Here is a 71,548-nt window from a genome sequence, read left to right on the forward strand (position 1 = left end):
ATTTATTGAATCACTGTGGGAAAGGTTACAAAGCTTTCAGGTTTAAGTCTCGGTCATGCAATGATCAAACACATTTCCCTTCACCAGTACTTATTTTTCACCACCAAGAACCCTGATATACCCCCCTCCCACTCCTCCCAATGCCTGTGAGGCAGATGAATTCTACTTACAACTCTATCTACTTTGATTACATTCATTATTTCGACAGAAGATGCACCATTATTGTTTAGAGTTTACACCCAACAATCAGAACTGCTGAAAGGGCATTGTGAAATAATTTGTTTTCTACAGCTGATTATGAGAACCATATGATGTTTTGGGTTTCTGATATTTTACTTATTAAGTCTGGAGGTGGCATGCGGGTCCCGGGGCTGAGATCTCCAAGCCTGCTCGGATTGGAACTGGGCCTCCTCCACCCAGATCCCCCATCTTCCAATAGGTAGGTGTCACACCCACCAGCTGCTGCCAGCGCCAGGTGGTCCCATCAACAGCCAAGACCCAGAGACTATAAAACCCAGCTCCCAGAAGCGCACGGCCACGCCACATCTTATTATCTCGTTCTTACTTTGGAGAACCCAGCAGGCTACTGAGAGTGTCTTGCCGGCACAGCAGAGTCTGGCAAACTTCCCATGTCGTACTCAATATGCCAAATACCAGTAATAATGATGGGTCTCATTCTCCTAAACCCTGAAAGAGCGTTGAATATGGCTCTTTTTAAAATCTCAGGGCTAGAAAGATGGAGACGTTACTGGTGCCTGCTCGAGGCAATCAAAACAACAGGATGATCCTGATCGTGAAGCCTGGAGGTATTTCTGCCAAGAGCCAGATAATTACGAGATTGGAGCCATGGCCATGCCAGAGAGCCGCTCGTGGGGGGCAACTCGTGACCTCGGTAGGGCATGAAGTGGGGCGTGTTCTAAAGCAGAATTTTTACCCCAGAAAAAAAAAAGGAGGTTCTAGTGAAATTTTATTATTCTCTGTGGCCACCCCAGCTCAGACAGTGCAAATGCTTTGGGCCTAAGCTTCCCTTCAGCCCTGTCAGGAAGACTGAAGGCTCAGGAGACCATTTGGGGTGCTGGGGATCGAATCCGGGTCAGCTGCGTGCAAGGCAGGAGCCCTGCTCACTGTCCTGCCCACTCTGACCCCTGAAGACCCCTTTTCTTTTTGGGGGGCGTCACACCCAGTGATGCACAGGGATTACTCCTGGCTCATGCACTCAGGAATCACTCCTGGGGGTGCTCAGGGGACCCTATGGGATGCTGGGAATCGAACCCGGGTTGGGTGCATGCAAGGCAAACGCCCTCCCCGCTGTGCTATCGCTCCAGCCCCCTGAAGACCCCTTTAAGCCCAGTTTGCATTGTCTGTCATTTTGTCCTTTTGAGGCAAAAACCAAAAATTCTCAATCTCTTTTCTCCAACCGGCTGAGGGGGGACTCCCAGAGGCCGTTCTTCCCGCCCAGGGTTCTAGGTTCAGAGTCAGCCCCGCTCCCTCTGGGCTCCTCTGCCCCATTCCTGGGCCACCCCATCGGCTCGGACCCGGGCAGAGGAGGGGGTGGAGCCTGGGGCACCCTCCTGCCGGAGCCACCTCAAAAGAGAGTTGGCCTTTGACAGTTTAAGTCTTCGGACGCTTTCTCTCTTTGTGGGAACCGGGAACCCCGCGAGGACCGGCTTTGTCTTGATAATTGTTTTAATTAGCCGCCCGGCAGGGCCCCCGCAGGCAGCCGGGATTATGGGCCTCTCCGCGGGGGGGCCCTGCCACCCGTTAAAATCAAGCTCAGACTTTATGGCGCTTAATTTCTTTCATCTGTATCCATTTTTTCTTCTTTTTGTCTCCTTCACCCCCTTCTCATCTTCTCCCATCCTGTTGTTGGGATATTGGGGGGCGGGGGGGGGAGAAGGAGGGAGCTTTGCAGAGAGGCGAAGAGCTCTAATGCCCGAATGACTTTGCTTTTAAAGAATAATCAAAGAATCCTGGAGAGAAAATTTAAAAAAAATTTTTTTTCACTGCGGATATGTCTTGGCTGAGGGCGCGGCTCAGCGGTTCACTTCTGTGAGTGGAGGGAAGAAAGCGCACGCGGGGACCCCTGTTCTTGGGACCTTTCGGCCACCTCCCGCCCAGGAGGCCCAGGAATGGGTGGGAGGATGGGAGCCTCCGCCCAAAGGTGGTGCCTCAGTCAGCGGGGTGCTGTGCGCGGTCTCGCCCACTCCCTTCCTTAGTGGCTGGAAACCCACGCGGCTCTGGCCCCACAGCCGTTGGTGGGAGCCCCCTGGGCAGGGAAGTGTGGGTTTTTGGAAAGCCTTGCGTGATTGAAACGGTGTTTGCGGCCACGCGAGATTCTATGATTCTCATAACCAGCTATAGAAAACAAAGTATTTCACAATGCTTTTCAGCAATTCTGATTGTTGGGGGAGGGGGGAATTCTAAACAATAATGGTGCATCTTTTGTGGAAATAATGAATGTAATCAATGTAGAGAAGACTTAAGTGGAAATCATCTGCCTCACAGGCATTGGGAGGGGTGGGAGGGGGGTATATGGGGGTTCTTGGTGGTGAAAAATGAGTATACTGGTGAAGGGAGAGGTGTTTGATCACTGTATGACCGAGACTTAAACCTGAAAGTTTAGTAACTTTTCCCACAGTGATTCAATAAATAAATATAAGAAGAAAAATTAAATAAATAAAATTATGGGGAAAAAAAAAAAGAAATGGTGTTTGCCCCCACTCTGGGCAGGATGGGCGGATCGGTCAGCCTGATTTGGTATGATCCATGCTTCTCAAGGGCATGTGTGTGCGTGTGTGTGTGTGTGTGTGTGTGTGTGTGTGTGTGTGTGTGTTAGGGGGATGGAATTCTGGATCCTAGAAACTGAAGAAGGGCTAATGCTGGAGCAAGAAGGGTGGGTAGGACCATCAACATTTCTGAAAGTAATCCTCTTTCACCCACACTCTCGGAAATAATCTCCTCTCCTGGTTTTCTAATCATGCCCCAAACCACTTGCTCCCAAAGCAAAAAGGAACGTATCACCTGTTACCAGATGAAAGTTTTTGACTGGTAAAGTGATTATTTTTTTCAGTTTTAAAATATTGATGAGAGACTGGGTAGGGCGTTTGCAGGCTTTGCATGCTGCCAAGATCCCATGTGGTCCCCCAAGCACCACCAGGAGGGATCCCTGAGTGCAGGGCCAGGAGTAACCCCCAAGCATCGTGGGTGTGACCCAAAACTAAAAAAAAAAAAAAATCAGGGCCTGCAGAGATGGTACAGCAGGTAAGGCTCTGGCCTTGCACACGTTAACCTGGGTTCGATCCCCGGCATCCCATATGGCCCCCTGAGCACCACCAAGAGTAATTCCTGAGTACCAAGTTAGGAGTAACCCCTGAGCATCACCGGGTGTGTACCCCAAAACCTAAAAACAAACCAACAAAAAACACGATCGGCTAAAGATCATACTCTGGAGTATTTTTAATACACCCTATGGACAGACCCCTCAAAGTGGGTCATTTTTCTATTATTATTTTGCTATAATTTTTATTCACATCAGTTTGACAGCATTGATCCAAGCAGTGGCAGACAATCCCTGTAACTCTAGACTGCTCCAAACTTCCCCAATTTTAGGGCTAAGTGTAAAGGCGGTAGGAATGGTTTCCTTGGTATTCTTGGGAGAGTCTTAACTCTCGGTGACATCAGTGAGGGTCTCTGTGGGGTGAGACGCGTGGCCATCTGCAGAGAAAGAGGGGCGCTGGCTATGTGTTTGCTTCTGGGGTCCTGAGGCTAGAGAACTCTTGGGGCCCCTTGATTTGGGGGTTGTTTTCCTTCCATCCTCCTCTGTCGCAGGAACATGTTGACTCATTGCGGACAGAAGTGTGTGATCCGAAAAACAGTCCAGAACATTCTTAGAGCACATTGTATGAAACCACTGACCCTCCACTGGCAGGAGGAAAGTGTCCCATGATGATACACTGCCCTGTGCCAACGAAAAGCCCATGTCAAGTTTCTTCTTTCATTTTCTTTTTCACCCTTGGGGGGCATTGGGTTGCAGGTCGCACCCAGCAGTGCCAGGGGCCACACTTGGCACCATGTGGGGCCTGGGATCAAGCCTGGGGCTCCCTCATGAACATAAGCTTCAGCCTTGAGCATCTCACCAGCCTGAATTCTATCCCCATTTTCAAACCACTCCCGGCAGTGTTCAGAGGCTCAGATGCAGGACCAGGGATGGAACCCAGGTCGGCCATGTGCAAGGAAAGTGTGGCTTAGCACACGTGCTATCACTCCAGCCCCTAAATCTTCAGCCCTAGGATACATATTTTTCAGAATATATCAGGGGCAGGGATGTAACTCAGGGGAGAGTACAAACCTCACGTGTGTGAGGCACTAAATTATATCCCACACACACACACATACACAGACATAATCACACATTCATACAATCACACTCATACACAGTCATGCACTCACACACACTTATATACACACTCACATATACACACATGCACTCACACACACATATACTCACCCTCACACACTCTTGTGCACACACACATAAAGACACACACACAAACACAGACACACACCACACCAGTTTCTCAGAGGCCTCTGAGTTCTGTGCAGGACTCTGTGTCGGGGGGTGTGGGGGTGGGGAGTCAGTGGTGTCGTCCATGCGGGCCTGAGTGTTGGTCACATGGTGTGGTGGAGGGTTGATCGATCAGCTGCAGACGAATGTCCCGTGCAGTGATGTCACTCACCCCAACAGAGCAATGCCGTGTTCAGCGCCCAGGGTCCACGGACACCCAGCAACTCCGTCCAGGGCTTTTATTTGTTTGGTTATTTAAAGGGGGAGCCTGAAAGCAATCGGTCTCGATTAAGAAAATATAAATGCAGGGCCGGAGTGATAGCACAGCAGGGAGGGCGTTTGCCTTGCACACAGCCAACCCGGGTTCAATCCCCGTCATCCCATATGGTCTCCCAAGCACTGCCAGAAGCAATTCCTGAGTGCAGAGCCAGGAGTAACCCCTGAACATCGCTGGGTGTGACCCAAAAAGAAAAAAAAGAAAGAAAAAAGAAAATACAAATGCACAAGACTTAACCAGTCACATATTAGTAATCTCTTCACAAGGATTTATAATGACTCCTGGTGAGATACAACAATATTCACACACCTCCTTCTAAGGACATGTTTCTTTTTTTTCTTTTTTGGGTCACACCAGGCGATGCACAAGGGTTACTCCTGGCTCTTCACTCAGGAGTTACTCCTGGCAGTGCTCGGGAGATCATATGGAACGCTGGGAATCAAACCCAGGCACAGCCATGTGCAAGGCAAACGCCCCACCCACTGTGCTATCGTTCCAGCCCAGGCATATTTTTTGTATCATTTTTAGCGAATTACAACCAACAATATAAAATAAATCATTCAGGGCCTGCCCTAGAGGTGGGCTTGAGAGCTGGTGGGAAAATTGGAAATAATGGTGGTGGGAAGGGGCACTGGTGGTGGGGATTGGTGTTGGAATATCGCATGTAACAAATCATGGACAATTTTATAAAAACAAGTAAATAAATTTTTTTCAGGGGGTCACACCCGGCGATGCTCAGGGGTAACTCCTGGCTTTGCACTCAGGAATCACTCCTGGCGGTGCTCGGGGGACCATATGGGATGCTGGGAATCGAATCCCGGTCGGCCGCATGCAAGGCCAATGCCCTACCCGCTGCGCTATTGCTCCAGCCCCGGTAAATAAATTTTTAAAAATTAAAAGAAAAAATTAAGGGGGACCTGCCTGGGGCCCTGTTCCAGGCTAGTCCCGGCTCTGTGCTCAGGAGCGGCCCCTAGTGGTACTAAGGGGCAGGTGCAGCGTGCCTGCGGTGAAGGGGAATTCTGAGGCTGCCCGCAAAGCAACCGTCTACCCTGCCCGCCGGGGCTTTTGGTTACCGTTATTTGAGGGAGGACCATGTTGCATAGTAGCTTGAGGATGGTGCTGGGCTCCGGCAGTGCCAGGGATTAAGCCCGGAGCCTGAGCTCAGCCCCGTGAGCTGTCCCTCTGGCTCCGTATAAGGCTTTACCTCCAGAGAGATGCCTGCATGTGTGACCCAATCTCCCTGCCCAAGCCCCGTTCTGATTGCCCTGCGTCCCCCCCAGCCAGAGGGAGCGGTCAGCGTCGTGTTTTCTTTGCCCCCGCTTCCGTGTTTGCACCGATAGTGATGGACAGCCCGCTGCCTGTGGGGGTCACTCGCCAAATGACCTTTGGGGCTTGGGTGGTGATTGACAGGTCTCCAGAGATTTGAGTCTCCAAAGAAAATATGTCAGGCTGAGGGGCCAAGAGAGACAGTAAGAGGGGAGGGTGCTTGCCTTGCATGCGGCCGGCCCAGATTTAATCCCCAGCATTTGTCCCTGAGTCCACCAGGAGTAACCCCTGAATGTCGCTGAGTGTAGCCCAAAAGCAGCCTGGTTCGATTCCTCGGCCCCTCTCAGAGAGCCCGGCAAGCTACCGAGAGTATCTCGCCCGCGCAGCAATGCCAAACACAGTAACAACAAGTCTCACGATGGAGACGTTACTGGGCCCACTCAAGCAAATCGATGAACAACGGGAGGACAGTGACAGTGATGTGTCCGTGTGTGAGTGTGTTCCATTAAAAAAAAGTACAAGATGGGTTCAGGAGGGATAAGTACAACAGATAGAGCACTTGCCTTGCATGTAGCCACCCTGGGTTCGATCCCCTACACCCCATATGATCTCCTGAGCCCTGCTAGGAAGGATACCCGAGCACAGAACCAGGAGTAGCCCCTGAGCATTGTCAGATGTGGCCCCAAAATCAAAAGATAGAAATAAACAAAAAAAATGTGCAGGGAATGGGGGTCGGAGCGATAGCACAGCAGGTAGGGCGGCCAACCTGGGTTCGATCCCGGGATCCCATAGTGTCCCCCAAGCACCGCCAGGAGTAATTCCTGAGTGCAGAGCCAGGAGTAACTCCTGAGCATCGCTGGGTGTGACCCAAAAAGAAAAAAAAAAGTATGCACAGGGAATGACTTTAATTTGCGGGGCTGAGGATGATTTGTGGGGGAGTGGTCAGCGCCGGTGTGAGGCCAGGGGTTCAGTCCCTGCTCCACCCCACAGCTGTTCCGGAGCGCCAGGGGCCCAGCAAAGGGACTGCTCCTAAGACAGGTGACCCCAAAAAGGATCCCACCCAAGCTCATCCCCATCGTAACAACCTCCTCTAGGGGAGGGAGTGATTCTTTTGCAGGCGCAAGAAGGTCTCACCTCACTGCTGAGCTGCAGCCTGGCTGAGGGGCGGGCTGCTCTGTTTAATGTATGAAGGTGCAGCCTCACTCCGGGTGTGACCCCAGCACCATGGGGTTCCCCAAGCATCACAGGATGTGCCCCCTCCCCAAAAATATGTAGAGAGGGGCTGGAGCGATAGCACAGTGGGTAGGGCATTTGCCTTGTACGCGGCCGACCCAGGTTTGATTCCCAGCATCCCATAGGGTCCCCGGAGCACTGCCAGGGGTAATTCCTGAGTGCATGAGCCAGGAGTAACCCCTGTGCATCGCCGGGTGTGACCCAAAAAGCAATATATATATATATATATATATATATATATATATATTGGTGTCTCTTTGGTGTCTCTTTCTTCCCCCTTTCTCAGCTGGTGCTGGTGGGATCGTGTTGGGGCTCAGGCCGCTCCTGGGTCCCCGTGCTCCCGCCCAGAAGTGGCATGGTGCTCACACGAGCGCTGGCTAAGGGTGTATTTCCATCCAAGATGCCCACATGTCTGTGTGTCTGGGCCACACCCGACGGCGCTCAGGGATCACTCCTGGAGGGGCTCTGGGAAGCATATGTGCTGCCGGGGATTGAACCCAGGTTAGCACCATGCGAGGCCAGCACCCTGCCCACTGCCCTCTCTCTCCAGCCCCCCCATGTCTCTTTCACCTGGGGTGTACCCAGGGTCCACGCACCTCAGGTGCATTGCTCACTGCAGAGATCACACACTCTGGTAGTGCAGACACCCCAGACAGCAGGGCGCAGGGGCTGTGCTCTGCATGGGGTGGCACTGGGGGGTCGAACTCATAACCCCCAGTCATTCCCCAGGGCCTGACTGAAGAGGGAGTTGGGGGGAATCTTTGTGGACTGGAGAGATTGTTCCGGAGGTAAGGTGCTTGTCTTGCCCACTGCTTGATCCTTGGCACTGTGTATGGGGCCCCAGCACTGCCAGGAGTGATCCTGAGCACAGAGCCGGGAATGACCCCTGAGCACAGAGCCAGGGGTGATCCCTGAGCACAGAGCCAGGAGTGAGCCCTGAGCACAGAGCCGGGAGTGAGCCCTGAGCACAGAGCCAGAAGTGAGCACTGAGCACAGAGCCAGGGGTGAGCCCTGAGCACAGAGCCAGGAGTAACCTCTGAGCACAGAGCCAGGAACAATCCCTGAGCACAGAGACAGGAATGAGCCCTGAGCACAGAGCCAGGAGTGAGCCCTGAGCACAGAGCCGGGAGTGAGCCCTGAGCCCAGAGCCGGGAGTTTAGCCCTGAGCACAGAGCCAGGGGTGATCCCTTAGCACTACTGAATGTCCTCCCCCAAAAGAAAGAGAGTGGGCAGAACTGACCAAAGGGCCTGTCACTTCCCTCTTTGGTGGTTCACCTTCTTGCCTGCAGAGATGGGGTGTGACACTTGGGACCTCAGAACTGCCCCTGGAGCCAGGCAGGGGGACGCGGGTTGGGGGTGTGGGTGTTATCCAAACACGTCTGTCTCTGGTGACAAATGGAGCCACCAGGCGGTGACTGCACCTCCCGGGGCCAGCGTGACAGGTGTTGAGTGGGGGCTGGACCCAGCGAGCCGAGCCGATGCTCAGATGTGTCTCCAGATTGGGTAAACCCTCCCGCCCAAGGGCCCCTGCAGGAAGAGGCTTTCCCAGCCCCACCCCAGCCCTGGTGGTCAGGGGCGGGGAGCCCAGCCCAGCCCAGCCCAGCCCAGCCCAGCCCTGGCGTAGTGGAGGGGGTTCTTAAGGGCTCCTTAACGTCCCACCTGGCAAAAAAAAAAAAATTACAGAATGGCAGAGGAGACTTCCTGACCCAGACACAGCCAGCCTGGGGGCCCTTCCGCATTTGTTTGGGTTTTGCTTGGTTTTAGAAAGTTGAAAAGCATATTGGAAAGTAGGAGAGAGAGGAAAAGTAACTCGCGGTGTGGGGAGCAATTTAGTATAAGTCTGAGTTCCAGCCCAGCGTTTTCTTTGCTGGTGTTTTTTGTTTGTTTGTTTGTTTGGGTTTTTTTTTTTTTTTTTTGCTTTTTGGGTCACACCTGGCACTGCACAGGGGTTACGCCTGGTTCTGCACTCAGGAATTACTCCTGGCGATGCTTGGGGGACCCTAGGGGATGCTGGGAATCGAACCCGGGTCAGCCGCGTGCAAGGCAAACGCCCTACCCGCTGTGCTATGGCCCCAGCCCCTTTGCTGGTGTGTTTTTAAACAAACAAACAACAGCAAGAGATATAGGGAGGGGATTATTCCAGGCAGACTTGGGGGTTTTGTTATTATCGTGATGGTGGCGGTGGTTTTAGTAATTACAATCTTTGGGGCATTGCAGACGCGCAGAGAAACCCACCACACAGCAGGGCCAGGGACCGGTTTGCGCAGAAGGTCCTGGGGGCCGCCAGCATCTCCCGGGTGGCTCCCACCCGCGGCTGCCGCGCTCGCCCCCTGCAGGCCGGTTTCGGCGGTGCAGCCGGGACATGGGGGGGGGGGCTCCCTCCCCGTCCCCTGGGCCCCCTGGGGAAGATTTCCAGCCCCCCGCAGTCAACGCTGAGGGCCCTCCTGTCGTTGCTCGCCTTCACTTAGAGACTCTATTCCCGTTTTCATTCCATCCCCGCCGGGTTGGGGTGGTCAGGGTCACTCTGAGGTGACTGACTCACATGCCTGGGCCTGGGGTCACCGCGGAACTCACCAGGGTCGCACACCAGCCTGCAGTGCTACTCCCTGAGCTGTAGTGCTCTCTCACACTTGACCCGTGTCACCAGCACGCTTAACTGTGGCGCCTACACACTTAGCTATGCTGCCTAGATACTTAGCAGTGCTCCTGGGCTTGCACGCCTCTGGCCGAGGTGCTCCCTGGGGCTTGCACACCTCTGACCTCGGTGCTCCCTGGGCTTGCACGCCTCCAGCCATGGTGCTTCCACACGCTCCCCGGGATTCACACTCTCAGTGAGGCACAGGTGCTCGCTGGGCACTGTGGTGCTCACACACTTCCTCGTCAGAGGTCACGCTTCCTGGCCGCACCCCTCACAGAGTCTTTCTAGGTGAACTTGCCAGGGTTGGACCCGTTTTTGGTGGCATTTGCAAACACCTGGTTGCAGTGTCACCAGATGTCCTGGTAGGGAGCATCGCACACCACAGAGTGACCGGGCGGGCCCAGAGGCTGTGTGGCTCTGGGGCGCTAAACTCTGAACCACGTGCTGGCAAGGCGGGTGCTCCCCGGCTCTGTGTCTTCCCTCAGGCCCACATGTCTGTGTATGGGCAACGCGAGGCTGGAACTCAGGGGGGTGGGGGGGTGGAGTGATAGCACAGCAAGGGGGGTGTTTGCCTTGCACACAGTCGACCTGGGTTCAATTCCCAGCATCCCATATGGTCCCCCGAGCAGCGCCAGGAGTGATTCCCGAGTGCAGAGCCAGGAGTAAACCCTGTGCATCGCTGGGTGTGCCCTCCCTCCCCCGCACCAAAGAAGTTAAATAAATAAATAAGAATATATTGAAAATGTTTTATATGTGTGGATGATCTGGAGCGATAGCACAGCAGGTAGGGCGTTTGCCTTGCACGTGGCCGATCCAGGTTCGATTCCTCTGTCCTTCTCGGAGAGCCCGGCAAGCTACCGAGAGTGTCCCGCCCGCACGGCAAAACCTGGCAAGCTCCCCATGGCATATTCAATATGCCAAACACAGTAACAACAAGTCTCACAATGGAGACGTTACTGGTGCCCGCTCGAGCAAATCGATGAACACCAGGACAACAGTGCTACTGTGCTGTATGTATGAATAAGTAATATTGTTTCTTAGTGGATTCAGAGATCTTTTTAAAGTTGATGTTTTCATTCCTAAGTTGCCAAATAAAAAAGATGAGAATTGCTGGTTTCGATGGGTCCAGCGCCATCTGCGTGGCACAAAATCAGGGGCTGCTTCCCAGGATGGGGAGGAAGCGGCTGTCTCCTAGAAAGCGGGGTCTGTGCCATGCCTTCTGGGGACACGGAGCAGCCCATGAAGTCATGGGCACCGCCCCACCCCCTTGGCAACATCTACCCTCTGAGTAGGATTGCTTATTTTGTTTTGTTTTGTTTTTCTTGTTATGCTGCTATACCTGGTGGTGCTGAGGAATCACTTTGGCTCTGCACTCAGGAATCACTCCAGGCAGGCTTGGGGACCATATGAGATGCCAGGGATGGAACCCAGGCTGGCCATGTGCACGGCAAACGCCCTCTCTGCTGACCTATCATATTTCTGTGGCTCTTCCACTGATTTCTGTGATTTCTGTGACTCTTCCACTTCCCCCGTGGTGCTGAGCTGAGGTCAGACTATAGTGCTCGTAAGGAGGAGCCTGCAGCTTGATCTTCACCACCAGAGTCCTCCCCCTCCCTCCCCCCAACTGGGATATGGGCGCCCGGGTCCTTCTTCGCATTTGCAGATTTAGTCTTGGGTGGGTTAATAAGATCCTTGCGGGTGCTAGGATCACGCAGGATTTGCTATCACTGTCCATCATCTTTAGTTACTTTAAAAAAAAATGAATAACTGGTGTTGGGGGTATGGTGCTGCCAGCAGGTCAACCTGTACCTGCAGGGTGAGTGCATCAGCAGCCTGATGGTGCCTTCAGACCTCCTGACACCCCCAAATTGCCGCTATGCCTTTGGCCAGACCCCAACAACTTGGGACCAAGTTTACCAAGAAATTAAATGGCCAAAAGTTAGGTATGTGGGAGCCACACCCATAAACCACCTCCCACTCAGCTATACAAGCTCATTTATTGGCCTTATTTTAGAGACGCGAAGATAAATCTCGAAAGAGATCAAAAGCTGCAGTTAATCTTGGACCCGCACATGACTGGACAAACCAGGGTAAATCAAAAGGGGCTTAGTCAATCTGGTGCCCACCAAGCAGAACTCCCTGGCAGTAACTTGCTCCCACAATCCAAAATCACCACCATACCCCCAGCCCGACTCCACCATCTCAGGACGGACCTCACCAAGATACAATCTGCTAAAAATTTGGGTATGCGGGTTTTGTGACCGAAATCTCCAGGCTTTCTCGGGTCGGGAAGGGCTACCTCCCCCCACCTCCCTGTACTTCCGGAAGCCTCAGCAGTCACATTTAGACACCCCAAAGCTTCCACCCAGTTGAAAAGCTACTCCAGCCTTACCGTCCAGATAAAGATACCAAATGCCCTGAACAAACACCATGACCTCTTAGCACCTGTATTGCAAACCATAATGCACAAAAGGAAAAACAGAGAGAGAGAGAGAGAGAGAGAGAGAGAGAGAGAAAGAAGGAAAGTGCCTCCCTTAGAGGGAGGTGGGAGGGTGGTGTTGGGGGATGGGGTGCGGAAACGGGGGACATTGGTGTTGGGAGATGTACACTGGTGGAGGGGTGGGTGTTGAATCATTGGATGACTGAAACCCAATTGTGAGCAGTTTTGTAAAGGTCTATCTCACAGATATTCAATAAAAAAAAAATTAAAAAGTAAGGTGGAGCCCGGCAAGCTACCGAGAGTATTCGATATGCCAAACACAGTAACAACAAAGTCTCCAATGGAGACGTTACTGGGCCCGCTCGAGCAAATCGACGATCAACGGGAGGGCCTTTACCTTTACCTTTTAAGGTGGAGTTTATGCCCAGTTCAATCAGCTTAATCAATGGCTGAATAAATAGCAGTACTCCTACATTAAAAAAAAAATTAACTGGTGATGGGAAATGTGCACCCATGAAGGGACAAGTAATGGGACATTGTATGACTGAAAGCCAACCATGAATAGCGTTGTAATTGTGTGTCTCACTGTGATTCCGTTTTGAAAGGGGGGGAAATGAGCAATAGCACAGTGGGGAGGGCATTTGTCTTGTACACCACCGACCCAGGTTTGATCCCCCGTATGATCCCCCAAGCACCGCCAGGAGTGGTTCCTGAGTGCAGAGCCAGGAGTAACCCCTGAGCATCGCCGGGGGTGACCCAAAAAGCAAAATAAATAAATAAATAAAAATAAATTAGACGGGGGAGATTGGTTTTATCTCCAGCACCCCCTATGGTCCTTGAGTCATGCCAGGAGTGATTCCTGAGTGCAGAGGCAGGAGGAACCCTGAGCAGTGCCAGGTGTGACCCCAAAACTCCCGCTGTATCCAGACATTCCTCGTGCTCTCAGGACTCACTCCCTGCCGTGCTGGGGACCAGGCGGTGAAGGACCAAACCCTCTGCCGCCTGCAGCCCTTGGAACCGCTGCCCCTGACCAATCCTCCTGATTAACGTTCCAAGTCACAACCGTTCTCTGAAGCGCTGGGTCCCCTGAGAAATGGGTCCTGCCAAGGTGCTGGGTACAGGCGGTGTGTGGGGATCGGAGAGACAGTGACAGAATTTCCTGGTCAGCGGGACCCAAAACTCTGCCTGAGTCCTGGGCACGGCTGACAGCAGAGTGTGGCTGCGTCTCGGAGGCCCTGGGTTCCAGCCCTGGCACCAAACGCTGGTGTCGTTGCCAGGGCTCCAGGGTTTGCTGCCTGGGACCCTCAAAATTATGTAAGTGCTCCTGAGTCCGGATGTGAAATGACCGGTCATTCCCGAGAGCTCCAAGCTCTCTCTCTCTCCTCTCCCCTCCTCTCTCCTCTGCCTTCCTTCTCCCTTCCTCTCTCTTCCCTCCTTTCCGCTCCTACTCCGTCCCATCTCCCTCTCCTCTCCTCCTTCCTCTCTCACTCCAGGCCTCCTTCTCCTCCCTCCCCCCCCTTCTCTCTTCCACCCAAATGTGTGTGTGTTTCTTTATTTTCCCCAGACTTTCTGGCCTATCACGAAGGAAGTGAAACAATAAACAGACCCAGTAAGCAAATTCCCACCCTGCTTTATGGGTTTATTGCGTTGCGCCCAACAGGGGTAAACTGTTATTTTTCAAAAGGCCCAGGGGACTGGTCTCCTTGTCGTTAATGAAACGGTTCTGGCACTAAACAGTGTCGCCGGCTACGCAGCCCGGCAGTGCGCAGCTGCCGCTGATCCTGGCGCTCTCGCTCACCAGGAGGTTCTCAGAGATGCGGGTGGCATCACCCTCAAGAAACAAGGGGGTCCGGGGGAGCGGGAGGTCCCCAGCCCTCAATCCCTCTGATAGCGAATCCTACGGCTGCTGGAGACGGGCCATGCTTCAGACCTGCTTATCTGAGGGCTGAAAAGGTGACTCCTGAACACACACACACACACACACACAAACACACTCATGGACTCACACATGCACACACTCATAGTCTCACACAGTCATGGACTCACACATGCACACACTCATAGTCTCACACACTCACGAACTCACACATACACACTCATAGTCTCACACGCTCACGACTCACACATACACACACTCATAGTCTCACAAGCTCACGAACTCACACATACACACACTCATAGTCTCACAAGCTCACGGACTCACACATACACATACTCATAGTCTCACACTCTCACACACTCACACTCTCACACACTCACACTCATGGACTCACACATACTGTCACACACTCATAGTCTCACAAGCTCACGGACTCACACATACACACTCATAGTCTCACACGCTCATGACTCACACATACACACACTCATAGTCTCACAAGCTCACGAACTCACACATACACACACTCATAGTCTCACAAGCTCACGGACTCACACATACACATACTCATAATCTCACATGCTCACGGACTCACACTCTCACACACTCACACTCATGGACTCACACATACTGTCACACACTCATAGTCTCACACGCTCACGAACTCATACATGAACACACTCATAGTCTCACAAGCTCACGGACTCACACATGCACACATTCATAGTCTCACACACTCACGGACTCACACATACACACACTCATAGTCTCACACGCTCACGGACTCACACATACACACACTCATAGTCTCACACGCTCACGGACTCACACATACACACACTCATAGTCTCACACACTCACTCATGGACTCACAAATACTCTCACACATTCAGTAGTCTCACTCACTCTTGGACTCACAAATAATCACACATCCATAGTCTCACACACTCCCGGACTCACACATACACCCACTCATGTGCACACCTACACTCCCGTACTCTCACTCTCACATACTCTCACACTCACATCGTCATACTCACACTTGCATGCTCCCCCACACTCTCACAGTCACACACGCACTCATACCCACTCACTCAGCTCACTCAAACATTCTCACACACTCACATACTCGCTCAGTCGTACTCGCTCTCACACATACACACATACACTTACAGACTCTCACGTACTCACACAGTCTCACTCTCACACACGCACTTACCTACCCTCACACTCACACACACAGTGACATACCCTGACACTCATGCCCACTCACCCGTACAGACTCACACACTCTCATAGTCCTACCCACACTCACACCCACACACATACACTTACATACTGACACACTCTCACACACTCCCACAAACGCACACTTGCGTCATCTCACACACTTTCACCTTTGCAGGCTCACTCTCGAACCCACCCGTATACTCACACACCTGCACACTCACCCCCCTCGCAGACAAGCGCCTCTCCGTCCTTCTTAGCAGCTCTGTGCCCATCCCCCAGCCCTCTGTCCCCATCACAGCAGCGTGCGGTCACCTGGTGGTGCCCAAGGCCTGTGGGCGGCTCAGTGCTTAGGGCTCATTCCAGCAGTGCCCTAAGGAGGCAGTGGGGGGAGGCCTGGGGGGTGGGCATGAGGGGCACATTCTGCAGTGACGGGCACCAGACCCCTGGAGCTAACTGTGCGGGTCCCAGTGATGTCCCCGTCCCCCAGTACCAGACTCGGGCACTTCATTACTGCTTGATCTATCCACGGAGCCCAGCCACACTGCCACACGCTGCCCAGCACAGCCCTGAGACCTTACCGTCCTGGGACCTTTTCCAAGACCCCCTCAATGTGAGTGACTTCCTGTGTCTTTGTCCAGAGAGAAGGATGCTTTCTGGAGTCCCGCCCTTCTGCCTGGGACCCCCTCCCAGAAATCAGACCATAAATATGCGCAGGTTGGTGACCCAGCAGGAGGGGTCCGTGGGGGGCTTGGCCGGCCAGCAGCAGTGCAGGGAGAGCGCTGTGTCCTTCCCTCGGACCCCTAGCCGCAGTGCCAGGGAAAATCCCCCCTCGCTCCCTGGCCAGAGCCAGCAGGCTCCTGAGTGGGGGACGTGGATGAGAAGCAGGAGGTCACCCCCCCAACTCACACCGGCAAATATCAACAACATTCCTGCCCACTGTAATCAAATACTTCCCCCGAAGGCCTCCGGAATGCGCAATAAGAACTTGAAATCAAAAAGCTAGGGAATGCGCAATAATTTGTCACATGTCCCTTTACGGGTGAGGCCGGGGCAGGGCGGCTGGGGCCTCTGACCCCGCAGAGATGCTGACCTCTGACCCCGTTGGGGCCTCTTTTATGTGGGGGGCCCCCCCTGGCCAGATGGCTAAACTATCAAAGGATTTTATGAGGAAAAACTGCTTTCTCCACTCTGTGGAGTCCCCCGTCCCTGCTAATGCCAGCTCGCCACCACAGAGCCTTTGAATTAAAAACACAAAAGGGTGTCCTGCAGCTGGGCCCTCAAACCCCCCCTCGGCCCCGAACCCTCCCCCTCGGCCCCCGCCCCCCACCCCACCCCCGCACCGTGTGCGGGCAGAGAGGGCTGGTCTGTGGCGAAGAGAAAACAGCTGACGCCCAGATGAGGGCAATTTCAGCTAAATATTTAAAATAGCCATCAGGAGAGGAATGATTGATTGATGGGGGGGGGGGCGGGGAGCTCCCAGCCCTGATCTTTTATCAAGCTGCAGACCTCCTGTGTGGACTCACGCACTGGGGTTCACTGTGCTCCGGGCCACCCCCCACCACCAGGGTTCCACCTTTGGGAAGCATGCAGGACAGATCACCAAGGGCCTGGCAGGCTGTGCCCTCATTGCCCCATCTTGACTCTGGGCATGGGGGAGGGGTGACCTGTAGGCATAGGGAAGGGCTTTGGGATGTCCTCGGGAATGTGTGGGAATGACCGCTGGGGGGCCATCGGGGGCGGGCTCTGCCCCCTCAAGCCATGCGCCTCTCCATGCTCTGCCAGGGCTGACCCTGGCGGCCCCAAGCCTACAGGTTAAGCAGCATCCGATCACAGGGCCAGAGTATTGAACTACCCAGCCTGGTCTGCTGAGTGCCAGGGGGTGGTCCTGCACCCCCCCAGCACCCCGTGGGGTGCCAGAGAGGGATGGGGAAGGGGGTCAAAGGGTGAACAAGGCCCAGACTCCATTCCCAGTACTGCGTGGTCCCCCAGTCACCTTAGGAGTGACCGCCCCCCTCCCCAGGACTAAGCTCAGAGTAACCCCTGAGTATCACTGGCTATGACCCAGGGGGGAGGGAAGGAGGGAAGGAGGGAGGGAAGGAAGGAAGGAAGGAAGGAAGGAAGGAAGGAAGGAAGGAAGGAAGGAGAGAGGGAGAGGAGAGGATAAGAGAAGAGAGGAGAGGAGGGGAGGGGAGGGGAGAGGAGAGGAGGGGAGGGGGCAGGGAGGAGCCATGTGGGGCAGACAGGAGCAAGGAACAGACAGTGGTCAGCAGTGGGTGGCGCTGAGGCACTGGATACTGGGCTTCTGCTGGCCTGGGCACTGCGGACATGGACGGGTGTTCCTGAGGGTGCGAGGGAGGCTGTGGGCTGACTCTGCGGCTGTGGCTTGGTGGCAGCCCCCCTCACCCCCCCACCCCCCCCCCCCCCCCCCCCCCCCCGCTGTATCTCCCCAGTTTCCCTGAGGGTGTTCTGGAGCTGAGCGGAACCAAGACACAGTCCAAGAGGGGGCAGGGTGAGAAATTCCGGGAGAACAAGGCCAGGGGGCGGGGTGGCCAGCAAGGGCTCAGGAAGGGCCCCTGGACAGGGCTGGGGTGAGACCACCCCAGGTTCTCTCAGACCCCAGCACGTCACTGTGCCCAGCGTGAGTCCCGAACTGTCCAGTACCATTCTCATTTACCGTGACGGCGGTCACTGTCCAGGGGGCAAGGGCAGGGATGATGAACTCCCTACAACCCGATTCAGCCCTGGCCCCTGGTTTCCTCCCAGGCACCGGATTGAAACAAAGCGGGGATGGAAACGGGCCAGTGAGGCAGCACCCCTGCCCGGCCGGCTTCGGGCTGAGGTGCCCAGAGCCCTCACATACGCGGTGTGTCCCACAACCTCACACTTGGCATCCTGATGCCTAGGGTTTGCTTGTGTGTTTGTTTGGGTTGGGTTTTGTTCATTTCGGTTTGGAGGCCACACCCAGCGGTGCTCAGGGATGACTCCTGGAGGGACTCAGGGGACCCTATGGGGTGCTGGGGATTGACCCGCGTACACGGGCAAGTGCGCTGCCCACTGGACTTTCTCTCTGGCCCCATGGCTGGTTTATCCCAAGAGCACATCTCAACCTGCACACGGTTCTCAGGTGGAGAACTTGATCTGAATTGAGATTTCTTGAGGTTGCAGAGGGAAGGGTGTGTTCATTCTCCCAAACTCTAACACCCCTTCTCGAGGGTATTAAACAGACAAAAGCACACATTTCAGGGGCAGATGGAGGGGGACACACCAGGCAGTGTTCAGGGGCTGCTACTGACTCTCTGCTCGAGTGACCCCACGTGTCATGCCAAGGATTTGAACCAGCAGAGCCTTTTTTTTTTGGCTTTGGGTTTTTTTGGGGAGTGGGGGAGGATGGGCTGCCCCCAGCAATGCTCAGGGCTTACTCCTGGCTCTGCACTCAGGAATCACTCCTGGGGGTGATCAGGGAATCCTATGGGGTGCCGGGGATCGAACCCAGGTCAGCCGCGTGCAAAGCAAACGCCCTCCCCACTGTGCTATTGCTCTGTCCCTGCAAAATCAGTGCCTTATCCCCAGGACAGTGACCACTGTCATCGCAAATAAGTGTTCTGGACTTGATCACTTGACTTAATCACTTGACAACCCGTCACTCATCGATTTGATCGAGTGGGCGCCAGTAACGTCTCCATTCGTCCCTGTCGTGTGCTAGTGTAGCCCAATGACATCTGCTCGTTCTAGGAGCACGAAGAACCTCAAACTGATCGTTCAGGGTCTTCACGAAGAAGTCTGACCATCTCGTAGGTGGGCGGCCATGCAGTCTTTTGACGTCCCGTGGAATCCAGTCGGTAACAGCTCTAGTCCAGCGGTCATCTCCAAATCTCATTACATGTCCAGCCCATCTGATTTTCAACGCCTTGGCAAACAAGACAGCGTCCCTGATTCTTGATCGTCGATGGAGATCGGAACTCCCAATTCCAGTGTTCTGGACAGTTCGGGGCTAATGCTGGTGACAGTGACATGCCGGGCCCGGAAGTGACTCCATGGGTGACACTAACCTTGCTAGGCTTGATCCCTAGTACCACAGCAAAGTTGGGTGCTGCTGCTGCCCGGTTTTTTACCAGTGAAGAAACCGAGGCTCAGAGATTTTGGCCCCTCTCCCAGGCCATGAGGGTACTGAGTGGTAGAGCCAGAATTCGAACCTGGCTCTTCTGCCCTCGATGTACCGAGTATCCATCACCTGGACGCCTGGCTGGGCTCAGCACCACATGTAGCTCTGCCACCGTGTGGCTTGGGTTCAGGGAGGCAGAGAGCCACCCCCCCTACCCCTACGCCTCCCCCCCCCCCAGGCTAGCTGGCACCTTCTCCAAGTTCCTGCCTCCTCCCCACTCCGGTTCCAGTCCTCCGGGATTAGCTCTTACTTTTCGTATCCTCTGAAGAGATAAGAGCTGTTGTCATCAGAGGGACATTGTGCTTTGGGGTCAGAGGTAATTGAGGTCCGGGGAGTGACCTGATGGGTATCTCAGCCCTGATGAGGAACCAAAAAGCAGGGACAGAAGCTTGATGCTTTTTGCTCAAGTTCAATTAAAGCACCATGATTTACAAAGTAGTTGGGTTTTAGACAGGGCTGGAGCCATAGCACAGCGGGTAAGGTGTTTGCCTTGCAGGCAGCCAGCCTGGCCAAGTTCGATTCCTCCGCCCCACTCGGAGAGCCCGGCAAGCTACCTACCGAGAGGATCTCGCCCGCACGGCAGAGCCTGGCAAGCTCCCCGTGACGTATTCGATATGCCAGACACAGTAACAACAAAGTCTCCAATGGAGACGTTACTGGGCCCGCTCGAGCAAATCGATGAACAAGGGGAGAACTGTGACCGTGACCGTGACCGTGGGTCTTAGACACACAATGTTCTGGTGCTAGAGTGATAGCACAGCGGGTAGAGCATTTGCGTTGCATGCAGCCGACCCGAATTTGATTCCCAGCATCTCATAGGGTCCCCCGAGCAACAATTCCCAGCATCACATAGGGTCCCCCGAGCACTGCCAGGAGTGATTCCTGAGTGCAGAGTCAGGAGTGACCCCTGAGCATTGCCGGGTGTGACCCCCCGCCCAAAAAAAAAAACCAAACAAAAAGAATAGACACACAAGGGACTGGAGAGATAGCACAGTGGGTAGGGCGTTTGCGTTGCATGCGGCAGACCTGGGTTCGATCCCCAGCATCCCATATGGTCCCCCAAGCACCGCCAGGAGTAACTCCTGAGTGCAGAACCAGAAACAACCCCTGTGCATCGCGGGGTGTGACCCAAAAAGCAAAAAAAAAAAAAAAAAAGAATAGACACACAATATTCCATCTCCGAACCTACGTCCCCACCAGCGTCGGCTTCCATTCAAGCATGGTCCCAGCTTCTGGCTCCTGCCCCCACGCCCCACCCTCTTGCCTTTTCCGCAGGTGCCTTTTTCAGTCTGGCTGCTAAAGTTTGGGTCTCATGATTTCAGTGCTGTTGACTCCGAGGCTTGACTACTTAGCTTTATTACCGCCTAACACCACCGAGGGCTACCTAAGTCCCCTTGACTCTTAATTTTCATTTTTATCTTCATAAAGTTGTTCGCAATAATCCCATTGACTCTTGGCCCCTGTTGTTTCTCAACCATCTCTCTTTTTTTTCTTTTGGGGTCACACCTGGCGATGCACAGGGGTTACTCCTGGCTCTGTACTCAGAAGTTACTCCTAGCAGTGCTCTGGGAACCATATGGGATGCTGGGAATCAAACCCGGATCGGCCGCGTGCAAGGCAAACGCCCTACCCGCTGTGCTATCTCTCCAGACCCTCTCAACCATCACTTAATCACTTAACTTCCCGTTAGTCGTCGATTTGCTCGAGCAGGCGCCAGTAACGTCTCCATTTGTCCCTGTCGCGTGCTAGTGTAGCCCAATGGCATCTGTTCGCTCCGGGAACATGAAGGGCCTCAAACCGATCGTTCATGATTTTGACGAAGAAGTCTGACCATCTGGTAGGTGGGCGGCCACGCGATCTCTTGACATCCCGTGGAATCCAATCAGTAACAGCTCTAGTCCAACGGTCGTCTTTAAATCTCATTACGTGACCAGCCCATCTGATTTTCGACACCTTGGCAAAATCTCAACCATCTCTTCTCAATTTTTTTTTTCAGTTGTTTGGGTCACACCCAGCGATGCTCAGGGTTTACTCCTGGCTCTGCACTCAGGAATTACTCTTGATGGTGCTTGGGGGACCATAGGGGATGCCGGGGATTGAACCCGGGTTGGCCACATGCAAGACAAATGCCCTCCCCTCTGTACTATAGCTCTGGCCTTCTTCTCAATGTCTTTCCTTCTCCTCCCTATACTCTGGGGCCACAGTTGATCTGGACATCTCCCCTTTAAGCCGTTACATTTGCTTATCCAGTCATTCTCAATACCACCTATAGGCGATATCATCCTGTGTTTATGTCTGACGTTATTGCACATCATATCTTCCAGCTCCACCCATGTTGCAGTGAATTTCATGATTTCATCATTCTTTACAACTGCATAGTATTCCATTCTATGTGCCCCGTTTCATGACTCATTGATCTGTGGTTGGGCATCTGAGTTGATTCCAATCTTAGCTTTTATACTGAATGTCTGGAGCGATAGCACAGCGGGTAGGGCGTTTGCCTTGCACGCAGCCAACATGGCCGACCCGAGTTCGATTCCTCCGCCCCTCTCGGAGAGCCCGGCAAGCTACCGAGAGTATTGGATATGCCAGACACAGTAACAACAAAGTCTCCAATGGAGACGTTACTGGGCCCGCTCGAGTAAATCGACGATCAACGGGAGGGCCTTTACCTTTACCTATACTGAATGTCACAATAAATAATGGTGTGCATATGTCCTTGTGAACAAATGCTTTTTCACTGATACCCAAAGTTGGAGTTGCTGGATCATGTGCCAGCTCGAGTCTAAGTTCACTGAGAATAGCTCCATACTGCTTTCCAAAGGGAAAACCAGACACCATTCCAGCCTGCAGTGGATGACGGCTCTTTCCTTTTGCACCACACCCCGACAACACAGATATTGTTCCCAATTTTTGGGGGAGGTTGGGTCACACCTGCTGATGCACAAGGGTTCCTCCTGGCTCATGCACTCAGGAATTACTCCTGGCGGTGCTCAGGGGACCCTGTGAGATGCTGGGAATCGAACCCAGGTCGGCTGTGTGCAAGGCAAATGCCCTACCCGCCGGACTATCGCTCTGGCCCCTGTTCCCAATATTTTTGACTTGTGCACTTCTTATGGCATAGGAAAGATGTTATCTCATTGCATTGGTCTGGATTTCCCTCATGATGAGTGATGAGGAGTGTTTCTTCGGGTGTCTGCTGGCTGTTTGTTGGTCTTCCCCAAGGAAATGTCTGTTCCTTTCCTCTCCCCATTTTTGACGGTGTGTTTGGATGTGTTGTTGTTGATTTTTGTTTTTTGTTTTTGGGTTTTTTTTTTTTTGGCTTTTTAGTTCACACCCAGCAATGCACAGGGGTTACTCCTGGCTCTGCACTCAGGAATCACTCCTGGCGGTGCTCAGGGGACCCTATGGGATGCTGGGAATCAAACCTGGGTCAGCCGCGTGCAAGGCAAACGCCCTCCCCGCTGTGCTATCGCTTCAGCCCCTGTTGTTGATCTTTGTGAGTACTTTATAGATCCTGGATTTCAGCCATTCCTCGGTTGTGTTGACACCAAATTGTTCTCCCTCATTCGGTTTCCTTTCATTTCTTCCCCCTGTGTTTCCTTTGCCAGGCAGAAACGCTTTCATTTGGTGCAGTCCTGGGTGTTTGTTTTTGATTAAGCTTGCTCCCTTATACGCGGAATCCCATCATGACCCACGACCAGTCATGGTTTCAAAGGTTAAGTGTGTAGGGATAGTCCCCTGGGGTTGTGTGTTATCTTGGCATTACAGGAAGGGCGGGGAGAGCCTGGACTCAGGGCTTGGTGCCCCAAGGCCTGGGCACAAGGTATAGGGGTCCCATGCAGAGCAGCGCAGATGACTCTGGGGGTGGGGGAGTGGGGGACACCTATCTTCAGGCAGGGACAGATCCAGATTTTGTGGACCCTGAATTGTCACCTTGAGAGCACTTGTGGTTCTCAAGGATGAAAACTCTGATGGCCTCTCAAGTGTACAAAGGCGCCAAATACAATTGACCTGGTGGTTTCAGACCTAGACAAGGGGCGTCACAAGCTAAGCCCCTGCCCCCACCACCTCCGACAAGCCCTTCCGCCCCGTCTCCTGGTGTGAGTTTGGGGAAAGGACGCACCGTGTGGTCGCCAGGCAGAGGTGCCCGCGGGGTGGTTTCGGGGATCTTCGCCACCTGCTAAATCTGTCACGGCAGGATGTACGCTAAGCATCTCGGAGTTCAAAACTATCCAGGGGGGCTGGAGAGATAGCACAGATAGCACAGATAGCGGCCAACCCGGGTTCGATTCCCAGCATAGTATGGTCCCCTGAGCACCGCCAGGAGTAACTCCTGAGTGCAGAGCCAGGAGAAACCCCTGTGCATCGCCAGGTGTGACCCAAAAAGCAAAAAAAAAAAAAAAACAACTATCCAGGGTCAGCACAGCTGGTGGGGGGAGCCCTGCCCAGCTCCCCAGGACACTCCTCATGGGAGAGCCTGCTGGCGGCTCTGTACCTTACTGGCGTGGAGCCAGCGGGGACCAGGGTGGGACCCACTTGATCGTGGCAACCGCCGAGTTGGTGGCTTGGACCTGCCCGGGATTGGGCGGGGTACCCACACACTCTGCCAGGCGCTTTCCAGGGATCCTCCGGGGGTCACACCCTGGCTGCCCTGTACCGGATAGTCATAATGTCCCAGCCCCCGGCTGCAAAGTGCTGGACAGTCCTGGTGTCCCCGGCTCTGACTGCAGAGTACTGAACAGTCACGGTGTCCCTGGCTATCATGTGCTGGACAATCACGGTGTCCCCGCGCCTGGCTGTTGAGTGCTGGACAGTCACAATGTCCCCAGACCTGGTTATCATGTACAGTCCCAGGTCCTGGCTCTCACACTCTATGATCCTCACACTCGAGCATGTGGGTGATATTGGGGCCTCATGCTCATGGTCGGGGGCTGTACCCCGGAACCGCCCCCCCGCTGCCCCAGAGGACCTGCTTTTCTGTGCTTCTTCGGTTGCTCCAACCCAGCCTGGGCCTCCTGCCTGCCGGCATATGCCATCCACGCCCGACGCCCAGACCCAGGGATGCTCTCCGAGGCTGGCGAGCTGCAGCCCGTGGGAGCCAGCCTGGCACAGGCTCAGGTGGGCTGGCCCTGAGACTCAGCTCCAGACTCGTGAGTGGGAGGGAGGGAGCTTCCCCGAGGGCTGAGGAACCCCCAGGGCTGACCCTTAGGGGCTTTGGTTCATGGTGAAAAGACCCGCAGTGGAATGGCCCATCCCAAGGGAGAAATCAGGGTGTGCCCGGAGCACTGTGCTTAGGCCATTAGAAAAGTGAGTGTTTTTTTTTTTTTCTTTTTGGGTCATACTCAGCAATGCACAGGGGTTACTCCTGGCTCTGTACTCAGGAATTACTCCTGGCAGTGCTCGGGGGACCCTATGGGATGCTGGGAATCGAACCTGGGTTGGCCGCATGCAAGGCAAGCGCCCTCCCCGCTGTGCTATTGCTCCAGCCCCCAGGAAAGTGAGTGTTTGTGCCCTCCTCACTGGCTTCCTTTTTGCCTGCACCTCCCCTCTTTCCCTGAGGGGGGCTTGGGTTGTTTGCTGTTGTTCTTAGGGATGCCACACCCCGTGCTCAGGACTTGCTCGTGGAATGCTCAGGGGACCATGTGAGGTCCCGGGGTTTGAGCCAGGCTTGGCCATCTTGGCCATATGCTAGGCAAACACTTAGTCTCTCTCTCTCTCTCTCTCTCTCTCTCTCTCTCTCTCTCTCTCTCTCTCTCTCTCTCTCTCTCTCAGCTCCTAGTTCAATAAGACTTGGAATCTTTAAAGTTCCACACTCAGGGGCCAGAGTGATAGCACAGCGGGTAGGGCGTTTGCCTTGCACGCGACCGACCTGGGTTTGATCCCCGGCATCCCATAAGGTCCCCCAAGCACTGCCAGGAATAATTCCTGAGTGCAGAGCCAGGAATAACCCCTGAGCATCGCTGGGTGTGACCCAAAAAGCAAAAATAAATAAAAAATAAATAAAGTTCCACACTCAGACCTAATTGCTAAGTACCTAATGGTATTCTCCTCTGACCTAAGGATGGTTCTTTAGAAAGTGCTCAGGAATCATTCTTGTCAGTGCTCAGGGGACCCTATCTGGTGCCGGGAATCCTGGGTGGGCCGTGTGCAAGGCAAGTGCCCTACCTGCTGTACTATTGCTCTGGCCCCCAAAATTAAAAAATAATAATAATTTTAAAAACATCACTAAGGCAGGCACATCTGTGATCGTCCCCAAAGCCTCCATCTTCCCCCCCGGAAAGCCCGGCAAGCTACCGAGGGTATCCAGCCCACATGGCAGAGCCTGGCAAGCCACCCAGGGTGTACCCAATATGCCAACTACAGTAGCTAAAATGGGTCTCATTTCCCTAACCCTGAAGGAGTCTCCAGGTGAGTTGGGAAGAACGAGAGGGCTCGTACCAAGCAGACGGCGCGCAAGTCATCGGGCGGGAAGGTGCCCCGCAAGCAGCTGGCCACCAAGGCGGCCCGCAAGAGCATGCCAGCCACGGGCGGCGTCAAGAAGCCGCACCGCTACCGGCCCGGCACCGTGGTGCTATGCGAGATCCGCCAGCTGCCGTTCCAGCGGCTGGTGCACAAGATCGCGCAGGACTTCAAGACCGACCTACGCGCCCAGAGCTCGGCCGTCATGATGCTGCAGGAGGCGTGGCACCAATCTTCGAGGACACCAACCTCTGCACCATTCACGCCCAGCACGTCACTGCCATGCCCAAGGACACCCAGCTGGTGGGCGGCATCCTCGGAGAAAGAGCATCAAGTTTACGATGCTAAAATCTCAGGACTGGGACAAATGGAGACATTACTGACGCCCGTGTGAATAATCAAGGATTAACGAGATGACAGTGACAGTGACACTAAGGCAGGGCTGGAGATAGGGTACAGTGGGGAGGGCATTTGCCTTGCACACGGCTGACGTGGGTCCAATCCCTGGCTTTCTCTATGGCCACTCAAGCTCCCAGGAGTAATTCCTGAGTGCAGAGCCAGGGTTAAGCCCTGACCATCACTGGAGTATGGCCCCCAAACAAATAGTAATAATTAATTTTAAAAATAAGACAAATCAGGGCTGGAACGATAGCACAGCGAGTAGGGCTTTTGCCTTGCACGCGGCCAACCCGGGTTTGATTCCCAGCATCCCGTATGGTCCCCTGGGCACCACCAGGAGTAATTCCTGAGTGCAGAGCCAGGAGTAACCCCTGTGCATCGCCGGGTGTGACCCAAAAAGCCAAAAGAAAAAATAAATAAATAAATAAATAAAATAAAACAAATCAAGGGCCACCTAGGCCGTCTCAGTTCAAGCTCCCTCCCCTCCTGCACATTCAGGCCTCGTGTTCACTGTGTTTTCCAGTGACTGACAAAGCGGGCCCCTCTCAGCAGGTCAGGGGGGCTGGGGGACCTTTATATTGATCATCTGTACCCCACATACCCCGAGGAAACAAACAGCCAAGAACGCAACGTTTCGGGAGCTGGAGCCATAGTACAGCGGGGAGGACATTTGCCTTGCACGCTGCCAACCCGGGTTGATTCCCAACAGCCCATAGGGTCCCCTGACCCAGGTTCGATTCCCAGCATCCCATATGGTCCCCTGAGCACCACCAGGAGTAATTCCTGAGTGCAGAGCCAGGAGTGACCCCTGTGCATCGCTGGGTGTGACTCAAAAAGAAAAAAAAATAAATATATTATGAATGCAGCTTTTCGCGTGTTCTCAGCCCCCTCAAACATCTGGCCTGCAGATAAAGTGATAAATCAGCCACTGAGACCTCAGGGATGACATCGTGTGATTCTGAGGGGCGGCAGAAGCGCCCACGGGCAGCGGATGGACCCCATACCACATCCTTCGTTCCGGAGGCCTCTGGGCTCTGCTCTTCACCGTTCAGCACATTGCAAGGGAAAAGTTTTGTTTCACAAAATAGCTTTACCTTGGGACTGGAGAGATAGCACAGTGGGTAGAGCGTTTGCCTTGCACGCTGCCAACCCAAGTTCGAGTCCCATCATCCCATAGGGTCCCCTGAGCACTGCCAGGAGTAACTCCTGAGTGCAGAGCCAGGAGTCAGCCCTGAGCACAGAGCCAGGTGTGACCCAAAAAGAAAAAAAAAAAAAAAAAAAAAAAACCTTTGCCAAGGGGCTAGTTTTGTTTCCCAAAGTGGGGAGTGCTGGACCAACGCCGGGAGGTGTGGCCTCGGGCACCTTTGGGGGGACACTCTGCTCCCTTAGAGATTCCAGGGAGGCACCTGCAGCTTGGGGGCAACTGGATGAGGGCCTCCCACTGCTCCCAGATCCTGCCTTCCTGCTGCCCCACCCCTGCAAAGCAGCCCACATGCCCTACAGAAGAAGCCCAGTCAGCCTGGACCCCAGCCCCCTGCCCCCACCAGGCACCCCTGCCCCCACCAGGCACCCCTTCCCCTGTCAGGCACTCCTGCTTTCACCTAGCCCCTGCCCTCACCTGGCACCCCTGCAGAGTTTCCCCGCATTCTCTACAGATCCCTGTTTCAGCTTCAGGCCCAGCGTAGGGGACCCTCCCTACATCTGCGGCCACTCTGCACCTGCCCCTCACCTCTGCACCGACCCATCTCCTCCGAACCTGCCCCCACCTCTCACCTGCCCTCCATCTCTGCACCCCTGCTCCTGACCCCCCCACCCCTGCCCTCACCTGGCACCCCTGCCCCTGTCAGGCACTCACTCCTGTTTTCACCTGGCCCCTGCCCTCACCTGGCACCCCTGCAGAGCTTCCCAACATTCTCTACAGTTTCCCAGTCAAGCTTCAGGCCCAGCGTGGGGGACCCTCCCTGCATCTGCTGCCACTCTGCACCTGCCTCCACCCTGCACCTGACCCTCATCCCTGCACCTGCCCCCACATTCGGCACCTCCTCCCACCTCTGCACTGACTCCCACCCCTGAACCTCCCTCCCACCTCTTCACCTACCCCCACCTCTCACCTGCCCTCCATCTCTGCACCCCTGCACCTGATCCCCCCACCCCTGCACCTCTCACCTGCTCCCCAGATCACAGCCCACTGGGCCACCCCTCCAGGACCTCGTTTCTCCGGTCAGACATTTCTCCACTTCCATCCTGCTGGCCTGTTTATTCATCCCCCACTGTTGCGCCAAGCCCCGCCAGACTGCAGGCTCTGTGGTGCGTCCAGCCTTCCCGCCCTCTCCCCAGGGCCCCACTTTCAGGACCCCCCCCCCAGGTGCACAGGACAGGTGTTCCCTGAGACAGCCGCCCGTGTGGAAACTCGGTTCGGAACTGCGGGATCGGGGCCCAGGAACAGACCTCCCGTGAGAGCAGAAGCAAACAGGGGCTGGCAGTGTGAATGTGGCCTCTTGTGATCCCCAAATTTCTCAGTGGGGTGAGATTCCCCGAGAAGAGGTGCTGATTCCACCCCAGCTGCTACCACGCCCAGACTGGGGTGACCGCATCACCCGCACCCTCTCTCTGATGAAAGTGGAAATTATACCTCGGGGGTCAGGCAAGGTGCTTGCCTTGAACTCGGCTGACCCAGGTTTGACTCCTGGAACCCTTTGTGGTCCTCTGAGCCTGCAGAAGTGATCCCTGAGCACCATGCCAGGAGTCAGCCCTGAGCACCACTGGGTGTGGCCCCAAAACTGAAAATAAACAAAAATTCTCTTTGGTAAGTTGAAGGGCTGGAGGACAGGATTGCCTGCGCAACCCCGGGTTCCATCCTGGGCACCGTGGCATGGTCTCCGACCCAGGATCACAACGCCTGGAGCAGTTTCCAGGTAGATGTGCAAAACATGGGCTTAGGAGCCTGGGCAATAGTACAGTGGGGAGGGCATTTGCCTTGCATGCGGCCGACCGAGGTTCAATCCCCCGCATCCCATATGGTCCCCCGAGCACTGCCAGGAGTAATTCCTGAGTGCAGAGCCAGGAGTGACCCCTAAGAATCGCCAGGTGGAACCCAAAAAACCAAAAAAAAAAAAAAAAAAAAAGAATGAAAAAAAGAACAAAATTTGGCTTAATGTTTGCAAGGATTAACAGGCAAAATCCATAAAGAAAAACATATCGTTGATGCTAACTTCAAAAAATGCTGTGAGAGGGCCTGGAGCGATAGCACAGCGGGTAGGGCGTTTGCCTTGCATGCAGCCGACCCAGGTTTGATTCCCAGCATCCCATATGGTCCCCTGAGCACTGCCAGGCGTAATTCCTGAGTGCAGAGCCAGGAGTAAGCCCTGTGCTTCATCACCAGGTGTGACCTAAAAAGCAAAAAAAAAAAAAAAAAGCTGTGAGAGGGACTGGACAGATAGCACTGTGAGTAGGGCGTTTGCCTTGCATGCAGCAGACCAGGGTTCGATTCCCAGCATCCCATATGGTCCCCTGAGCACTGCCAGGCGTAATTCCTGAGTGCAGAGCCAGGAGTGACCCCTGTTCATTGCCAGGTGTGACCCAAAAAGCAAAAAAAAAAAAAAAAAAAACTGTGAGAGCCAACAAGAATTTTAGGCCCTTGCAGGAGAATGCAACCTGTTTGAAAAACAGCGTGAGGGAGTTTGCAACTCTGGATCAAATTGGCTCAAACAGGGCCCAGAGTGATAGCACAGAGGGGAGGGCACTTGCCTTGTATGCACCAACCTGGGTTTGACCCCTGCTGGCCCCCCCTAAAGCCCCCCAAGCCCACCAGGAGAAATCCCTGAGCCAGGAATAAGCCCTGAGCATCACCAGGTGTGGCCCCCCCGAAAACCAAAATAAACAGAAAAAAGTTCTAACCAAGCTGAAGTCACAGCGCGATTTATCGTCCAGTCAACAATGAGTGAGTGTACATGAATAATTAGCGATTAGTGGTGGTGAATCATAACAGTTCATAAAGGTGCTGAGCTGGACACTTTATAGGCTTGAACTCTTTTAATCCCAGCTCATAAATGGAATTGGCTGTAGAAAGAGGCAGAAATAAATGTGAGGGTCTGGAAGATGGCTCACAGGGATGGAACACAGCGCGCTTTCCAGAACACGGGGCCGGGAGCAGCCCTCAAGCACTGCAAGGTGTTGCTCCAAAACAAATTTTTTAAAAACGGCAGGGGCTAATGCCCTGCCACAGAGGCAGGGTGGGATGGGGGGATGGAGGGTGGGAAGGATACTGGGATCAGTGGTGGTGGAGGATGGGCACTGGTGGCGGGATGGGTACTCAATCATTGCATAACTGAAATCCAAGCATGAAAGTTTATAGGTCTACTGCTGTTACCCCATGGTGTTTCATTAATAAAATAAATAAAATTTTTTTTTAAATGGCAGGGGCGGGGCTAGAGCAATAGCACAGCGGGTAGTGCGTTTGCCTTGCACGTAGCCAACATGACCGACACAGGTTCGATTCCCAGCACCCCATATGGTCCCCTGAGTACCGCCAGGAGCAATTCCTGAGTGCATGAGCCAGGAGTAACCCCTGAACATCGCTGGGTGTGACCCAAAAAGCAAAAAAAAAAAAAAATGGCTGGAGTGATTGCACAGCGCGTAGGGCATTTACCTTGCATGCGGCCCGACCCGGGTTCGACTCCCAGCATCCCATATGGTTCCCCAAGCACGGCCAGGAGTTATGCCTGAGTGCATGAACTAGGACTAATCCCTGTGCATCGCTGGGTGTGACCCAAAAAGCAAAAAAAAAAAAAAAAATGGCAGGGGCTGGAGCGATAGCACAGCGGGTAGGCGTTTGCCTTGCACATGGCCAACCTGGGTTCAATTCCCAGCATCCCATATGGTCCCCTGAGCACTGCCAGGAGTAATTCCTGAGTGCAGAGCTAGGAGTAACCCCTGTGCATCACTGGGTGTGACCCAAAAAGCAAAATTAAAAAGAGAGAGAGAGAGAGGCAGAGCTTGAACCAAAATAGCATCGCACAGCTAGAGACTCAGCTCAGTGGCTGGTGGCATGCTACAGTCCTGGGTTCTACCCAGACATCATCCCCACACGAAGAGCAGAACCATAACCTTCCTGACCACCAAACCAGGAAAAGCAAGTGAGTTTCCAAAAATTCCCCCAATTCTGATTCTGATTAGAACTTAAGTCTTTCTCCTAAGACTTAAGCTATTTTTTTTTTAATTTTCAACTTTATTTTTATAAAGTTGTTCACAGGCTGGAGCAATAGCACAGCAGGTAGGGCATTTGCCTTGCACGCGGCTGACCTGGGTTCGATTCCTCCATCCCTCTCGGAGAGCTCGGCAAGCCACCAAGAATAGCCCGCCCCCACGGCAGAGCCTGGCAAGCTCCCCGTGGCATATTTGATAGGCCGTATACAGTAACAACAAGTCTCACAATGGAGACGTTACTGGTGCCCGCTCGAGCAAATGGATGAACAACGGGAGCACAGTATGAGAGTGCCACAGTGCTACAGAGTTGTTCACAATAATTGAGGACTTCAATTTCCAACACCAATCCCACCACCCTTACACTTTCCCACCAACATTACTTCGAATTTTCCCACCATCACTCAAGCCTGCCCCACAGGCAGGCGCCAAATAATTGATTTTGCATTGCTTGTTATGAACAGTATGAGATGTCTAGGCCACGCACTCCTGGAATTCCAAAATGTGAAATAATTAGGGTCCGAAGACATCTCTGCCGTGTGCTGCTCTCTTCCGAGATTCATTTATGAGAGACTTCAACTATTAAATGCAGGAGAGGAGCTGGAGCGATAGCACAGCGGGTAGGGCGTTTGCCTTGCACGCGGCCGACCCAGGTTCGATTCCCAACATCCCATATGGTTCCCTGAGCACTGCCAGGGATAATTCCTGAGTGCAGAGCCAGGAGTGATCCCTGTGCATCGCCGGGTAAAGGCCCTCCCATTGATCGTCGATTTGCTCGAGCGGGCCCAGTAACGTCTCCATTGGAGACTTTGTTGTTACTGTGTCTGGCATATCGAATACTCTCGGTAGCTTGCTGGGCTCTCCGAGAGGGGCGGAGGAATCGAACTCGGGTCGGCCATGTTGGCCGCTTGTAAGGCGAACGCCCTACCCGCTGTGCTATGTGCATCGCCGGGTGTGACCCAAAACAAAAGCAAAAAAAAAAAAAATGCAGGAGAATCTTTCAGATGAATCCCAAACTTTTTGGGGGTGTTTTTTGGTTGTGGGGGTGGTCGGGTTTTTATTTTGTTTTGTTTTTTTTGCTCACACTGGGCAGTGCTCAGGAGTTACTGCTGGTTTTGTGCTCAGGAGCACCTACGTGGTGGTGGGGATTGAACCCAGGTCAGCCGTGTGCAAGGCAAGTACCTCCCACTCTATTTCTCCAGCCCCCAGCTGATCCCCAGCCATAGATAAATTTTATTTTATTTTATTTTTTGGTGCCCACTGGAGCGAATTGACGATCAACGGATGACAAGTGATACAATGATTTTACTTTTTGCTTTTTGGGTCACATCCGGCAATGCACAGGGGTCACTCCTGGCTCTGCACTCAGGAATTACCCCTGGCGGTGCTCAGGGGACCCTATGGCATGCTGGGAATCGAACCTGGGTCAGCTGCGTGCAAGGCAAACGCTCTACCCACTGTGCTATCACTCCAGCCCCATAGGTAAATTTTTAAGTGCAGGTATTTCTGGTCAAAATACAACTGACACATCGAAAAGAGATGAAATCTTGCCCCGTTGTTTGGAGTCTGGGGGGCGCAGACCCTCCAGTGGAGTGTGACTTAGCAGTTGACCTGGCTCTCCGTGCTCAGGTGCATGTTGGGGACCCCCGAAGCTGTACCCAGGGCACTGAGGCACGTGGGGGTCATGCAGGTTGGGACCCTAACTGGGCTTCGTGCCCTCCGGCCCTCCGAGCTCTTGGGAACAGAATTCTCCCGGAAGAAAATCTGTGAAACTGAATCCGAGAAGGAATTCAGTTGGCATTGGCTGTGATTCTGACAGGCGGGTTCCCCAGACAGCCCATCCCAGCAAGTGACACTGGGCAGACTGATCGATTGATCGATTGATTGATTGCTTGATTGATTTTTGGCTTTTGGGGTCACACTCAGCGATGCTCAGGGGTTCCTCCTGGTTCTGCACTCAGGAATTACTCCTGGTGGTGAATGGAGTGGGGACCACACGAGGTGCCGGGGGTTGAACTCAGGTTGGCCGCGTGCAGGGCGAAGGCCTGACTACATTCCAGCCCCAAGCACTGAGCAGATTTAGGGGCAGACGAGTCTCAGCTCTTAGGGATATATCCGAGAATGTCGCGTCATGCCCAGATCCCCAGATGGTTTGTTCCGTCTCTGCATCGAAGCAATCTAGAAAGGAATTAGCCTAAACTTCGTTTTTCTGTTGTCACTGTTTTTTTTTCATTTGTTGGAACCGTTAGGGTGGGGTGGGGAGGAGGCACCTTCCTGGCACTGCTGGGCTCAGGACCCTGTGGGACCGGGGATCAAACCTGGGTCTTTCTGAGTGCCAAGGGACCTCTCTCCATTTGTCCTTCTTGACGGTACAAAAAATAACCGTGCGTAAGTGATGCTTGGAGGGCTCGCTCGGGATGGGAGATGTGTGCTGAAAGTTGACTATGGACCGAACATGTTGTACCCTTATTGTATGCCACTTAGTGCCCATATTGCAAACACCCAAACACCCAAAAGGGGAGAGAGAGTAAAAGGGAATGTGCCTGTCACAGAGGCAGTGGGGGATGGAGGGGGTGGTGGGAGGAATACAGGGAACACTGGTGGTGGAGGATGGGCACTGGTGGAGGGATGGGCACTCGATCATTGTATGACTGAAACATAATCATGAAAGTTTGTAAGTCTGTAACTGCATCATGGTGATTCATTTAAAAAAGTTTTTTAATAAAAATTTTTAAAGCAAAAAAAATTTTAAATTATTGGGACCCATGGTGGTGGAGAATGGGCACTGGTGGAGGGATGGGTCCTTGATCATTAAAGGTAAAGGTAAGGGCCCTCCCGTTGATCATCGATTTGCTCGAGCGGGCCCAGTAACGTCTCCATTGGAGACTTTGTTGTTACTGTGTCTGGCATATCGAATACTCTCGGTAGCTTGCCGGGCTCTCCGAGAGGGGCGGAGGAATCGAACTCGGGTCGGCCATGTTGGCTGCGTGCAAGACAGACGCCCTACCTGCTGTGCTATCGCTCCGCCTTGATCATTGTATGACTGAAACCCAAGCACAAAAATTTGTAAGTCTATAACTGTACCTCATGGTGTTTCACTAATTAAAAAAGAAATAAATTAAATTAAATTTATAAAAAAAAAAGTGGAGTTCATGCACAATTCAATCAGCTAATCAGTGGCTGAATAAATAGCAGTACTCCTACATTAAAAAAAAAATTTAAAAAAACGGGGGTCGGAGGGATAGTCCAGCGGGCTAGGCATTTGCCTTGCACGCGGTCGACCTGGGTTCGATTCCCAGCATCCCATATGTTCCCCTCAGCACCGACAGGAGTAATTCCTGAATGCAGAGCCAGGAGTTAAGCCCTGAGCATCGCCGGGTGTGATCCAAAAGGATTTAAACACACACATACACACACACACACACACACACACACACTCACACACACACACACAAAAGTGCGGGGTTCAAGCGGTAGTACAATGGGTAAGGCACTGGCCTTGCATGCAGCCGGCCCGAGTTTGATCCCTGGCACCCCATAGGGTCACCCGAGCCCGGCAGGACTGATCCCTGAGTGCAGAGCCAGGAGTAAGCCTAAGCAGTGCTAGGTGTGCCCCCTACCGAAAAAAGAAAAAAAAAAAAAGTAACTGTGCAAACTTTAAGTGATGGAAGTCTTGGATCTGAAGAAGCGTGTATTAGAAAGGCTTCTTGGGGGGCTGGAGAGATAGCACAGCGGGTAGGGCGTTTGCCTTGCACGTGGCCGACCGGGGTTCGATTCCCAGCATTCCATAGGGTCCCCTGAGCACCGCCGGGAGTAACTCCAGAGTGCAGAGCCAGGAGTAACCCCTTTGCATCGCCAGGCGTGACCCAAAAAGCAAAAATAAAAAAAAAGAAAGGCTTCTTGGGGTAGACCCTTCTGCCTGGGTGCCCTGACACTGCCGCCATCATCTGTGTTTGGTCTTAACAGCAGAGCACATGCCTTGCCTGTGTAGGGCCCTGGGTTTACCCCGCAGCACCATAAAAAGATAGAAAAAAATTTTAAGGCTGAGAGAAAGTACGGTGGGGAGGGCCCTTGCCCTGTAACACAGTCAGTCCTGGTTTAACTCCCGGAATCCCATCTGGTCCCCTGAGCCTCATCACAGGTGATCCCTGAGCACAGAGCCAGGAGTAATCCCTGAGCACTGAAGAGTATGGCTCAAAAAATGATCTTTAGGGGCTGGAGAGATAGCACAGCGGGTAAGGCGTTTGCCTTGCACACGGCTGACCCAGATTCGATTCCCAGCATCCCCTATGGTCCCCTGAGCACCGCCAGCAGTAATTCCTGAGTTCATGAGCCAGGAGTAACCCCTGTGCAGCGCCAGGTGTGACCCAAAAAGCAAAAAAAAAAAAAAAAAAAAAAAAAGATCTTTAGGACAGACGTTGATGGTTGACCAACAAAGGTCAGGGGGGAGAGATAGCCACTGGGTCTAGGAGTTGCTTCCAGCCCTGGTCCCAACCCAAACCATAAGGTCCCCCAAGCGAGCACTGTGCCCGGAATAGCTCCTGAGCACCGCTGGATGTAACCCCAAAACCAACACACAAAGGCACACACGACAGATAACCCCGCAAAGGTTACTGAGACAACCTTTGTCTCAGTTGTCAAAGACAAAACAAGTCAGAGTGAAAATAGGCACGTGAGGGCTGGAGCAATAGCACAGCAGGGAGGGCGTTTGCCTCGCACGTGGCAGACCTGGGTTTGATCCCTGGCACCCCATAGGGCCCCTGGAGCCCCCAGGAGTTATCCCTGAGTGCAGAGCCAGGAGTAACCCCTGAGCATCACCAGGCATGACCCAAAAACAATAGCAAGAAACGCTTCTTGAAATGAGTTGTGTTGGGTCAATACCCACCGCAGAATCCAGACTGCCAATCTGGGGGCTGGTTCCTATTCTGCTTTGGGGGGGAAGTTTCTTTTTTTTTTTCTTTTTTGGGCCTCACCCAGCGATGCTCAGAGGTTACTCCTGGCCCTGCACTCAGGAATTACTCCTGGCGGTGCTCAGGGGACCATATGGGATGCCGGGGATCGAACCCAGGTTGGCCTCATACGAGGCAAACACCCTGCCTGCTGTATGATGACTCCAGCCCCTGGTCCCTGTTCTGAACACGGCCCAGGAGGGCCCGGTTTCCGCTCAGCTCACAGGCCTGTCAGAGAGCTCGGCCTGCATCCCAGGTCGGCCAAGCGCCTCGGGAGCCCGTCCCGGGAACAAAGGGCTTCCAAGATGCTTCGAGTAGCAGATGTTGAGTTAACTGCAGGGTCAGAATGCCAATTAGATATTGAACGTGGCAGGCGGAGGGTGGGGCCTCCCAGACAAACGCGGGGTGAATGGGAGCCGGCCCGCGTCTGTGCCCGCCCTGCTGTTCTTTTGTACAATGATTTGTGGCAAATTTGTTTTGCCACCGAGGCATCGTCCCCCCCTGGGTCTTAAAGTGATTTGGGGACAGCACCAAGAGGATTTTTCCCCCCTTCCGGTCCCCATTGCCTAATCAAAACTGGGTTGCTGTATCTTACCTTAACAAATCAACGAGAACTACCGGGAGCTAGACAAAGAAGAAAAACACCAAGTTTTGGAAAATCAGAAGAGAAAGAAGCAGCCAAGAGGGGAGGGAATCACTCTACAAAGACTCTTTTTTGTTGTTGTGGGGGGCAGCAAGGGGGTAAAATCTGATAGAATTCAAAACTTTAGGACAAATGCTTCTCCTTGGTTCTTTTTTTTTTTTTTTTTTTTGGCTTCTCCTGTGTTCTAACCATGTGGATTTTACTGATATCCAACTGTCGGGTCTAAAGATCCGATTTTAAATCCGATTTTTCGTCTACAGAAAAGGATTTGAGGTGAAAATACTGTTGACTCTCAGAAGCGTGCGCGCAACAGAGCAGACCGGGAACCCACATCCTAAAACGCTTCCACGCTTTCTGTTGGTGGGACCCCCATAAATCATTCAAGGAACAAAGCCAGATGAGCAGCACGCCCGTGAATGGGCTTCTGTCTAAATAATTTCATTTGGTTCCCGAAATACTTGGGGCTATTTTTATTTCTCCCTGCAAACCACCCACATTTCGTCAGAGTCTCTCCGGCCGCTGGCTCCCGGCTTGCTGGTACCGGCCCGTGGCATACCAAAGGCGGGGACAGCAGGAAAGGAAATTGGGATCATATTGATTTAAATCAGCCACTGCTGGGACCAAATTATTTCGTTCTCTCTTGACCTCTGGGGGTCAGATTTGACTATTTTTGCTATCTGCTAATGCTTTGCTTTTCCTCATGGCTTTGCCTGCTAACAATTCTGAGAGCGGCCTTGGCAGACCCCGCGGGGTCGTTATATTAAACAATCACTAATTACTCCTGGAAACATATGCTCCCGTTTGAAAACGGCCTTTGAATGAAAGCCCAACCTAAACCCCGACATTTGTTTCCTGAATGAGAACAAAATGCAAGCCCGGCAATATTGCGGGAAGTCAGTCTGAAAGCCGGGCCGGGGATGGGGTGGGGGGAGCTGGGCCGGCCCCTCGGACTGCTGAGAATAGACACGGCGAGCAGAAGCAAATCTCGCCTCCGACCACATCCCCGAACAAGCGGCTTGGCCTTTCCTGCAGGAATATAATATATATTATATTGGGATGTGAGCAAGTCACTGCAGCAAACCTCAGCAGGCAGATGACCACGACCACATGCCACTTCATCTGCCAGAAATGCAGGTACATAATATAATAAAAAAGGTAAAGGCCCTCCCGTTGATCGTCGATTTGCTCGAGCGGGCCCAGTAACGTCTCCATTGGAGACTTTGTTGTTACTGTGTCTGGCATATCCAATACTCTTTCGGTAGCTTGCCGGGCTCTCCGAGAGGGGCGGAGGAATCGAACTCGGGTCGGCCATGTTGGCCACTTGTAAGGCGAACGCCCTACCCGCTGTGCTATCGCTCCAGCCCAATATAATATTAATATTATATAATAATACGGGGCTGGAGCAATAGCACAGTGGGTAGGGCGCGTTTGCCTTGTACGCGGACAACCCGGGTTCGATTCCCAGCATCCCATATGGTCCCCCGAGCACCACCAGGAGTAATTCCTCAGTGCATGAGCTAGGAGTAACCCCTGTGCAATGCCGGGTGTGAACCCAAAAAAAACAAAAAAAAATATTAAATTAAATAAATAATACAAATATAATAATACAATAATATACGGATCTGAGAGGCTTCTTAGTAGCAATCACAAGAATCACCTACTATGTGCTTTTCACACAAACGAGCTTATGTTATCTATTTTTTTTTGCTCTGTTTGGGGGCCACACCTGGCAGTGCTCAGGGCTTCCTCCTGGCTCTGTGCTCAGGGGTTCCTTGTGGTGGGACTCTGGGGACCGTATGGGATGCTGGAGATCGAACCCCGGTCGGGCATGGGCAAGGCCAGTCAGCGCCCTCCGCACTGTCCTGTTACGCTCCTACCCTGGCTGACAACCAAAAAAAGAAAAAAAAAATGGGAAGATGTGATCTGGGGGCCCCAAATGTCTCTCTCTCTCTCTCTCACACACACACACACACACACACACACACTCTCACACAAACACACACACACACAAACACACACACACACTGTCACACAACCCTGAGTGGGCAGCTCATCCCCCACTCGCGTCTGGTCCCCGTTTCGCTTTAAGGGGACAGGAACCTGTGGGTGCAGGTGGCATCTCGTGAACGGGAAGAAGGGTGGCCGGAGCAGAGCGGCTGCTGGGTGTCCCCATCTGCCCTCCGTGTCCCCGTGCGGCCGCTTCGTTCACTGGCTACTGTTTCCTTGTTTTCTTTTGTTTTTCGAGCGGTTGGAGAAGGGCCGTACCCCCAGTGCTCAGAGAGTACTCCTGGCGTTGCATAAAGGACCCTGGGTGATGCCAGGGATCGAACCCCAGTTGGCCGCGTGCCAGGCAAATGCCCTCCTGGCATTGCTTGCTCCTCCCGCCCCAGCTTGCTGCAGTTTTCAGCCACCGACCTGCACTTCTGGACCTGCATTTCTGGCGGATGAAGTAGCACGTGGTCGTGGTCGCCTGCCTGCTGAGGTTTGCTGCAGTGACTTGCTCACATCCCAAGTGTGTGGAAACAGTTTGTCTTTTTTTTTTTTTTTTTTTTTACAACGAACAGAAGGTGTGCAGTGGGCGGCACAGCCCAAGCCGCTGGTGTGCGAACATTGCTGGCTTCTATCTGGACTTTTGTACTTTCCCCCTGGGTTGGCAGGCGGGTCTGTGGGCTTGTTCCTACCTTGGCTTAGTTGGTTTATTTGGGGTGTTTGGGCGAGCCCCAGCCGTGTTTGGAGGCTACTCCTCGCTCTGGACTCGGGGTTATTCCCAGCAGTGCTCGGGGGCGGGGGCAGGGGGGGACCAGATGGGGTGCTGGCACTCAAATAGGGATCAGCCGTGTGCTGTGTCGCACCCATTGCACAGGAAAATAATAGACAGGTCTGAGAGGCTTCTTAGTAGCAATCACAAGAATCACCTACTATGTGCCTTTCACACAAATTATGGTATCTATTTTTTTTTTGCTCTGTTTGGGGGCCACACTTGGCAGTGCTCAGGGCTTCCTCCTGGCTCTGTGCTCAGGGGTTACTTGTGGTGGGACCCTGGGGACCGTATGGAATACTGGAGATCGAACCCCGGTCAGGTGTGGGCAAGGCCAGCGCCCTCCTCACTGTTCTGTCGTTCTGGCCTCCAGATGATCTTATTGGACACCTCCCCAGCCCCAAGAGGTAGAGGCCACTCTGAGGAGCAGAGATTTAGAGTGACCAGGCAGTTTGGCCAAAGTCACACAGCCCGGACATGCTAGAACAGAAATCAAAACCCCAGTGGGCGATGACCCACAATGACACCCTTGATTCTCTGTTAAGTCCCTTACCTTTAGGACGCGCACACACACACACACACACACACACACACAAACACACACACGCACACACAAACACACACGCACACACACATATGCATGCATGTGCACATCCATCCACACCCATGCACACATATGCACACACACACACACACACGTACACAGCAACACACACACACATACTCTTTGTAGGTCTGTTTTTCCACTAATAAACCCTGCACCACTACAAAATCCCTGAGCTGCTCCTAAGACTAGCAGCTCTTTCGCACGCAAAGGGGAAACCCAAGTTCTTTGGTGGGGCGCATGGGTAATGCACGGTGAGCTATGAGTGGCGCAGTGCCTGGGGTCGCTCCTGGCAGTACCTCAAGGACCATGTGTGGTGCAGGGGATCGAACCCAGGCCCCTATGCACTCCAACCTCTTAAGCTAGCTCTCGTTTTCCTTTCCTGCTCTATAGTTTATACCTTCTAACTCACTGCGAGACTTTCATTCATTTTTTACTGCCTTTCCCTCCCTACTGGAATATAAGCTCCCAGAGAATATGTTTTCTTCACCAGAGGAGTTCAGCCTGGTATATAGTAGGTGCACAATTAAGTGTTTGTTTATTTCAACAGGGAAATGAATATTTTCTTTAAAACATAAAACTATAGGTTAGGGGCTGGAGAGATAGCACAGCGGGTAGGGCGTTTGCCTTGCACGCAGACAACATGGCCGGCCCAGGTTCTATTCCCAGCATCCCATATTGTCCTCCGAGCACCGCCAGGACTGATTCCTGAGTGCATGAGCCAGGAGTAACCCCTGAGCATCGCCGGGTGTGAACCAAAAAGAAAAAAAAAAGAAAAAAAAAACTATAGGTTAAATTTTTTTTTAAATATTTAGGTAGAAACTTTTAGTGCTTCCTCAAGATGTCTCTCCAGGCGGCCAGAATACTGGTACAGCAGGTAGGACTTTTGCGTTGCATGCGGCCAGCCTGAGTTCGATTCCTGGCACCCCAGACAGTCCCCTGGCACTGCCAAGAGTGATCCCTAAGAGCCAGGAGCATCCCCTGATCACTGCCAGGTGTGGCACCCCAAATACAAACAAAAGAGATCTCTCTCCATCTCAGCCAGACTGAAATATTCTACCCAGAGCCAAAAAAAATTGACCACTGTAGTTTGGGTCAGACAGTATGACCAGGTCAAGCCCATTGCGTGTGAAGGTCCAAGTGTCAGGGCTATGGAAGTCACTCAAAGGGCCCAAGCCCAGTACCACGTGGTCACTTCAGCACTGCCAGAAGCAATCCCCCCACCATGCTGGAAATAGCCCCTATGGGCTGCCGGGTGTGGCCCAGGAAACGAACACACAGAACTCACACACACGCACACACATACACACAATTTTAAAAGACTAAAGAGATAATACAGTGGGTAGGGTACTTACTTTGCACACGGTAAACCTGGGTTCATACCCCAATACCCTATACGGTCCCCTGACTTCCATCAGGAGTAACCCAGAGCACATTTTGAGCATGGTTGGATGTGACCCAAAAGCCAAAACTTTTTTTTTTTTTTAAGTTTTTGGCCCACACCTGGCAATGCTCAGGGGTTCCTCTTGGCTCTGCACTCAGGAATCACTCCTGGCGGTGCTCGGGGGACCCTATGGGATGCTGGGGACTGAACCTCGGTTGGCCACATGCAAGGCAAACGCCCTACCCGCTGTGCTATCTCTCCAGTCCCCAAACCCAAAAAGCAAAAAAGCAAGCAAGCAAGAAAAAGGAAGGGAGGGAGGGAGGGAGGAAGGGAGGGAGGGAGGGAGGGAGGGAGGGAGGGAGGGAGGGAGGAAGGAAGAGAGGAAGGGAGGGAGGGAGGGAGGGAGGGAGGAAGGGAGGGAGGGAGGGAGGGAGGGAGGGAGGGAGGGAGGGAGGAAGGAAGAGAGGGAGGGAGGGAGGGAGGGAGGGAGGGAGGAAGGGAGGGAGGGAGGGAGGAAGAGAGGGAGGGAGGGAGGGAGGGGAAGACCCTGGACGGACCCAGGGAGTTTCAAGCCGCCTCCCACCAACCTCCTGTGGAGCTTTCAGTTACACAAAACTGAAACTGGAGGGGCAGTATCACTGTACCACTGTCATCCCGTTGTTCATCCATTTCCTCGAGCGGGCACCAGTAACATCTCATTCGTCCCAGCCCTGAGATTTTAGCAGCCTCTCCTTACTTGTCTTTCCCAACGGTGCCATATTGGAGGCTCTTTCAGGGTCAGGGGAATGAGACCCGTTATTGTTACTGTTTTTGGCGTATCGAATACGCCACGGGGAGCTTGCCAGGCTCTGCCGTGTGGAGGGGCAGTACAGCAGGTAAGATGTGGCTTTGGGGGTCCCACCCGGAGATGCTCAGGAGTTACTCCTGGCTCTGCACTCTGGAATTACTCCTGTTGGTGCTCGGGGGACCCTTTGGGACGCCGAGGATTGAACGCGATCACCCTCCCCTCTGTCCTATGGCTCTGACCCCACATGCAGAAGCTCTGGATTCAACCCCAGCACCAGATGTTGTCCCCTGAACCCTGCCAGTGATTTCTGCGGCAAGCCCTGAGCACTGCTGGGTGTGGCCCAAAGAAGGAAGGAATTATTATCTAGTTTAAGGCGCTGTTTTTCAGTACCCCTCTCAGCCTTAGGTTCATAATATACTTCTTTTCACCTGGAATAAAAATTAAATTAGAGGTTCAAGGGGCTGGAGAGATAGCACAGCAGGTAGGGTGTTTGCCTTACACGCAGCCGACCCGGGTTCGATTCCCAGCATCCCATAGGGTCCCCTGAGCACCGCCGGGAGTAACTCCGGAGTGCAGAGCCAGGAGTAACCCCTCTGCATCGCCAGGTGTGACCCAAAAAGAAAAAAAAATTAGAGGTTCAAAGCAATTGTACACAGGGAAGAGGACTTGCCTTGCTTGCAGCTGATCTGGGTTCGATCCCTAGCGCTCCCAAGATCTAGCAGGAGTGACCCCTGAGTAGAGAGCCAGGAGTAAGTCCTGAGCACAGATGGGTACACCCCCCCCCAAAAAAAAAAATCATACAATTTGCCACAACATAAATGGAGTGCTAAACGCACTCAGAGCAAAGGGGTCAATATGAAACAATCTCTCATCCATTGGACTTAAAGACACACAGCCCAGTGGCAACACAGGGTCAAGGGTAACACAATGGAAGAACTGGTCCACACAACTGAGTTTGGGGGTAGCGTTCCAAGTGAGGGATACTGGGGGCCTGGGGAGAGGAAGGTGGGTTCGCTGATGATGGTGTGATGCTGGAGTGATACACACAGGAAACCATCAGTAACTGTGTTGGAAATCCCAGCACCTCGATCAATAAAAATAAATTCAAAGTTGGTGGAGGATGGGGGTGGAGGAAGGAAATCTATTTGCAAGGCCCAGGAAGGGAAGAAATTCTGTTTACTGCGCTCTCATACTGCTGAAGTGAGGTGATTTGCCTAACAGCAAAATTACAGCCTAGAATTCTAAGCAGTGATTACGAGGTAAAAGAAAATTTGCTCTTAAACCCGGAGTGAAACAGAAGAGGGGAAAACTTCACATCAAGTTTAAATATTTCATCTTTTTCGCCTGGAGGGAGGGAAAACAGAAAGGCGCCTTATTGGCACTGAAGGAGAGCGGAGGCGAATTCGAGACGCCCCAGAGCTGGAGAGGTGAGGAGGGCAGGAACCCCAGAACCCGCCAGAACTGGGTTATCATCAGCCTGACTGTAGGGCCCCCCCACCCCCGCCAGACAGAACAGCCGCGTGCTCCCCGGAGCCCACCAGGAGAGATTCCAGAGCCTGGCCAGGAGGAGAGCCCTGAGCAGAGGGTGTCACCCCAAAATACACCATCAACGAGAACAACGGCTTTTCCCCTTCGGGGGTGGGGAGGGCCCGGGGTGCTGGAGCTGCCCCTGGCTCTGTGCTCCAGTGCTCAGACGTCCTAGGAGAGGCAGGTATTGAGCCCTTACTGTCCCTCACTGTGCCCGGCAGGAGGCGCCTGACCCCCATCCTGTTTCTCTGGCCCCTGGGTGTGTTTGGGGACACACCCAGATGTGCTCAGGGTTGACTCTCCCCAGGGCTTGGGGGTCAGGAGCGGGAGACGGAACTGGGGTCGGTCACATGCAAGGCAAGGGCCTGAACCCGGGACACTCCCTCTCTCCCCTCCCCATCTCCCCTCCCCCTCTCCCCGTTCCCCTCCCCCTCCCCCGCCCCATTCCCTCCCCCTCTCCCCATTCCCCTCCCCCTCCCCCATCTCCTTCCCCTCCCCCTCCCCGTTCCCTCCCCTTCTCCCCCATTCCCCTTCCCCCTACCTCCTCCCGTTCCCCTCCCCTTCTCCCCATTCCCCTCCCCCTCCCCATTCTCCTCCCCCTCCCCGTTCCCTCCCCCCTCTCCCCCGTTCCCCTTCCCCCTCCCCCTCCCGTTCCCCTACCCCTCTCCCCGTCCCCCTCTCCCTCCCCCATTCCCCTCCCCCTGCCCCTCTCCCTCTTCCTCTTCCCCTCTCCCTCTCCTCAATCCTCCTCCTCCCAGGAAGGGAATAAATACTGTTTACTGAGTTATCTTACTGTTGAAGTGATGTGTGGAGTGATGAGGGAGGGAAGGGGGAGGGGGAAAGGGGAGGAAGAGGAAGGAGAAGGAAAAGGGAGAGGAGCAAGGGGGAGGGAGAGGAGAGGGGGGAGGGAGAGGAGAGGGGGAGGGGTAAGGGGAGGGGGAGGAGGACGGGGGAGGGGAGGGGAAGAGGAAGAAGTAAAAGGGGGAGGGCTGGAGGATGGGCGAGGGGCCTGGGAGGGGAAGGGGAAAGGATGGGGAGGGGGGAGGGGAAGGAGGAGGGTAAGGCTGGAAGAGGAAGAGGAAGAGAAGTAAAAGGGAGCGAGCAAGGGGGGAGGGATAGGAGAGGGGGAGGGGGAGGGGAGGGGAGGGGAAGTCAGGAAGTGAGGGGGAAGAGGAAGGAGAAGGGAAAGGGAGGAGAGCAAGGGGAGGGGGAGGGCCTCTGGAGGCCGCACTATTGCCCCTTAGGTTTGCCTCTGCCCTGCTGTTGGGGACCACCCTGGTTGTTCGCTGCAGAGCTGGGGTGGGCACCCGCCCGGCCAGGATCAGACTGCGGGGCATGCGCACATCCCTCTGCCCCCATCCCTCTGCCCCCATGCCCCCATGCCTAAGTCTCCCACTCTGCAGAATCCCCGGGCACCAAGGAGCTTCTCTCTCAGATGCAGGGATGCTTTGGCTTCCTGGGTCTCAGCCCTTTCTTCTCCTCCAGCGTCCCCCGGGCTTGGCTCTGGGAGTCGCACAGCGCGTGTTTATCCGTCAGTTCCAGATTTGGATTTCGTCTTGTTTACTTTCCTGCCGGGGTGGGACAGTCCAGAAGAAGGATCTGAGAACACTAAGTTAGAGTAGAATTGCTCGGAATTCTGCCAGCGGGCAGCAGCTTGCAGGCTGGACACTTCCCTGGAGTGCAGCCCACCCTGGTTCGACCCCCAACACCCCCCTCGGCTCTCCCAACCCCATCAGGGTAAGCCCTGAGCCCAGAGCACAAGTAAACCCTGAGGTGTGCCCCCCAAAAAAAACCCTAAACAAGATTTTGTTTAAAAGAGTGACTTTAGGAGCCAGAGCGAGAGCACAGCGGATAGGGTGTTTGCCCTTGCACATGGCTGACCTGGGTTCGATCCCCAGTGTCCCATAAGGTCCCCCAAGCACCGCCAGAGTAATTCTGAGTGCAGAGCCAGCAGTGACCTCTGAGCATTGCTGGGTGTGACCCAAAACGGCAGAACAAAAAAAAAACTGACTTTGGATGGTTTTGATTTTTAGTTCCTTCACGTTGTCTGATAAACCTACCTGGTTTTAGCTTGAATGGCCCCTGGTGACTTATGTGGTTGTGGGGTAAGATAACATCCATCTCCCGAGATTAATGAATCAGCCTTTCTACCCCTGACCTAATTTTTAAGCTGTATGTTTATTTGCATAATTAAATCTAACTTGGAACCCGGAGAAACAGGTTTGGCTCTGTCCAGAGGTCCGCTGCCACCAGCTCTCAGAACGCATTTTTTAAATTTATTTGTAGAAAGCTGTTCACAGTAATTTATTACATTGGGTATCCCAACACCAATCCCACCACCATGACACCTTCCCACCGCCATATTTCAAATGTTTCCACCTGCCCCCACGCCCCAAGCAGGACCTAAATCAATTATTTTGTATTGCTTGTTAGGAATAATCCGCTAAAACTGATTCTCTTGAAGGAAAGTGTGTGAAGATTGTTGTATTTCACCCTGGAGCCAGTCAGCCCTTGTCTTGGTACGTTAGCGGTATAGAGTCTGAGATGTCGCAGGGCCGCATTTGTGGCCGCATGCTCCAGGAATTTGGCCGTGAGCGTGGTGGCAATTGAGTTCTGGAGGTTGTCGGCTGCTAGGCTCTATTGGGGCGGCTGCCCCCCCAGTGAGACAGCCTGGCGCGGGGTCTGGAGGCATCTCTGTGTCATGTTGCCTGTGTTACTCTCTTCTGAGAGTTATTTCTGAGACTCTGGATCATGGCCGTTAATGAGCTTAGATGGCGCCAGAGGCAGTTCCTGGGTGATCCTGCCAGCAGAACTCATGCTTCTTGCTTCCAATGTCGGTCAGCCTCTACCAGCTGGTTGCAAGAGTTGGAATTTTTCCCTGATGCACCATCAGCAATAGAAATCAGTGATTGGAAATATAACTATGATCAATATCTGTACAAATTAAAACCAATGATTTCCTAGCAAGTAAGAAAATATTATTAGAATAACATGGATTTCATGGGATTCAAAAGTAAAGGCCCATTATTCAAAAGTAATGGGATTCAAACATAATTTTAAATTTGGGGTGGGGGGAGCCCCGCCAGGCAGTGCTCCGGGAGCCTGGGGGCCGCTCCCAGTGATTCTTGGTCAGTCAGGCTGAGGATCAGGGCTGGGCCTGAGGATGCTGAGCTGCTTGGGTCCTGTTGTTCGAGGGACCACCAGGGCCTCAGGGGCACATGTGGTATTGGGGATCAAACCAGGGTCGGGGTCCGAGAGATGGTATGGCTGGCAGGGCGCTTGCTCCACATGTGGCCCGACTGAGGTTGAATTCACCACACCCATCTGATTCCTGGGATCCCACCAGGAGCCATCTATGACCCAAAAATGGAAGGAAGGACAAAAGGAAGGAAGGGAGGGAAGGAGGGAAATGCAACTTTAAAAAATGTAAAGTCAGGGGGTTGGAGTGACAGTACAACAGGGAAGGTGTTTGCCTTGCACGCAGCCGACCCGGGTTCAATCCCTGGCATCCCATATGGTCTCCAAGCATCACCTGCTAATTCCTGAGTGCAGAGTCAGAAATAACCTCTAAGCACCTCCGGGTGTACCTAAAAAGCCAAAAAACAAAAAAAAAAATCAAAAATGTAATGTCAGGGGGCTGGAGTGTTAGCACAGCGGGTAGGCGTTTGCTTGCACGCGGGCCCGGACCCGGGTTCAATTCCCAGAATCCCATATGGTCCCCTGAGCACTGCCAGGAGTGATTCCTGAGTGCAGAGGCAGGAGTAACCCCTGTGCATCGCTGGGTATGATTCATAAAGTAAAAAAAAAAAAAAGATAAATATGTGTATGAGTGATAAGACAGACTCTGAGGAGGCATCTGCACCCTGGACCTGGATCTGTGTTCCTGTGGGTGTTGTCATTGTTTTGTGGTTGTTTGATTGGCTGATTTGGGGGCAGGGAGTTGGGGGTAGAGGGGGCTTGGCAGAGTGATAGCTGGGTGTGATTCAAAGCTAAGAAAACCAAACAAGAGGCTGGAGAGAAAGTCCAGCAGATACGGTGTTTGCCTTGCACGTGGCTGACCCAGGTTCGATCCCCGAGTGTCCATAGGGTCCCCTGAGCACCATCAGGAATAATTCCTGAGTGCAGAGCCAGGAGGAACCCCTGAGCATCGGCGGGTATGACCCAAAGAGCAAAAAAACAACAACAACAAAAAAAGATTCTTTTGCAGGAGAGAGGAATCGGCCACCCCAGGCTGAGCTCCAGACTTACTCCTGACTCTGTGCTCAGGGATCACTCCTGGTGGGCTCAGGGGGGACGGCCAGAGAGCACACACAGAGGGTCAGTGCACAGGCCCTGCCCGCTGTCCTGTCCCTGTTCAGGGACAGTGTCGTTCTCCCTGTGGTTGAACTTTCAGCCCTTCTCCAGAGAAGCGTTTTCTTCTCCCTTCACACAGTGAAAAATCCTCCACAAAGGATTTGTTTTGACCACAATCTTGGAACCACAGACACCTCGACTGTTTATCATCCTCGTTGCTATTTTTAATCGTAGTTATGTGTACCAGGTGTGGACTTTCTCTGTGTCAGCTGATCGATGGGTCAACAGACTTTGCCAAGGGACAAACTTGAAGTTTTGCAAGCTGTATAGTGGCTGGGGCAAGCGCAGAGCCCTCTGTGTGTAAAGTCAGCCAGCCTGCTAAGGACACAGGTGCCTAGCCCGGGAGGGATTCCTGCTGAAGACAGAACTGGAATTTCAAGTCATTTTTTCCCCCCGGGACATAAAATCATCTTTTAAACTCTTCCCCCATCTATTGAAATAGCAAAAACGCTTCTTCTTTCAATCCCTGGCACTGAGAAATGAAAAACTGTTTTTAAAACTTACTCAGCACTGTAGGTTTCACCATAACGGATGATGAAAGAGTGTGACCCAGGGCCAGGGTGCGTCAGCCGCGTCCCCATCTCCGCAGACCCGTCAAGTAGGAGTCGCTCTGTGCGGCTTTGTGAAGGATTAAAGGTGGGACTCAGAAAGCTAAGTGGGCTGGAGCAATATTAAAGCGGGTACGGTGGGGAGGGCGTTTGCCTTGCATGCGGCCAACCCGGGGTTCGATCCCCGGCATCCCATAGGGTCCCCCAAGCACACCAGGAGTAATTCCTGAGTGCAGAACCAGGAGTTCAGCCCTGAGCATTGCTGGGTGTGCCTCCCTCACCCCCCCAAAAAAATATAAATATATATACACCTGGGGCCAGAGCAATAGTACAGCAGGGAGCGTGTTTGCCTTGCATGTGGCAAACCCAGGTTCAATCCCCGGCATCCCTCCTGTGTTCATTGCAGCACTAATCACCATAGCCAGAATCTGGAAATAACCTGGGTGCCCAAGAAAAGACGAACGGATAAAGGAACTATGCCATGTCTACACAATGGAGTACTCTGCAGCTGTTAGGAAAAATGAAGTCATGGAATTTGCCTATAAATGGATGGACATAGAGTGTATCATGCTGGGTGACATGAGTCAATAAGAGAGGGACAGATATAGAACGATTGCATTCATTTGTGGTCTATAAAAATATATATATAGTAGGGGCTGGAGCGAGAGCACAGCGGGCAGGGCGTTTGCCTTGAATGCCGCTGACCAGGTTCGATTCCCAGCATCCCATAGGGTCCCCCAAGCACTGCCAGGAGTAGTTCCTGAGTTCAGAGTCAGAAGTAACCCCTGTGCATCGCCGGGTGTGACCCAAAAAAAAGCACGCACACACACACACACACACACACACACACACACACACTATATATATATATATATATATATATTAGAATAAGTATATCCATGGCCAGGGGAAAACAGGGATTAGGACTGGTCAATGGTTGGAACTGCCCACAAGTGTGTGTAGGTGTGTGGAACGGACGGTAGATAAGATAGAGAAGAGACCAGTATGACAATAATAGCTGGGAATGATCATGCTAGACAAGAACTGAGAGTTTAAAGTAGGTAAATGAGGGGCTGGAGTGATAGCACAGCAGGTAGGGCGTTTGCCTTGCACGCTGCCGACCCAGGTTTGATTCCCAGCATCCCATATGGTCCCCCGGGCACCGCCAGGGGTAATTCCTGAGTGCTTGAGCCAGGAGCAACCCTGTGCATTTTGGGTGTGACCCAAAAAGCTAATAAATAAATAAATAAATAAAGTAGGCAAATGAGGCGGGCTGGAGCAATAGCACCGCAGGTAGGGCATTTGTCTTGCACGCAGCCAACCTGGGTTCGATTCCCAGCATCCCATAGGATCCCCCGAGCACCACCGGGAGTAATTCCTGAGTGCAGAGCCAGGAGTAACCCCTGTGCATTGCTGGGTGTGACCCAAAAAGAAAAAATAATAACAATAAAATAGGTAAAGGGATTTTCTTGATAACCTTTCAATATCAATATTGTAAACCACAATCCTGGCATCCCACGTGATCCCTCTGAGCACCGCCAGGAGTAATTCCTGAGAGCAGAGCCAGGCATGACACCTGAGCATCACCGGGTGTGCCCAAAAAAGACAAAACAACAATAATAATAATATATTCCTTATATCGTTCGTGTAGTTTATGGTCAAAATGAACATTACCCAGGGCTGGAGCAATAGCACAGCGGGTAGGGCATTTGCCTTGCATGCAGCTGACCCAGGTTCAATTCCCAACATCCCATATAGTCCCCCTAAGCACCGCCAGGAGAGATTCTGAGTGCAGAACCAGGAGTAACCCCTGTGCATCGCCAGGTGTCACCCAAAAAGAAAAAAGTAAAAAGGATATTATCCTGTCCAGGCACTAACCCTTGCCCAGTAAACAGTGTTGGGTTTTGGGGGTGCGGGGGATGGGGCATGGTCTACACCTGGAGGTGCTCAGGGGTTTCTCTGGCTCCGTCTTCAGGAGTGACCCCTGTTGGTGCTCTTAAGTATATATAATACCAAGGGATCTGTGTGTGTGTGTGTGTGTGTGTGTGTGTGTGTGTGTGTAACTGAATGAATATAACTAGGTTTCAAAATAAGAGTGAAAATGCCCCAGTTCTGAGCACCAACACCCTAACTCGGTGGCCTTAAGGAAATCAATTCTCTCAGGTTCAGTTTCTCCATCTATAACGGGAGGAGCTGCTAGAGATGCCGCCTTCAGAGTGGCCATGAGGGTTCCTAGGCACTGATGCTTTGAAGAAGCTCTTGGGGGCCCAGAGCGAAAGTACAGGTGTCGGGTATTTGCCTTGCACGGGATGGTCTGGGTTCAACCCCCAGAACCCACGTGGTCCTCTGTGGCCCACCAGGAGGAAGCCCGGATCAAAGCCAAGTGTGACCACAATCTTCCACCCCTCCCCGTCAAAAAAATAATAAGTGTTGTGGGATGGGGTTTTTTTTTTTTTTTTTGGCTTTTTGGGTTACACCAGCAATGCTCAGGGGTTATTTTTGACTCTCTCACTGTCCACTGTCACTGTCCTCCCGTTGTTCATCGATTTGCTCAAGCGGGGCCCAGTAACGTCTCCATTTTTTTGAGACTTGTTGTTACTGTGTTTGGCATATTGAATACGTCATGGTAGCTTACCAGGCTCTGCCGTGTGGGCTAGATACTCTCAGTAGCTTGCTGGGCTCTCCGAGAGGGGAGGAGGAATCGAACCCAGCTCGGCCGGGCTGGCTGCATGCAAGGCAAACGCCTTACCGCTGTGCTATCGCTCCAGTCCAGACTTTTGACTCTGCACTCAGAAATTACTCTTGGCAGTGCTCAAGGGACCATATAGGATGCCGAGGATCAAATCCGGGTCAGCCTCATGCAAGGCAAATGCCCTCCCCGCTGTCTTATTGCTTTAGTCCCAATAATAAGATTTTTAGAAGCACAAAGTGCTCAAGCTGGTTTCTCACAAGGACTCATGTCTAGACCTCGGACACCTTGGAAGGACATTCTTCTGTGGACAGGAAGTTAAAACACCTTTTTAAAAATTTAATTTAGATTTTTTCTTTCTTTTTTTGTTTGTTTGTTTTTGGGTCAAACCCAGTGATGCTCAGGCTTTCTCCTGGTTCTGCACTCAAGAATTACTCCTGGCGGTGCCCAGGGGACCACATGTGGTTGAACCCGGGTAGGCCAGATGCAATGCCAACACCCTGCCCACTGGACTATCTCTTTGGCCACCTCTCCCCTCAGAAACACCTCTGACCACATGTTTCCGGGCAGCAGAGCTGCCCTGTGCCCCTCCCAGACAGACCCACCCCCCACTCCATCTCACCCCCTGCTCAGGGGTTCTCAACTCACATCCAGAGGGAAGGACACTTGGCTGCACACGGCTCATCCTGGCTCCATCCCTAACACCACCTGTGGCTACCCAAACATCTCCAGGAGAGATCCTTGAGCACAGAGCCAGGAGTAGCCCCTGAACGCAGCCGGGTTTGGCCCAAACCATCTCCCACCAAAATAAATAAATAAAGAAGGAAATCAGCCCGTGAAGAACAGAAGCACGGGTGTCATCCAAACAGCACAGCCCACCCAGACAATAGCCAGGGTCCCCCTGAGTCTTGGCCTAGCAGAGGACAGGCCCCCAGCGCAGTGTCACAGGGCTGTGCTCCCCAGGGGGGCTGGCAAAGCCCATGGAGGCACTGTGCTCCCCGAGACTGTGACCACTTGGTCCCCTCTCTGCTCTGTCTCCTCCTCTACAAGGACATTTGTTATTGGCATGAAGGACCTGGGTCACTCGGTCACTCAGAAGCGTTTGCTTTTTGAGTCACATCCAGCGATGCTCAGGGGTTTCTCCTGGCTCTGCACTCAGGAATCACTCCTGGCGGTGCTCAGGGGACCCTATGGGATGCTGGGAATCGAACCCGGGTCAGCCGCGTGCAAGGCAAACGCCCTACCCGCTGTACTATTGCTCCGGCCCCTAGGAACGTTTGCTTTATTGCTTTATGATGTGCAATGACCATCCCCCCCATAAGGACACATTTGACGGTACCAGGGATTAGGATTTGGGAATCTCTCTTTTGTCTGTTTTTGGACCACACCTGGTGGTACTCAGGGCTGACTCCTGGCTCTGTGCTCAGGCATCACTCCTGATGGGGCACTGGTGATTGAATCCGCGTCAGCCAGGTACAAGGCAAGCGCCCTTACTCGCTGTGCTATCTCTCCGGCCCCCAGGGGCTCTTGGTGGAGACACAGTTCAACCCCCTCGAGGAACCCTTGAGTTGGTGGCTTCCAGCAAGCCAGTTCAGTGACCCTAGTTTTATCTGAGAAAGTGCTTTGCCTGACTTTTAGCAAGTCTGCCGGAGCGACTCATGCTATTCTCCTTAGTACTTCTCTTCTGTTAAGTCAAGGGGAGACCCCTAGAGAAAGACTGCCTCCCGGCCACGCGTGGCCAATAGCACCCAGAATTCAGGGGGAGAATTTCTCCCCGCTGAAAATCAAGCCGGTTGGGGCCAGGGCGATAGTCCAGTGGGGGAGGGCGTTTCCCTTACACCAGGTTCCATCCTGAGTACAGAGCCAGGAGTAACCTCTGAGCAGCACCGGGTGTGACCCCAAAAAAGGTCAAAAAAAGAAAAAGAAAAAAGACAATCAATCCAGATGTAGAAATACAGACCCACGGCTTCCAAAGAGAACTCAGAACCCGCGCGTGTGTACACACACACAGAGTCTCTCTCTCTTCCTCTCTCTCTCTCTCTCTCTCTCTCCTTCTCTCTCTCTCTCCTTCTCTCTCTCTCTCCATCTCCCTCTCCCTCTCCCCCCTCATTTATTTCTTTTCACCATAGTCTTGAGAAGAATTTCAAGCCTTCAAGCCAAAGAAAACTGTTCCGCCAGCCTCAACTTCTGGGAAGTTCTGAGTGGAGCGATTTACATACAAATTGATTTTCAGGCCCTTCTCTTTGTCCCAGCCCTTTGCATTATCTCTGTCCATCTTTTGGAAACCCCAATTGAGTGGCGGGTTAAAATCCACCGGCTCACCCCTAATTGGCCGCCCTGTAATTGGACCCTTTTCATTGCGGGAGTGATTGGCGGCGGGGCTCCTGCCCTGCAACTTACCTTCCCGGCTTAGGTCAGGGTTTTTTTGTTTTTGTTTTTCTTCTTTCAGCAGATAGTGAGCTCGGTCCTCCCCCCTCCGCTCCCCTTCCCTCCACGGGTGGTGGTGAGGGACCTGGAAGGTTCGCCCCCCCACACACACACACATTTGCTGGGTGCTCCGGCCACTCCCATTTTACTCTGCTGCTTATTTCCAGGGGATGTTGTTTGCTGTTTTGTTTTATTTTGTTGGGGGGGGAGCCACACCCAGGAATGCTCAGCCGTTTACTCCAGCCCCGTGCTCAAGAATTACTCCTGGCAGGACTTGAGCGACCCTACATGGTTCTGGGATGGAACACAAGACTGACTCATACCCATCTTACTCTCTCTCGGCCCATATATATATATATTTTTTAATTTATTTATTTGGGCTGGAGCGATAGCACAGTGGTAGGGCGTTTGCCTTGCACGCAGCCAACATGGCCGACCCGAGTTCGATTCCTCCGCCCCTCTCGGAGAGCCCGGCAAGCTACCGAGAGTATTCGATATGCCAGACACAGTAACAACAAAGTCTCCAATGGAGACGTTACTGGGCCCGCTCGAGCAAATTGACGATCAACGGGAGGGCCTTTACCTTACCTTTTAATTTATTTATTTATTTTTTTGCTTTTTTTTTGGGTCACACCCAGTGATGCTCAGGGGTTTACTCCTGGCCCTGCAATCAGGAATTACTCCTGGCCGTGCTGGGGGGACCCTGTAGGCTGCTGGGGATCAAAACCAGGTCAACTGTGTGCAAGGGCAAACGCCCTCCTCGCTGTACTATCACTCTGGCCCGCCAATATTCATGTTTTGAAATGTGTTCCTAGCCCAGTCCACCTGATCCTCAAGGCCAGAACAAGCTGTCCCTTGGAGGAGAGATATTTTTCCCTCCCACAAACATCTATCTAGGGGGGCTGGAGCGATAGCACAGCTGGTAGGGCGTTTGCCTTGCACGCGGCCGACCCAGGTTCGATTCTCAGCATCCCATATGGTCCCCCGAGCACTGCCAGGAGTGATTCCTGAGTGCAGAGCCAGGAGTAACCCCTGAGCATCGCCGGGTGTGACCCAAAAAGCAAAATAAATAAATAAATAAAAATCTATCTTTCTTTCTTTTTCTTTCTTTCTTCCTTCTTCCTCCCTTTCTTTCTTTCTCTTTTTTCTTTCTCTCTTCATTCCTTCCTCCCCTTCTCTCTTTCTTTCTTTCTTTCTTTCTTTCTGAGGGATGGGGCCCTCTAGGCGGTGGTCAGGGCTTACTCCCAGTTCTGTGCTCAGGAATTGTTCCTGGCAGTGCTTGGGGGATCTAGGGTTTCGAACCTCGGTCGGCCATGTGCAAGGCAAGTGCCCTGCCTGCTGTCCAGCCCCGCGGCCCTCCCTTTGCTCCCACCATCAGGACCTGAGCAACTGGTTCTCGACATCAGCTGTGTCTGGCTTTGGCAAAGACAGGCTGCCTGTGTCCTGTGCAGGGGGCCGGTGGCTCCACCCTCGGTCCCAAAGGCTGGGCATCGGTCCAGAATAAAAGCCTAAAATGGAGCAGGAAACAAGTGAGCATTTGCTCCCTCGGTAACTGGATGTTCACACTTCCAACTTCCCTGTGCCTTTCAAAGACCCCGGCATCCACGCAGCTACTCTGAGCCCACCCGGGTCTGAGAGGGGCACCGTGCCGGAATGCGGGCCGGACAGTTTGTCCAGCAGGGAAGGGGCTCACTTTGCGTGAAGCCAGTCTGGATTTGGCTTCCGGATCCCCTTATGGTCCCGCCCACCGCCGCTCGGAGTAATCCATGAGCACAGAGCCAGGAGTAAGTCCTGAGCACTGCTGGGGTGGCTTCCCCACATTCCCCCGCCCCCAAAAACAACAAGATTTTACCTATGATTAAATAAACTCAAAAAGTATCCATATGTAGGGCTGAAGAGATAGCACAGCGGGTAAGGTGTTTGCCTTGCACGCGGCCAACGCGGGTTCGATTTTCAGCATCCCATAGGGTCCCCTGAGCACCGCCAGGAGTAACTCCTGAGTGCAGAGCCAGGTGTGACCCCCCCCCAAAAAAAAGTGTCCATATGTGTGTAAGTATGTATATATGTGAATATGCGTGTATGTGTGTGTGAGTGTGTGTGTGTGCTTATACACATCCATGAGATAGAAATATGTCTGGGAGCTGGAGTGACAGCACAGTGGGTAGGGCGTGTGCCTTGCACGCAGCCGACCCGGGTTCGATTCCCAGCATCCCATATGGTCCCCCAAGCACACCGCCAGGAGTGATTCCTGAGTGCAGAGCCAGGAGGAACCCCTGAGCATCGCCGGGTGTGACCCAAAAAGTAAAAAAAAAAGAAAGAAAGAAAAGAAAAGAAAGACGTCTGCCGTGGAGTTGTGAGTAGAAATTAGGTTCTCCATGTGGGAGTATTGGGGCCACGCTGACCTGCTCGGGGCTTACTCCTGGCTCTTCACTCAGGAATCACTCCTGGCGGGCTAAGGGGACTACATGGGGATCAAGCCCAGGTCCCCCGTGCTAGCAAGGCAAGTGCCCCACCGCTGTGCTATCTATCCCGGGGGTCTTCGTTTGTCTCCTGCTTCACTCGCCACAGCCCTGGCAAAGCCAAGCTTCTCCCAAGCACTGCACCAGTGGGCGAGGTGCCCTGTGAATGCCCATCCGAGCGAGGCCTCCCAGGCGATGCAGTGCAAACAGCCCCAGACTGAACCTGGCTGGTTCTGTTTACAGAGCCGTGAGGCAGCTGAGAGCAAAGTGTCAGGTCGCTGAGGAAAAAGCTTATTTGTTTGTTTGGTTTCATCTGGGGACCACACCTCACCGTGCCCAGGGCTTACTCCTGGCTCTGTGTTCATGGATCACCCCTGGCCGTGCGGGGGGGACCTGGGTGGTGCCAGACAAACACCCTACCCCTGGACTGTATGTCCTTGTGTTGATAGAATGACTTTCCGTGATTGACTTCCTGATGTTATAAAGGCCACCCTTGCACCCTTAGGGTGAGTCCCACTCAGCCCGGGTGTCCTCTCATTGTTCATCGATTTGCTCCAGTAACGTCTCCATGGTGAGATTTGTTGTTACTGTTTTTGGCATATGGTTTCATAGTACCACATAAGTATTTACCTTTTGACACCATTCTGCATACCTCTTTCTACGTTTTTCCATGCCTTTCCTGGGTTACATAATGCAACAACACAGTGCTGAACTTTTTTGTTTTAACCACTCTTTTAGATATTTTGAATAGCTGTTCAGATGTTTTTGTTCTTACTCCGGGATATCATTATACACTATATTGAGAGCCCGGCAAGTATCTCACCCACACAGCAAAGCCTAGCAAGCTACCTGTGACGTCTTCAATATGCCGAACACAGTAACAAGTCTCACAGTGGAGATGTTACTGGGCCCGCTCGAGCAAATCGACGAACAACGGGAGGACAGTCACAGCGACAGTGACAGTTTCTGGCATATCGAATACGCCACGGGGAGCTTGCCAGGCTCTGCCATGCGGGCGGGATACTCTCAGTAGCTTGCCGGGCTCTTCGAGAGGGGCGGAGGAATTGAACTCAGGTCGACTGCGTGCAAGGCAAACACTCTACCCGCTGTGCTATCACTCCAGCCCCGGGCAAGACATATCCATCTTTTTCACGAGTTTTTGGATCTGGTTTGCTAGTATCTTGTTGAGGATCTTTGTATCTCTGGACACCGGTTTGTCATTTTTTTGTGCTCTGTCTGCTTTGGGGTAGCAAGGTCCTGTTTTCTTCAGAGAAACGGATTCTGTTTCTTTGATTTCCTGGCCCGCCATCCTTTCTCTTCGGCGCCCCCTTCTGTGTGCCCTCCGCCGACCTGCACAGGGTTGGAAGAGAGTGGTAAAGGATCCAAAATGTTGGAGCCCGAGCGATTGTACGGTGGGGAGGGCGTTTGCCTTACAAGCGGCCGCCGCGGGTTCGATCCCCAGCATCCTATAGGGTTCCACGAGCACCGCCAGGAGTAACCCCTGAGCATCAACACATGTGGCCCAAGAAGCCCACCTAAGGAATAAAAATAAAATAAAGAATCTAAGGGGCTGGAGTGATAGCACAGTGGGTAGGGCGTTTGCCTTGCACGCGGCCGACCCGGGTTCGATTCCCAGCATCCCATCTGGTCCCCCGAGCACCGCCAGGAGTAATTCCTGAGTGTAAAGCCAGGAGTGACCCAAAAAGAAAAAAAAAATCTAAAATGTGTTTATGGGACCTAGAGAAATAGAACAGTGGATAGGGAGTTCACCTTCCACGCGCCCAATCTGGGTTTGATCCCCGGCATCCCATATGCCCCCCTGAGAACCCCCAGATGTAATTCCTGAGTGCAGAGCCAGGAGTAACCCCTGACCATCACCCGGTGTGGCCCCCAAAAAATAATTTAAGGGCCTGGAGAGATAGCACAGCGGGAAGGGCGTTTGCCTTGCACGTGGCCAACCCGGGTTTGGTTCCCAGCATCCCATATGGTCCCCTGAGCACCGTCAGGAGTAACTCCTGAGTGCGGAGCCAGGAGTAACCCCTGTGCATCGCCAGGTGTGATCCAAAAAGCAAAAAATAAATAAATAAATAAATAAAAATAAAAATAATAATAAAACAGATAAAGTCAAATGCAGGTATACATCAGCACCGTCACATGACATTGGGCAAAGCCAAGCACTTGTTCACAGAGCACCTTTCGGGCGCGATGCGTGTTGGCCAAACACTCTTTTGCAGCCATTTCTGGGGACCACATGGGACACATCTGTCCAGTATATTTGCTGGGGATGAGTCACAGTTGAATCTGGCAATTCATAAAATCCTGGCCATGGGAGGATGGGGAAAAGAAACCCTCCCTCTTGCCCAAGCAACCCTGAAAACCTACTTTCCCCTGCAGCCTCTCCTCTCCCCAAATCCTTCAGCCCCATCCTAGAAAACCCCCCAGGCAGGAAGGAAGGCGGGGAGAAGCAGCCTAGTCTGTAAAAGAATTCTCTAGGGGCTCCCCACAAAGGATGGGGGTCCCCTTTGTAAAAATGGTGAAAATGTTTGGGGTCCAGCTTTCTAGGGAGCAGGTCCAGCTTGGGCGTGAGCGCACGCCTGGTCAGCATCGCCCGGGCCAGCTCCGGGCACCCTTGCTTGCATCATGATAATACAATTTCGTATGTTAAACAACAGATGTCAAACAGAAGAAAGAGCCGGGCTCTTGGCTTTTCTTCTCCGCTGGACCCTCTTCCCCCAAAGCAGCCATTTTTTCAGTTGCCATGACAGTGGTAATAAGAGTTTATCATTTTCCCATGCCGGCTGCATGCTAATGTGGAATCAATTCACCAATCGTCCGTCGTCACCACTTGGCCGAAGAAAAGCTCCGACCAGGACCAGGCCTTGATGCTGGGTGTGGGGCGGGGGGCGTGGGGGCAGGGGGATGCCACCAAGGTCCCGTCGTCGTCGTCCCTCTCCCCGCCCTGCCCGTGGACAGACAATTCCTGTATCGTCAGAGTTGGTATTTGCCCATCTGCGTCAGTGGCCAGGCATCCGTGGCCAGGCATCCACTGTTATTACAGCGATGGGCAAAGTCAGTTGGCAACTGTTGCCATTCTTGCAGAGAAGTTGGAAAAAACGAAGGGACTCATGACGCAGGTCTGATAGGCATCAATTCTACCCTTCCCTCCCGAATGCAAACTCCTCAGACCCACAGGACAGAGGAGGTAGCTCTGAGAAAGACCCAAACCAAGAAACCCACAATCTTTCTATAAAAAGACTTGCAGCTTCTTCGAATGAACAATGGGGACTTCAAAATGACCAACCGCCCAGCCGAAGAGACTCAGAAGTTCTTGGAAAGAAGACGTTAATTCTTAAAAAAAAAAAAAAAAAAAAAAAAAAAAAAAAGGGGGGGTAGAAATAAAATGGGATCTTGGCAAGGGTGTGGGGGGTGGTCCAGACATCCTTGGGGTTCTTCTTGAAGCATTCTATCATGTCTGCAAAATGGGTGAATCAAGGTCTTTCCTGTTTGGACTTTAATCAAGGGTTTTCAAGTCACAGTTGATTGAGAAAAAAAAAAAGGCGGGGGTGGGGGGAGCCCCAAGAAACCAGGTCTCAGAGCAGAACTGAAATTGCCCACAGCAAAGTGATTCAAGGCCCGCTCGGGGCATTTCCCTCTGCGTTTCAACAGAATGCCTCGGTGCTTGTCAGCTGTTGTTTGCTTTTGCTTTTTTTTTTTTTCCCCTTCCTAATCCCTTCAAAAAAAAAAAATCTTGCATCCATTGACCATAAAATGATGACTTCAATTGCTGGGTCTCTGCTCCCGAATTGAAAAACCTGTTGCTTTTCGGTGCATTGTCCCGCTGATATTTCAGGCATCTGGCACATTTTATTCCTTTTTTTGTTATTTTGAGTTGTCCTTTTTATCATCATCTGCAGGAAGCACATTAGCATGCTGCAGATAAGACGCGGATCCAGATGTGCATATCAAAGGAGGAACAGCTACTTATTAAGAAAAACTTTTCTTTTTAAGCCGAGCTTCTGTTCAAAGGCATAATAAAGCCGACGGCGTTCGTGACAAACTGGTAATTCAATGCCCTGTCACCGCCGAGCATTGGAATGGAAAAAAACAAAAAAGAGGCGGGTCAAAGAAATTGGTAAAGGCCACCACGCTGAAAGGCCGGGGCTAGTGTAAAATTCATCTTCTCCAGATATCTGCATTTAGCTCCTGCTGTGTTTAATCACTGTTTTCTGGGGGAAAACCGACGAGCCGAGCCGCCAACGGGGCGGGCGGGCGGGCTGCTAGGATTAAGGATGAATTTTGATTCACCAAACTGCTTGTTTAAAGAGTGAAATAACGTTTCCATCGGGGAAAAAAAGGGTCCACTTTCCATCTCATGGACCCGGGCTTCCTGTGAAAATTTGCGTAGGAACATGCATTATTCATGCACCCAATCAGCATTGGGATGACTTGCAAAGTAAATCTAAAAGTCTCCAAAAAACTAGAAGGTGGGGGTGGAGGATGGGGAGATAGCGCAATGGGGAGGGAGTCCTGCCCAACGCCGCTGACTGGGGTTGGATCCCTTCACCCCATCTGGTCCCTCCCTGAGCCCACCAGGAGTGATCCCTGAGCATGGAGCCAGGACTCAGCCCTGAGCACTGCTGCGTGTGACCTCCAAACAACCAGAGGAAAAAGGGGGCTTGGAGTGACCATAGAGTAGACAGGAAACCTCTTCAGAGGAACTTGGCTCAGAGAACTGGAGGCCCTGCCTGCAGGAGCCCTGGGTTATTGACACACACACACACACACACACACACACACACACACACACACACACGATGTGCTGAGCGCCCCTGCCTACCCACCACCCCTGACAAAACAAAGCCACACGAAACCAAATACTGTTTCTGCCCCAGCCCCTGCCCAGGTGGGGCCTCTGCTCTGGGCATTGCAGTGTAGTCCACAAAGGCCTGGAAGGAACCTGAGGGCCCTTGGGACACCAGGTCCCTGAGAAGGAGGAAGGTCCCCCAGGGAAAGCTCAAGGACTGAGGGTCTCTCTACCATAGCAGCTGAGTCTAAGCACTCCCAGCAGGGCAAGAAGACCAATGAGGAAGCTGCCTCATAGGCCCTCTCGAAAGACTCTCCAGAGATCTGGGTTTTGGGTGTTAGAACGGGCATTTGAACTGGAACTGAATGAGAAAGCCCAGTCATGGGGATGCCTGAGGAAGAGCTTTTTATGCAGTGAGAACAGCCAGTTCTGATGCCCGAGGACAAACAGCTCATTCTCCAATGGCTGCTGTGCAGGTTAATACTACCACAGTATGCATGATCTATGCCTGAATGTATTATATGCATATACACATCCTATAAATGGGTGTTACATGTCTGTAAAGTATGAGTTTTACAGTATTACAATGCCTAGGCAGTATCTTTTAAATTTAATATAATCTTTTTTGTGGGGGGAGGGGTACATCTCTGACCTAAGAAATTTGGTGGGTGGGGGGAGGGAAACTGGGGACCTTGGTGGTGGGAAATGACCCCTGTTGGGACATTATATAACCGAAACTCAGTCACGAACAGCTTTGTAACTGTGCATCTCACAGGGACTCAGATAAAAAAAATAATAATAAATAATAAAATAGTGGAGAATCCAAAAAGAAAGAAAGAATTTTGGGGGGAGCAGGATGAACTCGACAATAGAGTACTTGGGGAGACACAGCAGTGAGTCCCAGAAGACAGATCTCTCCGGACCCAGAACCGAGCCAGTTCCACGAAGGGCACCTCAGATGGGGTGGAGCACCCTCCCCGCCCACTCCAGATGAAACCCCAGTAGCCACGAGCTTCCAGAAGCAAAACCCAGGTACGAGGGTTCCAGGACTAAGACTCCAGGCCTCACGGCGGTGGCAGGAGAGCCAGGCCACCCCTCCCCTTCTCGCTGCCTGCTTGAGGTCCTGGCGGTCACCCCCACAATCTGCCTCCGGGCGCCATCTCAGCGCATCAAAAGCCTTGGTCCAGAGACCCCCAGAGGAATCCCAAAACGAATTATCGCCCTGCAGGGATGTCTCTGGACCCCAATCACTTAGAGTTTTGGAATTCCAGATATTCCAGAATGTCTCATGATATTCAAAGTGAACAATAGAAAATAAATGATCTGGCGTCTGGCCCTGGCAGGCTTGAATGGTGGTGGGGAAATTCGAGCAAACATTAATATCACAACGTAGAGAGAGAGTCACGGTCACGGTCCTCCCGTTGTTCGTCGATTTGCTCGAGCGGGCCCAGTAACGTCTCCATCGTGAGACTTGTTGTTACTGTGTCTGGCATATCGAGTACGTCACGGGGAGCTTGCCAGGCTCTGCCGTGCGGGCGAGATCCTCTCGGTAGCTTGCCGGGCTCTCCGAGAGGGGCGGAGGAATCGAACTCGGGTCGGCCATGTTGGCCGCTTGTAAGGCAAACGCCCTACCGCTGTGCTATCGCTCCAGCCCAGAGAGAGAGTATGGGGGGAAATTGTCTGCCATAGAGGCAGGGGGAGGGCTGGGATGGGGCTGGGGGGATATACTGGGGACGTTGGTGGTGGACAATATGCTGTGGTGGACGGATGGATGTTCAATCACTGTATGGCTGAAACTCAAACATGAAAGCTTTATAACTGTATCTCATGGTGATTCGATTAAAAAAAAAAACATCGAGGGCTAGAGCAATAGCACAGCGGGTAGGGCGTTTGCCTTGCATGCAGCTGACCCGGGTTCGATCCCCAGCACCCCATATGGTTCCCCAGGCACCGCCGGGAATGACTCCTGGGTGCAGAGCCAGGAGTAACTTCTGAGCATTGCTGGGTGTGACCCGAAAAGAAAAAAAATTTAAATTAGAGTACTTGTTTTGTATCTGTAAGGGTGACTATGTATGTGTGTGTGTGTGTGTGTGTGTGTGTGTGTGTGTGTGTGTGTGAGCATGTGTTTGAAGGAGTCTCTCTGTGAGTGTGCACACCTGTTTCTAGACACTTCGAGAACTTTCTTTATTCTCTTTTTCCGCTTTGGTTTTGGGGCGACCCCGGTGGGCTTTGGGGTCCCTATTGGTGGCAGGGATGGAGCCCCAGTGGGCCGCATGCTTGGCAAACGCCCTCCCCCTGCACTCTGTCCAGCCCGACCTTGGAACATTTCCTCCTTCCCAGGCCCTGCTTCCCTGCCCCCTGCATCTTCTAGAAGTTTCTGTCCAGCCCAGGTGGACTGTGGGGGGTCAGAGGGCCAGCTGCTCAGCTTCCTGCCCTCACCTCTGACTTCTGTCCAGCGGCCGCTGGCCACTTCCGGGCTGCCGAGGCCAGTGGGGTCCAGGCGGCTGTGCATGTCCCGTCCACGCCTGCAGCTTCTGCTTTTCTCCCGCTGTTTTCTGGCTGGAATGATAGCACAGCGGGTAGGGTGTTTGCCTTGCATGCGGCCAACCCAGGTTCGACTCCTCTGCTCCTCTCCGAAAGCATGGCAAGCTACCGAGGCAAAGCCTGGCAAGCTCCCTGTGACGTAGTCCATATGTCAAAAACAGTAACAACAAGTCTTCCAATTTGTTGTGAGACGTTACTGGTGCCCGCTCGAGCAAATCGATGAACAACGGGAGAACAGTGCCACAGTGCTACAGTTTTCTGCCTGTCACGGAGCCCAGTGCCACCGCGAGAAGAGATCAGCTCCCTGAGGGGCCGGGAGCACCCCAAGAGCCGCCTCTGGGGGCCCCATCAGGTCAGGGCTGGAGCAGGCTTCGGCCCGTTTTTTTGCCAGAGGATGTCCTGATCTGCTCTGGCCCTTGGGTCGCTGCCACCCAGGCCACGGGTCATCCCGCCCATGAAGTGAGCTCCTGCCTTGTGTGCCCTTCCACGAACCCACCGCTCTGCCAAGGACACTCTGCTCAGGTCTGTGTTTGTTTTGCTTCCTCGTTGGTGTCGGGATGGAGCCACACGAGGCCTCAGCCGGGCCCAACCTGCACCCCCAGCCGTCCTGGGGGTCCCCTTCCCCTCTGGCTTTGCCATAGCTCCGGCCAGCCAAGCCCCATCCCCCCACCTGCTCTTCTCCATTTTCGGGGGCTCACCTAGGATCAGGATCCCCCCTGCTTCTCCTTTTTTCTCTTCTGGTGTCCTCAGTGCCTCGCTGACCTCACCATGGCTCGTGGACAGTCACCATTGTGCCCAAGCTCCAGGGAAGGTTCTGGGCTGGAGATCAGAGGGCAGCACCTGACCAGACACCTGGGCCGTGGAGAGGCCAACTGCCCCCACCCAACACAGAGCAGAATCGTGCCAGCGGGGAACTATGAAGACCCCCTCTCAGGGCTGCCCTTCCCCTAGACATCGGTGCTGGGGTGGGGACCAGGTCACAGCCTCTCCCCACGCAGACCAAGAATCAGATTTTTGTCTCCAGCAACATGGTAGGGAGCAGACAATCAAAACTGGGAGAATTGCGGGGCCGGAGCCATAGCACAGCGGGTAGGACGTTAGCCTTGCTTGCGGCCAACCCGGGTTCGATCCCCAGTATCCCATATGGTCCCCTGAGTACCGCCAGGAGTAATTCCTGAGTGCAGAGCCAGGAGTCAGCCCTGAGAATCGCCAGGTGTGACCCCCACACCCTCCCAAAATGGGAGAATTCCGGGGGCCATGATCCCCGATGGCGTGGGTCTGGATGGCGCAGGGTTCCGGATGGCATGGGCCCTGGATGGTGCGAGGCCCCAGGTGGTGTGGATCGCTGGCACCTAGGACCCCCACCCAGTGCACTGTGGGTCCTGGCTTGGCTCCCGGCAGTGCCCAGATGCCTCGTCTCCCACTGACTCTTCCACGGAGCCTGGACACCTTCCAGGCCTCCGGCCTCTCTGCCTGTCCCCCTGGTGGGTAGCTTGGAGAGAGGGTGGGGGCTGCAGGGTCCACCAGGGCTGTGTCACCAGTGTCATGTGGGTATGGGGGTCCCCATCTGGGACTGCGCTGGGCCTGACCGTGGGGGTTCTCCTCCTGTGAAGTTCCGCAGGAGCAAATTCTCCCTGATCCCTCGCCCCCTGCTGAGGAAGGAGCCACACATAAGAGGAACCGGGTGTGCAGTCCCTGGCCTGGGGTTTAGGGGCTTCATGCCCCTGTATCGGGGAGCTCACACACTTTCTGGCGGGCTGTGGAGCTCACACACTGCCTGCCGGGGCCCCGTTCCTGACCCTGGTGCTTGAACATCTTTTGGATGGGACGGGAAGGGATGCGAAGGGATTAGAGCCACATCTGACAGTGCTCAGAGCTCTGTGCTCAAGAGTCACTCCTGGCAGGGCTCAGGGACCCTCTGTGGGTGCCAGGAATCAAACTGAGGTTGGCCACCTGCAAGGCCAGGCTTTGCCCCATAAAGCCACTTGCCTCAGACAGCTTTTTTCCTTATTGTTGGTTTGGGGGCCACACCCCGCAGTGCTGGGGGCTCGTGGGATTTGGTGCAGACCCAGGGGCTCCCCCTTGCATGGCTAAGCTCTCTCCCCCCTCCAAACAACCTCGATGTTGTATTCCAGGTCTTTGACCTGCCGGTTCTGTTTCTGGGAATTGACCTTTCAGATAACCTCATTGCCAAACCTCTGCTGTGTCCTCGGGTTTCTTTTCATTTCACTTTATTAGATGATGCAATAACTGGTGAGTTTTTAAATATGTCAAAGAGCCTGTGATAGATGGGGTGGGAGCAACTTTCTGAATTTGGAGAAAGCAGATTTCCGGGGAACCAGAGAGATCAGACAGCAGGGAGGGTACTTGCCTTGCATACGGCTGATCTGGGTTTGAATCCCCGGCACCCCGTAGGGTCCCCCAAACCCATCTCTGAGTGCAGAGCCAGGTTGAAGCCCTGAGCACCACCAGGTGTGTCCAAAAAAAAAAAAGTTGATTCTAAATCATCCAGATTTGAATCCAGGCTTGAAAGCCTCCTGGTCCAGCCCGTCCCCTCCTGGGGCCTCCTGTGTCCACTGTGGATGGCACCACGGAGATTAAACAGTATTAAACGGGAAGGGTGGAGAGGTGGGACAAGCATTTGCCAAACATTCCTGCCTCTGCCTCGCCCCAGAGTGACCCCCCCCCAGCACCCCGAAATCCCCGCAGGTGAACTGCAACTGCTATCAGGCACCGTCTTCCATGGCCATTCTTTGCTTTTTGTTTTTTGGGTTTTTTGTTTTTTTGGTTTTTTTTTTGCTTTTTGGGTCACACCCAGCAGTGCTCAGGGGTCACTCCTGGCTCTGCACCCAGGAATTGCAAGGCAAACACCCTCCCCGCTGTGCTCCTGCCCCCTGTGGCCATTCTTGCTGCTACTTTGCCAGGGATTGAGCCAGGTCTGCCGCCCGCAAGGCGAGCTCCCTCCCCGCTGGACGATCCCTCCTGCCCAGGGCTGAGTGTGTTTCAACCTGGAGCGTTCTACCAGTGTTTTCCATATCACAGATAGCAAACCTGTTATCAGGCGGCTGATGGGCAGGTCGTTCTCCCGGTCTGTGAGCCGTCTTTGCATTCTGGTCACCACTTCCTTTGAGGTCAGAGTTTCAAGGAGAAGCTGGATGCATCGTTAGCTGCTCCTTGGAGAGTTTGCCCCCACTTTTATACTTTTTATAGGTGTGTGTGTGTGTGTGTGTATTGCTTTTTGGGTCACACCCAGCAGTGCTCAGGGGTCACTCCTGCTCTCCACTCAGGAATTACTCCTGGAGGTGCTCGGAGGACCATATGCGATGCTGGGAATCGAACCCGGGTTGGCTGCGTGCAAAGCAAACACCCTACCCACTATACTATCGCTCCAGCCCCTTTACTATTTTTTTAATTGAATCACTGTGAGATACAGTAACAAACCTCTCCCACGTTTGAGTTTCAGTCATACAATGATCGAACACCCATCCCTCCACCAGTGTACATTCTCCACCATTAATATCCCCAGTATTCCCTCAACCCACCCCTCCCCCAGCCTCTCTGGTAGACCCTGTTCCCCATACTCTCTCTCTACTTTGGGGCATTATGGTTTGCAATACAGATACTGAGAGGCTATCACGTTTGGTCCTGTATCTACTTTCAGCATACATCTCCCATCCCGAGCGACTCCCGCCAACCATCATTGACTTAGTGACCCCTTCTCTATCCCAGCTGCCTTCTCTCCCAGCTCAAAAGGTAGGCTTCCAACCATGGAGCGATCCTCCTGGTCCTTGTCTCTACTGTCCTTGGGTGTCATATTATCACGATCATGATCATCCTGTTGTTCGTCGATTTCCTCGAGCAGGCACCAGTAACGTCTCCTTCTTCCTAGCCCTGAGATGTTAAAAGAGCCATTTCAATGCTCTTTCTGGATTAGGAGAATGAGACCCATCATTGTTACTGGTATTTGACATATTGAGCACAACACGGGAAGTTTGCCAGACTCTGCAGTGCGGGCAGGATACTTTTGGTAGCCTGCCAGGTTCTCCAAAGGAAAGATAATAAGATGTCGCTTCCGGGAGCTGGGTTTTTATAGTCTCTGCATCTTGGCCGTTGATGGGACCGACCTGGTGCTGGCGGAAGCTGGTGGGTATGACACCTACCTACTGGAAGATGGGGGGTCTAGGTGGAGAAGGTCCAGTCCCAATCCAAGTAGGCTTGGAGACCTCAGCCCCGGGACCCGCTTGCCTGGGTTCCTCTGCCAGTTCTTTCATGCATGAGGCCCGTCCAGACATGTGGAGAGTGGTCCCAGCATGGCCGTGGCTGGCTCCAGAGGTCCTCGGCTGCTGGGGCTCTGCTTGGGGGGGGGGGGGTGGAGAGAAACTCAACCCTCCCCCCTCCAAGAGGCCCCGGTGAGGGCAGCCAGGCGCGGGGGCAAGAGACTCATATTATATTATTATGTTATTTTATATTCCACAAATGAGTGCAGTCATTCTATGTCTGTCCCTCTCTTTCTGACTCATTCCACTTTTATACTTTTAAAGTATAAAATCATTGACAGTAACATAAATGATTCTCTTTGTATACTGTTTTCTGCGGGCTGGATCAATAGCACAGTGGGAGGGCGTTTGCCTTGCGCGCAGCCAGCCTGGCCGAGCTGGGTTCGATTCCTCCACCTCTCTCAGAAAGCCCGGCAAGTAACCTAGAGTATCTCGCCTGCACGGCAAAGCCTGGCAAGCTCCCTGTGACGTATTCAATATGCCAAACACAGTAACAACAAGTCTCAAAATGGAGACGTTACTGGGCCTGCTCGAGTAAATCGATGAACAGTGGGAGGACAGTGAAAGGACACTGTTTTCTGCAGAGGAGGCTGGGGAGGCATTGTAGGCAGTGCTCAGTATGCCTAGGCTTACTCCTGGCTTTGTGCTCAGGGAACTCTTATGTGGAACCAGGGATCAAACACTGGTCAGCTGAGCGCAAGGCAAGGATTCTGCTTTCTGGAATGTTTGATAAAGGATCACACAAAAAAGATGACTCCAACTGCAATTGTATGTGTTTTTTTTCATTTATGGTGGTCTATGGAAGCGCTCTCTCTCTCTCTCTCTCTCTCTCTCTCTCTCTCTGTATCTTAATCTCTTCTCTGTCCTCTCTCTCTTCTCTCCCTCTCTTTCTCTGTGTGTGTCTTTAATCTCTCTTTCTCCTCTCTCTCTCCCCGCCCCCTCCTTTCTATCCTGGTTGATTGGTCTGTCCTTGGTCCATGCAGCGGGTCCTGGAGTACTTCCCAGCCTTCACAGTATGATTTGCATCAGCTTTGTGAAATTATTTATTCATTTATTTATCTTTGGCTTTTGGGGTCACACTCAGTGATGCCTATGGTTACCCATGGCTCTGTGCTCAGGAATTGTTCCTGGCATTGCTTGGGAGACCCTATGGGAAGCCGGGGATCGAACCTGGGTCAGCTGTGTGCAAGGCCCTCCCCGCTGTGCTATCACTCTGGCCCCTGTGTAATTTTTTTTTTCTTTTTGGGTCACACCCAGCCGATGCTCAGGGGATACTCCTGGTTCTGCACTCAGGAACTACTCCTGGCGGTGCCCGGGGTACCATATGGGATGCTGGGAATCGAACCCGGGTTGGCTGTGTGCAAGGCAAGTGCCCTACGCGCTGTGCTATTATTGTTCCAGCCCCCCTGTGTAATTTTAAAACTGGCAAAAGCTCCTTGGACTCTGTGTGAGATCTGCCTTAGGGGCTGTTTGCTTATACCCTGAGGGAAAGAATTTTGCCTTGAGGGGGTGACCCTGGGAATGGAAACATCAGGGATGGCTTGAGCCCAGGGGGGTCCTGGCTGTCTTTCCAGCCCAGTAAGGGCTGCCTGGATGCAGCTGCTTCCCCGGAGAGCCAAGCCGGAGGCAACCAGCACCCCCAAGCCCATCTCTGCCGAGTGTGCCCCAGAAGCACCTTCCCGGAGACCACGGGGCTGTACCCCTTATGCTGAGACTCTTCCCCTCTCCTCTTTCTGATCTTGCACCCCGCTCCCCTTCCCAATTAGCTCCCCAACAAGTAGACCTCCATCTCAGTCTTTGTCTTTTTTCTCTTTACTCTTTTTTTTTTTTTCATTTTTGGGTCACACCCAGCAATGCACAGGAGTTACTCCTGGTTCATACACTCAGGAATCACTCCTGGCGATGCCCAGGGGACCATATGGGATGCTGGGAATCGAACCTGGGTTGGCCGTGTGCAAGGCAAACGCCCTACCTGCTATGCTATTGTTCCAACCCCTTTTCTCTTTACTCTTACCTGTTATTTTATGTGAATGTTAAAAATGCATTGAAAGGACTGGCCTTGAAAAAAAATGTATCAAAATTCATTTTTTTTTATTTGGGGGAGGGTCACACCTGGCAATGCACAGGAGTTACTCCTGGCTCTGCACTCAGGAATTAGTCCTGGTGGTGCCCAGGGGACCATATGGGATGCTGGGAATTGAACCCGGTTCGGCCGTGTGCAAGGCAAACGCCCTACCCGCTGTGCTATCACTGCAGCCCCCTTGAAAGTCAGTTTTTAAAGAAAGAGGTCATAAAATAAATAAGGAAAGAAAGAAGGAAGAAAGGAAGGAAGGAAGGAAGGGAAAGAAAGAAAAGAAAGAAAGAAAAAGAAAGAAAGAAAGAAAGAAAGAAAGAGAGAGAGAGAGGGCTGGAACAATAGCACAGCGGGTAGGGCGTTTGCCTTGCATGCAACCAACTCGGGTTCGATTCCCAGCATCCCATATGGTCCCCCGAGCACTGCCAGGAGTAATTCTTTAGTGCATGAGCCAGGAGTAATCCCTGAGCATCGCCGGGTGTCACCCCCCCCCCAAAAAAAAAGGAAAAAAAGAGGTCATGATTTTCTATCGAAATCCAAAATGCTACTTGCTCGGTTAATTTAAAACGTGTGTGGCATTTGCTAGAAGATTCCTACCTGCCTCAGAGCGGACTTCTAGAAAACCTACAGGAGCATTTTCACCTTTGGATAGATTTTTGCCTCTCGTGCCAAGACCATCCCGATGGTAGAGACGTGAGTGATGGACTCTTCGGTGGTTGTAGGATCCACAGCTGTTGGTGACAGGGCCACACAGTGCTGGGGTTGAACCCCAGTGCGGAGTGTGTATGGGACCACTTGGGGCCCCACCCAGTCTCTCTCCAGCTTTCTGTGGAAACACACATTTGCTTTGATTCTTTTTGTTTTGTTTTGTTTTTGTGCTTTTTGGGTTACACCCAGTGATGCACAGGGGTTCCTCCTGGCTCATGCACTCAGGAATTACTCCTGGCAGTGCTCAGGAGACCATATGGG

The 71,548-nt window shown here is 52.9% G+C and overlaps 1 pseudogene; it reads left to right on the top strand.

The window, feature by feature from the left end:
• The first annotated feature begins 19,473 nt into the window (after positions 1-19,473).
• LOC130016744 (histone H3-7-like) lies at positions 19,474-26,499 on the top strand (annotated as a pseudogene).
• The last annotated feature ends 45,049 nt before the right edge of the window (positions 26,500-71,548 follow it).

Source organism: Sorex fumeus, unplaced genomic scaffold (genome assembly GCF_029834395.1).
Source record: "Sorex fumeus unplaced genomic scaffold, SorFum_2.1 ptg000166l, whole genome shotgun sequence".
Lineage (NCBI taxonomy): Eukaryota > Metazoa > Chordata > Mammalia > Eulipotyphla > Soricidae > Sorex > Sorex fumeus.